The 72,089-nt window shown below is 47.2% G+C and overlaps 1 protein-coding gene across 1 annotated transcript; it reads right to left on the minus strand.

Moving 5' to 3' along the window:
- Positions 1-2,659: 2,659 nt before the first annotated feature.
- Positions 2,660-46,839, minus strand: LOC144597213 (sperm flagellar protein 1-like). The gene is made up of 7 exons (XM_078406275.1): positions 46,637-46,839; positions 42,996-43,107; positions 27,443-27,602; positions 22,914-22,953; positions 19,169-19,253; positions 9,334-9,436; positions 2,660-8,076 (listed from the first exon to the last, which is right to left on the minus strand). Exons 1-7 carry the CDS (start codon positions 46,731-46,733, stop codon positions 7,975-7,977), a joined length of 699 nt encoding a protein of 232 aa, XP_078262401.1. The 5' UTR covers positions 46,734-46,839; the 3' UTR covers positions 2,660-7,974.
- Positions 46,840-72,089: the final 25,250 nt, after the last annotated feature.

A 72,089-nucleotide genomic window follows, 5' to 3' on the forward strand; every position in this document is an offset into this window, starting at 1 on the left:
TCTCCAGAGGTGCTGCCTGACCCGCTGAGTTACTTCAGTACTTTGTTTCTCTCTTCGATGGGCTGAATGGCCTAATTGTGCTCTGATGTCTTATGGTCTCTGCTTTCTGTTGGCGAGCATTGGGTGAATCGAGTCTGAAGCCGTTCCTGACGAACCTCCGATGAACAATGCAAAGCTGTTTGTTTCATCGGTCTTGAGGAAAGCTCACAGAATGAAGAATGGTGGCAATGGATACATATTTTCACACCTTACACTTCCTTATCTATGTATCTCCCTCTCCCCTGACGTCAGTCTGAAGAAGGGTCTCGACCCAAAACGTCACCCATTCCTTCCCTCCAGAGATGCTGCCTGTCCCGCTGAGTTACTCCAGTACTTTGTGTCTCTCTTCGGTTTAAACCAGCATCTGCAGTTCCTTCCTACACAATTTTAAAACTGAGGTGAGAAGTGACATTTTCACCCAGAGAGTTGTGAATTTGTGGAATTCTCCGCCACGGAAGGCAGTGGAGGCCGATTCACTGGATGAATTTAAAAGGGAGTTAGATAGAGCTCTAGGGGCTAGTGGAATCAAGGGAGGTGGGGAGAAGGCAGGCACGGGTTGCTGATTGTGGATGATCAGCCACGATCACAATGAATGGCGGTGCTGGCTCGATGGGCCAAATGGCCTCCTCCTGCACCCATTTGCTATGTTTCTATGTAATATCATAGTTTATATCACAGCATTAATATTGCTTATTCCAAACAGCAGTAACATTGCCAGAGGTTGAATCTGTAATTCATCCAACAACAGTGGTGTTGCCTTTATTCACAAAATACTGGAGTAACTCAGCAGGTCAGGCAGCATCTCAGGAGAGAAGGAATGGGTGACCATTCTGTCATGGGCCTCCTCCAGTGTCATAGTGAGGCCCACCGGAAATTGGAGGAATAGCACCTCATATTTCGCCTGGGCAGCTTGCAGCCCAGTGGTATGAACATCGACTTCTCCAACTTTAGATAGTTCCTCTGTCCCTCTCTTCCCCTCCTCCTTCCCAGATCTCCCTCTATCTTCCTGTCTCCACCTTTGTCCCACCCCCCTGACATCAGTCTGAAGAAGGGTCTCGACCCGAAACATCACCCATTCCTTCTCTCCTGAGATGCTGCCTGACCTGCTGAGTTACTCCAGCATTTTGTGAATAAATACCTTCGATTTGTACCAGCATCTGCAGTTATTTTCTTATACTACAGTGGTGTTGCCGGTGAACTTGAGGATGGAGTTGGCGCTGTGTGCGGCTACACAGTCGTGATTATAGTGTGAGTAGAGCAGGGGGCTGAGCACGCAGCCTTCAGCTGCTCCCGTACTGATTGTTAATGAGGAAGAAGTGTTTCTGCCAACATCGAACAGACTGTGGTCTGTGGATGAGGAATGAGGAAGATGTGAATGTGCGAGACTGAAGAAGGGTCTCGACCCGAAACGTCACCCGTTCCTTCTCTCCTAGATGCTGCCTTGACCTGCTGAGTTACTCCAGCATTTTGTGACACGTAAGATGTGGATGTGGATGGGCTGCGGGTGATTCAGCCCACACCACTCAACACAGTCGTTGACTACACCTCTGTATTCAGCTTCCCTCCCCTCACTGATGCAGCCCATAATTGCAGAGTCATCCGAGAACTTCTGAAGGTGGCAGGAGACGGAGTTATATCTGAAGTCCGAGATGTAGATGGTGAACAGGGAGAGAGGACCATCCCCCCGTGGGGTCCCCTGTGTTGCTCACCACCATGTCCGAGACACAGTTCTGTAGACTGACATTTTGTGGCCGTCCAGTCAGGTAGTTGGTGATCCAGGACACCAATGGAGCATCCACCTGCATCTTCATCAGTTTGCCCCCTAGCAGTGCAGGTACAAGTCAAGTCAAGTTTATTTGTCACATGCACATACACGATGTGCAGTGAAATGAAAGTGGCAATGCCTGCGGATTGTGCAAAAAAGTTACAATTACAGTATATAAATTAAAATTAATACAGAAAAGAAAATTTAGTCTCTGGAGTTATAATAGTTAACAGTCCTGATGGCCTGTGGGAAGAAACTCCGTCTCATCCTCTCCGTTTTCACAGCGTGACAGCGGAGGCGTTTGCCTGACCGTAGCATCTGGAACAGTCCGTTGCTGGGGTGGTAGGGGTCCCCCATAATCTTGCTTGCTCTCGATCTACACCTCCTGATGTATAGGTCCTGCAGGGGGGCGAGTGTAGTTCCCATGGTGCGTTCTGCCGAACGCACTACTCTCTGCAGGGCCATCCTGTCCTTGGCAGAGCTGTTCCCAAACAAGACTGTAATGTTGCCGGACAGGATGCTCTCTACAGCCCCAGAGTAGAAGCAATGAAGGATCCTCAGAGACACTCTGAATTTCCTCAGCTGTCTAAGGTGGTAAAGGCGCTGCTTTGCCTTACCCACCAGTGCGGCAATGTGCGTTGTCCATGTCAGATCCTCTTTGACACACACTGAACTTTGTTTTTCTCGTTTATTATATTGTTTCCAGTGTACCATGTTTACACATTCTGTTGTGCTGCAGCAAGTAAGAATTTCATTGTTCTATCAGGGACATGTGACAATAAAACACTCTTGACACTATTTAGTTTCTAGTACGGGTACTGTTAAAGAAAATACATAAGGATTGGGTGAGGCATTCAAAGCTTTTTTATTTTATTTAAGAGCACCTAATACAATGGCCTTTTGGGCCAGAACAAAGATGAACGTGATCTTTTATGGTTTTTTCTATATGACCAATTAATTAACACATTACAGATGTCACAAAGGCACCAGCAAGCCTGCGTTATCAGACCGCTCTGACAACAGGTGCAAATCACAGACTGATGGGTGTGCCGGCTGTGAGCACAGGGTCCTGAGGAGGTTTACGAGAATGATCCCAGGAATGAGCTGGTTAACATATGATGAGCATTTGTCGGCATTGGGCCTGTACTCGCTGGAGTTTAGAAGATTGAAGGGAGACCTCATTGAAACGCACAGAATAGTGAAAGGCTTGGATAGAGTGGATGTGGAGAGGATGTTTCCACTGGTGGGAGAGTCTAGGACCAGAGGGCACAGCCTCGGAATAAAAGGACGCTCCTTTAGGAAGGAGATGAGGAATTTTTTCTCACAGAAGGCTGTGGAGGCCAAGTCAGTGGATATGTTATAAGGCAGGGATAGATAAATTCTTGATTAGTACGGGTGTCAGGGGCTATGGGGAGAAGGCCGGAGAATGCGGTTAGGAGGGAAAGATAGATCAGCCATGATTGAATGGCGGAGTAGACTTGATGGACTGAACTGTCGAATTCTGCTCCTCCCCCCTATGACCTTATGACAGACCGATGCATGGTCAGATGCACCACAGACAGACACATCCACGGGCTCTGATTTACAACAAAATCATCCACTGTGGCAGCTCTCAGAAATGTCCCGTTACCAATCGTCCATAGTCTCCGTTTCCCCTTTCTGATTTTAATTGTCTGCAGTAATAAAACTATGGTTTTAAATCATTGGAAAATAGTTCTAGATAGCTCTAGATCTAAGAATAAAGGGGAGGCCATTTAAAACTGAGGTGAGAAAAAAGCTTTTTCACCCAGAGAGTTGTGAATTTGGGGAATTCTCTGCCACAGAGGGCAGTGGAGGCAAATTCACGGGATGAATTTAAAAGAGAGTTAGATAGAGAGCTGTAGGGGCTATTAGAATCAAGGCATAAGGGGAGAAAGCAGGCACGGGTTACTGATTGTGGATGATCAGCCATGATCACAATGAATGGCGGTGCTGGCTCGAAGGACCAAATGGCCTCCTCCTGCACCTATTTTCTATGTTTCTATTAGTTTAGTTTAGAGATACAGCGCGGAAACCGGCCCTTCGGACCTCCGAGTCCGAGCCGACTAGCGATCTCCGCACGCTAGCACTATCCTACACACAGTAAAAGGATAAGCAGTTCTAAGTCAGATACATGAAATGGAGGCACGGTTAGTGCAGAGATGGAGTTGCTGCCTTACAGCACCTGAGTTCGATCCCGACTACGGGTGCTGCCCACATTCCAAAGACGTACAAGTTTGTTGGTTAATTGGCTTCGGTAAAGATTGTAAATGACCCCTAGTGTGTGTCGGATAGTGCTCGTGTACGGGGTCCTTTAGCGTAGTGTTCCTTCAGTTCCTCCATCACCCTAGGTCGTCTGTTCCCTAGTACATCTGGGAGATTGTTTGTGTCTTCCTTATTGATGCTGCCTGTCCCACTGAATTACTCCAGCATTTTGTGTGAACCAAAGTACCTGTTCAACTCGTCTGCCATTTCCCTGTTCCCTATAATAAATTCACCTGTTTCTGTTTTCAAGAGACCACTATACTGCGAATACTACGGACTTGTCCATTGTCAAAACCGCAGGACAGTGTACAGGGCGACACAGTGGTGCAGCGGTAGAGTTGCTGCCTCACAGCGCCAGAGACCCGGGTTCCATCCTGACTACAGGTGCTGTCTGTACGGAGTTTGTACGTTCTCCCCGTGACCTGCATGGGTTTTCTCCGGGTGCTCCGGTTTCCTCCCACACTCCAAAGATGTAGAGGTTTGCAGGTTAATTGGCTTCGGTAAAGATTGTAAATTAACCCTAGTGTGTGTAGGATAGTGCTAGTGTACGGGGTGACCACTGGTAGGCGAGGACTCGGTGGGACGAAGGGGCCTGTTTCCGCGCAGTATCTCTAAACTAAACCTAAACAAAATAACTTTACATGAATCTAATATTGTACACACAACTCTGAATCCTACATTGGTAAATGTCAATTGTCAGACACTGATAAAATGATTCCTAATAATTACAGTTCAAATCAAACTCTTTAAACAAGTATGCCAGTTACTAGGCAACTGAACACGACAAGCTATAAATGACTATGTATTTAACCAGCACGACGTCAGGCTAACATTGTAAATGTCCCAGGGAGATTATGATCTTGATTAAATGGTACTCAGAACAGCCTTGACAGGTTTTCTCGCATCCTGTCATCAGGGTTTAGGAACATGTTTCTTAGAAACATAGGAAATAGGTGCAGGAGGAGGCCATTTGGCCCATTGAGCCAGCACCGCCATTCATTGTGATCATGGCTGATCATCCACAATCAGTAACCCGTGCCTGCCTTCTCCCCATATCCCTTGATTCCACTAGCCCCTAGAGCTCTATCTTTTAAATTCATCCAGTGATTTGGCCTCCACTGCCTTCTGTGGCACAGAATTCCACAAATTCACAACTCTCTGGGTGAAAAAGTTTTTTCCTCATCTCAGTTTTAAATGGCCTCCCCTTTATTCTTAGACTGGTGGCCCCTGGTTCTGGACTCCCCCAACATCGGGAACATTTTCCCTGCATCTAGTTTGCCCAGTCGTTTTATAATTTTACAGGTTTCTGTAAGAAACCTTCCTAAAGCAGCATTACTCTCTGGTCAGAAGAAGGGAGTTGCTTATGTTCAGCTCATCTGACTCTGTAAAGAATAGCTCCTAGGATGTTGGCAACTTCAAGTTCTTGCAAAGGGCACATGCAAAGGCGTGCTGGAATGGACACAGTTGTGTATCTACCTGGTGCAGACGTTTGGTTGCTGCAATCCTGGGGAACGGTCTTTACACCGGCACGGTGGCTCAGCAGTGGAGTGGCTGCCTTACAGTGCCAGAGACCTGGGTTCGATCCCGACCACGGGTGCTGTCTGTTTGGAATTTGTACGTTCTCCCCGTGACCCGCGTGGGTTTTCTCCGGGGCCAATTAACCAACAAACTGTGCGTCGTTGGAGTGTGGGAGGAAAGCGGAGATCCCGGTAGAGCCGCTGCTTCACACTGCCAGAGACCCAGGTTCCATCCCGACCTCGGTTGTCTGTCTTTGAGGTGTTTGTATGTTCTCCCCTTGACCGCCTGGGCTTCCACCCGCATTCCAAAGATGTGTGGGTTTGTGGGTCAATTGCCTTCTGCACATTATCCCCAGTGTGTGTGGGGAGTAGATTGTTTTCTCTGGAACTGAGGTTGAGGGGAGACTGGGTAGAAATATATCAAACTAGGAGAGGCATAGATAGGGTAGACAGTCAGTTGTACAGGGCATTGGTGAGACCGCACCTGGAGTATTGTGTGCAGTTTTGGTCTCCTAATCTGAGGAAAGACGTTCTTGCCTTAGAGGGAGTACAGGGAAGGTTCACCAGATTGATCCCTGGGATGGCGGGACTTTCATATGAAGAAAGACTGGATAGACTCGGCTTGTACTCGCTGGAATTTAGAAGACTGAGGGGGGATCTTATAGAAACATATAAAATTCTTAAGGGGTTGGAGAGGCTAGATGCAGGAAGATTGTTCCCGATGTTTGGGGAGTCCAGAACCAGGGGTCACAGCTTAAGGATAAGGGGGAAGTCTTTTAGGACCGAGATGAGAAAACATTTCTTCACACAGAGTGGTGAGTCTGTGGAATTCTCTGCCACAGAAGGTAGTTGAGGCCAGTTCATTGGCTATATTTAAGAGGGAGTTAGATGTGGCCCTTGTGGCTAAAGGGATCAGGGGGTATGGAGAGAAGGCAGGTACAGGCTACTGAGCTGGATGATCAGCCATGATCATATTGAATGGCGGTGCAGGCTCGAAGGGCCGAATGGCCTACTCCTGCACCTATTTTCTATGTTTCTATGTCAGAACCTTTTTCCCCAGGGTGGAGGTGCCCAACACCAGAGGGCGTAGCTATACGATGAGGGGGGCAAAGTTTAATGGAGATGTGGGGGGCAAGTCTTTTACACAGAGGGTGGTGGGGGCCTGGACCGCATTGCCAGGGGTGGTGGTGAAAGCAGATATGATCGTGGTATTTAAGAGGCTTTTGGATAAGCACGTGGAAGTGCAGGGAATGGAGGAATTATGGATCGTGTGCAGGCAGATGAGACCTGTACATCTGGTCCCTGGTTCTGGACACCCCCAACATTGGGAACATTTTTCCTGCATCTAGCTTGCCCAGTCGTTTTATAATTTTATAGGTTTCTGTAAGAAACCTTCCTAAAGCAGCATTACTCTCTGGTCAGAAGTATATCACTTTATAGAGTCATAGAGTCATGGAGTGATACAGTGTGGAAACAGGCCCTTCGGCCCAATTTGCCCACACCGGCCAACAATGTCCCAGCTACACTCGTCCCACTTGTCTGTGCTTGGTCCATAACCCTCCAAACCTGTCCTATCCATGTACTTGTCCAACTGTTTCTTAACCGATGGAATGGTCCCAGCCTCAACTACCTCCTCTGGCAGCTTGTTCCATACACCTGCCACCCTCTGTGTGGAAAAAGTTACCCCTCAGATTCCTATTAAATCTTTTCCCCTTCACCTTGAACCTATGTCCTCTGGTCCTCGATTCCCCTACTCTAGGTAAAGGACTCTGTGCATCCACCCGATCTATTCCTCTTATGATTTTGTATACAAAATTAGTCAGAGTGTGGTGAATCTGTGGAATTCTTTGCCACAGAAGGCTGTGGAGGCCAAGTCAGTGGATATATTTAAGGCAGAGATTGATAGATTCTTGATCAGTACGGGTGTCAGGGGTTATGGGGAGAAGGCAGGAGAATGGGGTTAGGAGGGAGAGATAGATCAGCCATGAATGAATGGCGGAGTAGACTGGATGGGCCGAATGGCCTAATTCTACTCCTATTCCTTATGACCTTAACCTGGCATCATATTTGACACAAGCATGGTGGGCCGAGGGGACGTGTTCCAGTGTTGGACTGTTCTACGTTTCCTAAGCCCTCTATACTAACGCAATTCCTCTCTCTCCATTGATGCTGCCTGACCTGCTGACTATCTCCAGCGCTTTGGGTATTATTTGGGGGGGGTCTGCTATATATTTTTTCGACAGGCTGCTGGCTACTGGAGATTTCTTTTTACTTTCATTATTATTTCGTCTTAAAACATAATCTGTTTAAAATAAAAACTTGAAGGGGGTTGTCATGTCTTGCTTGTCAAGGGGAGGGATTAAGGCTTTTTTATCTCTGTTCAGCTGTCTGTAGGCGACGGGTGAGATCGTCGATTCGGACGTCTTTCAGGTACAGAAGGTGCTCAAGGCGACGAATTTTCACCTGAAGGATCTGAAAGATAATTTAGTTTAGCTTAGCTTAGAGATGCAGTGTAGAAACAGGCCCTTCGGCCCACCCAGTCCGCGCCGACCGCCGACCTCTGCATATTAACACTATCCTACGCACGCTAGGGCCAATTTACACTTCTACCAAGCCAATTAACCTACAAACCTGTACGTCTTTGGAGTGTGGGCGGAAACCAAAGATCTCAGAGAAAACCCACGCAGGTCACGGGGAGAACGTACAAACTCCGTACAGACAGGATGGGATGGTGAGAGGATGGTTCAGTTGCCGGGTGACAACAGGGAAGAAACCCGAAATAAAAGCAAAACAAGATTTTCAATAAGAAACCAGAATGGGATGAATCATGCTGCCATTCATTATTCTTATTTTTTTAAATTTATTTCGATTCGAAACGTCACCCATTCCTTCTCTCCCAAGATGCTGCCTGACCCGCTGAGTTACTCCAGCATTTTGTGTCTACCTCCGGACAATGTACGTCCGGATGCCCGGGCGATGCCTGGCGGAGGTTGCATAGCAACCCGCCTCCCGGCCCGGGCGGCCGCCATTGTGGAGCGGGAGCACGTGGCCGTTGGCTGGGTGAGGTCACAGGGGGCCTAATTTGAGGAAGGACATCCTTGTAAATTGAGGCAGTGCAGCGTAGGTTCACGAGATTGATCCCTGGGATGGTGGGACTGTCATATGAGGAAAGATTGAAAAGACTAGGCATGTATTCACTGGAGTTTAGAAGGATGAGAGGGGATCTTATAGAAACATATAAAATTATAAAAGGACTGGACAAGCTAGATGCAGGAAAAATGTTCCCAATGTTGGGGGAGTCCACAACCAGGGGCCACAGTCTTAGAATAAAGGGGAGGCCATTTAAAACTGAGGTGAGAAGGAACTTTTTCACCCAGAGAGTTGTGAATTTGTGGAATTCTCTGCCACAGAGGGCAGTGGAAGCCAAATCACTGGATGGATTTAAGAGAGAGTTGGATAGATCTCTCGGGGCTAGTGGAATCAAGGGATATGGTGAGAAGGCAGGCACGGGTTATTGATTGTGGACGATCAGCCATGATCATAATGGATGGCAGTGCTGGCTCGAAGGGCCGAATGGCCTCCTCCTGCACCTATTTTCTATGTCTATGTTTCTATGGGCGCGGGGCGATGACGTCACCTTGTCCCTTATTTGGGAGTGAGAAAGTTGGCAACGCTAGGTAATTGTGACGCAGTTGACTGGAAATGAAACACCTCGTCTTTTGTCCCTACCTGGACGGTTTCTCGAAAAGCCAGCAGGGCTTGCTCTTTCTCCTCCATCAGGATCCTGACCTCTGGGCTCAGCTGTGCATAACCGAGCTGTGCCTTTGTGTTGCTGCAAGTAAAGAGAACATCTCTATCACGGACCAAGACCAGCTAAAGAATGTTGCAGAAATCAGATAAGACATTCCACAGACAAATCCAAATACAATTACCAATCACAAAACACAAAGAGTCAGAGCAACTCGGCTGGTCAGGCAAGGAACTGCAGATGGTGGAATTTTGCATTGAACACAAATTTAAGATGCTCCATAACTTAGAGTCCCAGTGTTGTGGAGTCAGACGGCATGGAAAGAGGCCCTTCTGCCCAACTTGCCCAAACCGATCAACAGAGAACAATGCTGAACCACTATCTACCTCTGATGTCTCTTGGACTATCCTTGACCAGACTTTGCTGGCTTTACTCTGCACTAAATGTTATTCCCTTATCATGTATCTATACACTGTAAATGGATTGATTGTAATCATGTATTGTATTTCTGCTGACTGGACAGCACGCAACAAAAAGCTTTTCACTGTACCTCGGTACACGTGACAATAAACTAAACGGAACACATGTCCCATCTACACTAGTCCCACTTGCTTGCGTTTGGCCCATGTCCCGATAAACCTGTCCCATCCATGTGTCCAACTGTTTCTTAAACGTTGGGATGGTCCCAGCCTCAACTACCTCCTCTGGCAGCTCGTTCCATACACCCACCACCCTTTGTGTGAAAACGTTACCCCTCAGATTCCTATTAAGTCTTTTCCGCATCACCTTAAGCCTATGTTCTCTGGTCCTCAATTCACCTACTCTGGGCAAAAGACCGGGTACAACTACTCAATCTATTCCTCTCATGATTTTTTTGTACACCTCGATAAGATCACCCCTCATCTTCCTGCATTCCAGGGCATAGTCCCAAGAGACCCAGCCTAAACTTCTCCCGATAGCTCAGACCCTCTAGTCCTGGCAACATCCTCGTAAATGTCCTTCTAATTCTCATTGACTATTTGAGGGCTTGTGGTACACTCCCAACAAGGTGATCATTGCCTTTTGTCACAGACGCATACTTGTCCAGATTCAGGAACAGTTTCTCCAGATTCAGGGACAGTTTCTTCCCGGCTGTTATCAGGCAGCTGAACCATCCTATTACCAACTCGTTGGCGGTCCTGACCTACCACATTCCTCATTGGAGACACTCGGACTATCTTTAATTGGACTTTACTGGACTTTATCTTGCACTAAACTTTATTCCCTTTATCATATCATATCATATCATATATATACAGCCGGAAACAGGCCTTTTCGGCCCACCAAGTCCGCGCCGCCCAGCGATCCCCGCACATTAACACTATCCTACACCCACTAGGGACAATTTTTACATTTACCCAGCCAATTAACCTACATACCTCTACGTCTTTGGAGTGTGGGAGGAAACCGAAGATCTCGGAGAAAACCCACGCAGGTCACGGGGAGAACGTACAAACTCCTTACAGTGCAGCACCCGTAGTCAGGATCGAACCTGAGTCTCCGGCGCTGCATTCGCTGTAAAGCAGCAACTCTACCGCTGCGCTACCGTGCCGCCCAATGGTATCCTGCAATGGTATTCTGTAAACGGCTTGGTAGCAACCACGTATAGTCTTCCCACTGACTGGATAGCACGCGACGAAAAGCTTTTCACTTTACCATATAACCATATAACCATATAACAATTACAGCACGGAAACAGGCCCGTCCGGCCCTACCAGTCCACGCCGACCACTCTCTCTGACCTAGTCTCATCTACCTGCTCTCAGACCATAACCCTCCAATCCCCTCCCATCCATATACCTATCCAATTTACTCTTAAATAATAAAATCGAGTCTGCCTCCACCACTTCCACCGGAAGCCCATTCCATACAGCCACCACCCTCTGAGTAAAGAAGTTACCCCTTATGTTACCCCTAAACTTTAGTCCCTTAATTCTGAAGTTATGTCCCCTTGTTGGAATCTTCCCCACTCTCAAAGGGAAAAGCCTACCCACGTCAAATCTGTCAGTCCCTCTTAAAATTTTAAAAACCTCTATCAAGTCCCCCCTCAACCTTCTACGCTCCAAAGAATAAAGACCCAACCAGTTCAACCTCTCTCTGTAGCTTAAGTGCTGAAACCCAGGCAACATTCTAGTAAATCTCCTCTGTACCCTCTCCATTTTGTCGACATCCTTCCTATAATTTGGCGACCAGAACTGCACACTGTCACTTGTACCTCGGTACAAGTGACAATAAACTAAACAAAACTGAACCAAATTCGACTTGATGTGTAGGAAAGAAAACTGCAGATGCTGGTTTGAATCGATGGTAGACACAAAATGCTGGAGTAACTCAGCGGGTCAGGCAGCAGCTCTGGAGAAAAGGAATGGGTGATGTTCCGGGTCAAAACCCTTCATCAATCTGAAGAAGGGTCGAGACTCGAAACGTCACCCATTCCTTCTCTCCAGAGATTCTGCCTGACCCGCTGAGTTACTCCAGCATTTTGTGTCTACCTTAAATTCGACTTGAGTTCCTTGACTCCATGTTTCAGGTAAATGACTATGGAACACTTACAGTAATGTAGGATCTATAAAGTGACGGGAAAGTGACGCCAAACTGCAATAGCTTCAGGCTATATGAAACGTTTCACAATGCAATGACGGGTGACAATATAACTGGAATTCCAGATCAGTGGGCAAGGCGAATGGCCACTCCCTTGGCAGCATCTAGGAGAGAGGGAATGGATGACGTTTCGGGTCGAGACCCTTCTTCAGACTGATGTGTCGAGACCCTTCTTCAGAGTCTGAAGAAGGGTCTCGACCCGAAACGTCACCCATTCCCTCTCTCCTAGATGCTGCCTGACCTGCTGAGTTACTCCAGCATTTTGTGATACCTATTGTGATACAATAAGATAATTAAATGTCACATAACATACAGTAAATAGAGCCATCGAGCCATTTACTCAGGGGAGAGGAATCAGGAAACATGGGACATAGGTTTAAAGTGAGGGGGGGAAAGATTTAATTGGGCCCTGAAAAGCACTATCTTCACCCAGGAGGTGGTGGGTACATGGAATTAGCTGCCAGAGGAGGTAGTTGAGTCAAGTAAACATAGAAAATAAGTGCAGGAGTAGGCCATTCGGCCCTTCGAGCCAGCACCGCCATTTAATATGATCAGGGCTGAACATCTAAAGTCAGTATCCCGTTCCTGCTTTCTCCCCATATCCCTCAATTCTGTTAGCCCTAAGAAATATATACAACTCTCTTTTGAATACATCCAATGAATTGGCCTCCACTGCCTTCTGTTGCAGAGAATTCCAAGGATTCACAACTCTCCGGGTGAAAAAGTTTTTCATCATCTCAGTCCTAAATGGCCGACCACTTATTCTTAAACTGTGACCCCTGGTTCTGGACACCCCCAACATTGGGAACATGTTTCCTGCATCTAGCTTGCCCAGTCATTTTATAATTTTATAGCTGCCCAAGCGAAATATGAGATGCTGTTCCTCCAATAATCATACCATACACAATAACAATGTTTAAAAGGCAGGTACATGGATAGAAAAGGTTTAGAGGGATATGGGACAAATGTGGGCAAATGGGACTAATTCACTGTACCTCGTTCCACGTGACAATAAACTAAACCAAACTAAGAATAAAGGGGAGGCCATTTAAAACTGAGGTGAGAAAAAACTTTTTCACCCAGAGAGTTATGAATTTGTGGAATTCTCTGCCACAGAAGGCAGTGGAGGCCAATTCACTGGATGAATTTAAAAGAGAGTTAGATAGAGCTCTAGGGGCTAGTGGAATCAAGGGACACATGGAGAAGGCAGGCACAGGTTACTGATTGTGGATGATCAGCCATGATCACAATGAATGGCAGTGCTGGCTCGAAGGGCCAAATGGCCTCCTCCTGCACCAATTTTCTATGTTTCTATGTTTCTAAACTAACTTAGAAGGGATGTCTTGGTTGGATTGGGCGAGTTGCCCGTTTTCATGATGTATGACTCTATGACTGGGAGTCATAGTCACAAGGCACAGAGGCAGGTCCTACTTTGCTAACAAAGTATCCCTGCTAACCTTATTGCCAATTACACTAACCCATCTGCACGCATTTGAACTATTTCCTTGAATGAATGAATGAATTATTGCCACATGTGAGAAGTCACAGTGAAATTCTTTGTTTTGCATACCCAAGTTATGCAAAAAGTCACCACATAAAGGGCGCCGACAGTTTTAACGTATCCCGCGCCAGGTCCTCCTTAGTTCTTCCCCCCACTCCCACGCAGGGACCTCCTTCCACGTCTTGCCAGGTTAAATGCCTCTTAAATGTAAAGGCCTCGTAAAATTATTCTTTTTTAAACGAAGAGTTGGCCATGAAACATAGAACCGTACAGCACGCAACAGGCCCTTCGGCCAACAAAGTCATAAGGTCATAAGTGATAGGAGAAGAATTAGGCCGTTCGGCCCATCAAGTCTACTCCGCCATTCAACCATTGCTGATCTATCTCTCCCTCCTAGCCCCATTCTCCTGCTTTCTCCCCATAACTCCTGACATCCATACTAATCAAGAATCTACCTATTTAAAAAATATCCATTGACTTGGCCTCCACAGCCTTCTGTGACAAAGAATTCCATAAATTCACCACCCTCTGACCAAAGAAATTCCTCCTCATCTCCTTTCTAAAGGAACGTCCTTTAATTCTGAGGCTGTGCCCTCTAGTCCTAGACTCTCTCACTAGCGGAAACATCCTCTCCACATCCACTCTATTCAAGCCTTTGATAAAAAATATCTGCTAGAGTTTTGCCCATAGAGACATTCATGCTCTATTGAAGAATTCCCTTCCATTATCTAGTTACACACAAGGGGAGAGAAGTCTTGAAGCCACACAGTTTAGCTTTGTCTATTTTAGAGATACAGAGCCAAACCAGGCCCTTCGGCCCGAGTCCGCGCCGACCAGCGATCTTTGTACACGAGCGCTTTCCTACACACCTGGGACCATTAACAATTTTTACCAAAACCAATGAACCTACGAACCTGCACGTCTTTGGAGTGAGGGAGGAAACCAGAGCACTTAGGGGAATCCCATGTGGTCATGGGGAGAACATAAAACTCTGTATGGACAGCACCCATAGTCAGGATTGAACCTGGGTTTTTAGATCTGTAAGGCAGCAACTCTACCGCTGCGCCACCGTGCCACCCACAGCTTGGTGGCTAACTTACATACACTGATCAGCCAAAACATCATGACCTGATGAGCCAAAATATTATCACCACCTGCCTAATATCAATCAATCAATCAATCAATTTTTATTTGTATAGCACATTTAAAAACAACCCACGTTGACCAAAGTGCTGTACATCTGATTAGGTACTAAGGAAAAAAAAAACACAAAAAAAAAAACATACAGTAGCACGCAAACAGTTCACAGCGCCTCCTCAATGAGCCTCAAACGCTAGGGAGTAGAAATAGGTTTTGAGCCTGGACTTAAAGGAGTCGATGGAGGGGGCAGTTCTGATGGGGAGAGGGATGCTGTTCCACAGTCTAGGAGCTGCAACCGCAAAAGCGCGGTCACCCCTGAGCTTAAGCCTAGACCGCGGGATAGTGAGTAACCCCAAGTCGGCCGACCTGAGGGACCTGGAGTTAGAGAGGGGGGTTAGAAGATTTTTGATGTAGGGGGGGAATGTCCATTTAGGGCTTTATACGTGAATAGGAGGAGCTTGAAGTTGATTCTGTACCGTACAGGGTGCCAGTGGAGAGAGGCCAGAATCGGGGTGATGTGGTCCCTTTTACGGGTACCTGTCAGGAGTCTCGCTGCGGCGTTTTGGACCAGTTGCAGGCGGGACAGGGAAGATTGGCTGATCCCAGTGTATAGGGAGTTGCAGTAGTCTAGGCGGGAGGAAATGAAAGCGTGAATGATTTTTTCTGTGTCGTCGAATTGGAGGAAAGGTTTGATTTTAGCTATGGTTCGAAGTTGGAAGAAGCTGGCTTTTACCACAGTGTTGACTTGCTTATCAAATTTTAATGCAGAGTCAAATATCATGCCGAGGCTTTTGACATGCGGTTTGACTAGGCAGGATAGACTGGTTAGACTGGTTGTTGGGTTTCAGGGGGAGGTAAAGCTGAGTGTCATCGGCATGCTATCAGGCAACTGAACCATCCTACCAACCATCAGAGCGCGGTCCTGAACTACCATCTACCTCATTGGAGACCCTCAAACTATCTTATAATAAGACTTTACTGGCTTTATCTTGCACTAAACGTTATACCCTTATCATGTATTTTTGTACACTGTAAACGGCTCGATTGTAATCGTGTGTTGTCTTTCCGTTGACTGGTTAGCGCGCAACAAAAGCTTTTCACTGTACCTCGGCACACGCGATAATAAACTAAACTCCAAAGACGTACAGGTTTTTTTGGGTTAATTGGCTTGGTATAATTGTAAATTGTCCTGAGTGTGTGATAGTGCTAGTGTGTGGGGATCGCCGGTCGGTGCGGACTCGGTGTAGTTCCCTCACTATAGTGTCCACTAGTGTACCCCCCTCACAGTAGTGTCCACTAGTGTAGCCCCCCCGTTATAGTGTCCACTAGTGTACCCCCCCTCACTATAGTGTCCACTAGTGTACCCCCCTCACTGTAGTGTACACTAGTGTAGCCCCTCTGCACTATAGTGTCCACTAGTGTAGCTCCCCTCACTATAGTGTCCACTAGTGTACCCCCCTCACTACAGTGTCCACTAGTGTAGCCCCCCCGCACTATAGTGTCCGCTAGTGTAGCCCCCCTCACTATAGTGTCCACTAGTGTACCCCCCTCACTACAGTGTCCACTAGTGTAGCCTCCCCTCACTATAGTGTCCACTAGTGTACCCCCCTCACTACAGTGTTCACTAGTGTAGCCCCCCCTGCTATAGTGTCCACTAGTGTAGCCCCCTCACTATAGTGTTCACTAGTGTAGCCCCTCACTATAGTGTCTACTAGTGTACCCCCCTCACTACAGTGTCCACTAGTGTACCCCCCCCTCACTACAGTGTCCACTAGTGTAGCTCCCCCACTATAGTGTCCACTAGTGTAGCCCCCTCACTGGACCTCACCATCTCCATCACAGGAGACAGACTAGTGACTGACATCTACTATAAACCCACTGACTTGCGCAGCTATCTGGACTACATGGAGAGTTGTGACACCATAGTTTAACTGTAAAAAAGCATCTTAGATTATCCTATAGGGTCACCATTAACAGAACCTGAAATGGGGTTTTCCAAGGAGACCAGGTGCAGTATTTGCTCTCGCTGGCAGTCTGTTTGTCCTTTGTCCTTTTTGTTTGTGTGTTGGTGGTGGGGTGTTTTGTTTTGGTTGTGTATGTGGGGGTGGGGGTGGGGGGGGGTGGGGGTGGGGGGGGTGGGGGGGGGGGGTGGTGAGGGTGGGTGGGTGTGTGGGGGGGGGGGGGGTGGTGAGGGTGGGTGGGTGTGTGGGGGGGGGAAATCTTTCTTTTTTTTTAGGTCTCTTCCGCAGGGCCTTCCATCACCCGGCGCGGCTCGGCCGCGGGACTGAACAGCGCCCGGTGCGGCTCGGCCGCAGGGCCTTCCATCGCCCGGTGCGGCACGGCTGTGGGACACCATTCTGCTTTAGTTAAACATTTTGTTCAAGATGGCCGCGCCGTTGTGTTTGGCTGCCTGTCACTGTATGTTGTTTCTTTTTTTTTTTTCCTAATCAGATGTGCAGCACTTTGGTCAACGTGGGTTGTTTTTAAATGTGCTATACAAATAAAATTGACTTGACTTGACTTGATAGCAGTGGAAAGAAATGCCGTGCCTTTGAATGATTTGGCCAAGGGGGAGCATGTATAGAGAGAAGAGAATGGGGCCTAGGATGGAGCCTTGTGGAACTCCGCAGGAGAGGCTAGCTGGAGCAGAGGAATAACTGCCTATGTTGATGGCGAAACTCCTATCTTTGAGGTACGAAGCGAACCAGCTCAGGGCAGTGCCATCAATACCAACCGCGTACCGGAGACGGTCAATAAGGATGGTGTGGTCCACTGTATCAAACGCTGCGCTGAGGTCGAGAAGGAGCAGGATTGCACAGTCGCCGGTGTCGATGGCGAGAAGCAGGTCGTTGTGTACCTTCAACAAGGCAGACTCTGTGCTGTGGTGGGCTCTGAAACCTGACTGGAACCTTTCCAGGATGGTGTTTTGGTGCAGGTAGGGCACTAATTGGTTTAGAATTGCCTTTTCAAGGACTTTTGACAGGAATGGCAGTTTGGAAATGGGTCTGTAGTTGCTTGGCAAGGTGGGGTCTAGGTTAGGTTTTTTCAGTAGGGGCTGGACCACCGCGTGCTTGAAACTGGTTGGAACAGTGCCAGTGGCCAGAGAACTGTTGATAATAGAGAGGATGCTGGGACCGGCTATTGCAATGACATCCTTCAGAAGGGCAGTGGGGGCAGGATCAAGAGGGCAGGTTGCAGGTTTCATAGCGGAGACAAGCTTTGCAAGGGAGGATAGAGTGACGGGTTGGAAGCAGTCCAATTTAGATGAACAGACTAGTGAGACAGCTAGGTCACGGGTGGGAGGGGAAATGTTAATTCTAATGTTCTCAACTTTGTTGGTGAAAAATTTAGCGAATTCTTCGCACTTAGCAGGGGACCCAACTAAGCTGGTACTGGGGGCGGGACATATGACAGAGGTAATTGTTCTAAATAGGACCTTGGAGTTATGAGAGTTTTTGGAAATAAGGTCGGAGAAGTATTGTGCTCTAGCAGACTTTACTGCTTCCTGGTATTTGAGAAGATTGTTTCTCAGAATTTCGAAGGAAATTTGAAGCTTGTCACATTTCCACCTCCTTTCTGATTTTCTGCACTCCCTTCTTAGGGCTTTGGTGGTGTCATTGAGCCACGGCCGACCTTTGGACTTAGGCTTTTTCATTTTAAGGGGAGCGATAGAATCCAGGATGGAAGAGCAAGTGATATTAAATAAAGAGGCGAGATCCTCAGTGCTGAGATGGGGGGGAGAGGCCTCAATAGTGCAGATGTTGGGGGCAGCTGTGAGAGCCTCGGAGAATTTACTGGCTGTCAATGAATTTATGTCGCGGGAGTAGCGAACAGGGAGATGAGATTTTGCGGGAGATAAAGGCAGAGATGCGTCAAAAATGATAGCGCTGTGGTCCGATAGACAGGCTTCAGTAGTTTCAATGTTGTTGATTGGGAATCCGGACTGGATTCTGTTGGTCCTCCGTGTGTATGGAGTTCTGTACGGAGGACCAATATGCTGTTGGTCCTCCGTGTGCAGTCCATACGCAGCAGGGTGCGATGCACTGTGTATTGTGACACATTCCTCCCGTGACCACCATTACACTTTTCTGTGACTTGTGCCACAGTCGACCTTCTATCGGTTCGGACCAGACGGAATAGCCTTCGTTGCCCTGGCGCATCGATGAGCCTTGGGCGCCCAACACCCTGTCCCTCCTCGGACCACTGTCGATCGGTACTCACCACTGCTGACCGGGAGCACCCCACAAGCCTTACCGTTTCAGAGATGCTCTGACACAGTCATCTGGCCATAACAATTTGGGCCTTGTCAAAGTCGCTCAGGTCTTTACTCCTGCCCCTTTCTCCTGCATCCAACACATCAACTTCAAGAACTGACTGTTTACTTGCTACCTAATATATCCCACCCTTTGACAGGTGCCATGGTAACAAGATAATAATCAATGTTATTCACTTTGCCTGTCAGTGGTCATAATGTTTTGGCGGATCGGTGTATTTACCCTCCATTCTTCCACATACCCTTAATGGGTTGGCAGTACCTTTTGGTGTGGTCAGCTTGTAGTTGAATATAGTGATGGTTCCCTGTTGCATTCCCCCTTGTCCTTGGAGATGCTGGAAACCGACCTTAAGGTATGCAATGAAAATGAAATGTCAATGCACTGGCAGGTCTTCAATAACAGTTTTCAAACAGATGGTCTTGAAACTTAATTTAATTCAGTTTAGCTTATTGTCAGGTGTACAGTGAAAAGCTTTTTGCTGCGTGCTATCCAGTTAAGGGACAGACGGTACATGATTATAATCGAGCCGTCCACAGTGTACAGATACAGGATAAAGGGAGTCAATAGACAATAGACAATAGGTGAGGAGTAGGCCATTCGGCCCTTCGAGCCAGCACCACCATTCAATGTGATCATGGCTGATCACTCTCAATCAGTACCCCGTTCCTGCCTTCTCCCCATACCCCCTCACTCCGCTATCCTTAAGACCTCTATCCAGCTCTCTCTTGAAAGCATCCAACGAACTGGCCTCCACTGCCTTCTGAGGCAGAGAATTCCACACCTTCACCACTCTCTGACTGAAAAAGTTTTTCTTCATCTCCGTTCTAAATGGCCTACCCCTTATTCTTAAACTGTGGCCCCTTGTTCTGGACTCCCCCAACATTGGGAACATGTTTCCTGCCTCTAACGTGTCCAACCCCTTAATAATCTTATACGTTTCGATAAGATCTCCTCTCATCCGTCTAAATTCCAGTGTATACAAGCCTAGTCGCTCCAGTCTTTCAACATATGAGAGTCCCGCCATTCCGGGAATTAACCTAGTGAACCTACGCTGCACACCCTCAATAGCAAGAATATCCTTCCTGACTTGGAGGGAAAAAAACTGCAGATGCTGCTTTAAACAGAATGTAGACAAAAATATCCTTCATCAAATTTAGAGACCAAAACTGCACACAGTACTCCAGGTGCGGTCTAAGGAGCTGACAGTTGAATCTTGTATTCAGCATTGTTGCCAATAATGTGTCCTCCTGACCTATTCGACACTTAAAGCAGAGTTTTCTGTAAATTCGCTTTGTACTAGGGCCCTGTACAACTGCAGAACTACCTCTTTGCTCCTATACTCAACTCCTCTTGTTATGAAGGCCAACATTCCATTGGCTTTCTTCACTGCCTGCTGTACCTGCATGCTTCCTTTCAGTGACTGATGCACTAGGACACCCAGATCTCGTTGTACGTTCCCTGTTCCTAACTTGACACCATTCAGATAATACTCTGCCTTCCTATTCTTACCACCAAAGTGGATAACCTCACACTTATCCACATTAAACTGCATCTGCCATGCATCCGCCCACTCACACAACCTGTCCAAGTCACCCTGCAACCTCATAGCATCCTCCTCACAGTTCATACTACCACCCAGCTTTGTATCATCTGCAAATTTGCTAATGGTACTTTTAATCCCTTCATCCAAGTCATTAATGTATATTGTAAATAGCTGCGGTCCCAGCACCGAGCCTTGCGGTACCCCACTAGTTACTGCCTGCCATTCTGAAAGGGACCCATTTATCCCCATTCTTTGCTTTCTGTCTGTCAACCAATTTTCTATCCATGTCAGGACCCTACCTCCAATACCATGTGCTCTAATTATGCCCACTAATCTCCTATGTGGAACCTTGTCAAAGGCTTTCTGAAAGTCAAGGTACCATCCACCGGCTCTCCCCTGTCAATTTTCCTGGTTACATCCTCAAAGAATTCCAGAAGATTAGTCAAGCATGATTTCCCCTTCGTAAATCCATGCTGATTCGGAACAATCCTGTTACGACTATCCAAATGCTCTGCAATTTCGTCTTTTATGATTGACTCCAGCATCTTCCCCACCACTGATGTCAGACTAACTGGTCTATAATTTCCCGTTTTCTCTGTCCCTCCTCTCTTAAAAAGTGGGACAACATTAGCTACCCTCCAATCCACAGGAACTGATCCTGAATCTATACAACATTGGAAAATGATCACCAATGCGTCCACAATTTCTAGTGCCACCTCCTTAAGTACTCTGGGATGCAGACCATCAGGCCCTGGGGATTTATCAGCCTTCAGTCCCATCAGTCTACCCAACACCATTTCCTGCCTAATGTGGATTTCCTTCAGTTCCTCCGTCACCCTAGGATCTCTGCCCACTAGAACATCTGGGAGATTGCTTGTATCTTCCTTAGTGAAGACAGATCCAAAGTACCGGTTCAACTCGTCTGCCATTTCCTTGTTCCCCATAATAAATTCCCCCGCTTCTGTCTTCAAGGGACCCACATTTGCCTTGACTATTTTTTTCCTCTTTACATACCTAAAAAGGCTTTTGCTATCCTCCTTTATATTATTGGCTAGTTTACCCTCGTACCTCATCTTTTCTCCCTGTATTGCCTTCTTAGTCATCTTCTGTTGCTCTTTAAAAGAGTCGCAATCCTCTGGCTTCCCACTCTTCTTTGCTTTGTTGTACTTCTGCTCTTTTATTTTTATGCTGTCCTTGACTTCTCTTGTCAGCCACGGGTGCCTCTTACTCCCCTTGGAATCTTTCCTCCTCTTTGGGATAAATTGATTCTGCAACTTCTGCATTATCATATCATATCATCATATATATACAGCCGGAAACAGGCCCCTTCGGCCCACCAAGTCCGCACCGCCCAGCGATCCCCGTACACCAACACTATCCTACACCCACTAGGGACAATTTTTACATTTACCCAGCCAATTAACCTACACACCTGTACGTCTTTGGCATTATTCCCAGGAATACCTGCCATTGCTGTTCCACTGTCTTTCCTGCTAGGGCCTCCTTCCAGTCAATTCTGGCCAGCTCCTGCCTCATGCCTCTGTAATCCCCTTTGCTATACTGTAATACTGACACTTCCGATTTTCCCATCTCCCTCTCAATTTGTAGAGTAAAACTTATCATATTGTGATCACTGCATCCTAATGGCTCTTTTATCTCGAGTCCCCTTATCAGATCAGGTTCATTACACAACACTAAATCCAGAATTGCCTTCTCCCTAGTAGGCTCCAGTACAAGCTGTTCTAAGAATCCATCTCGGAGACACTCCACAAACTCTCTTTCCTGGGGTCCATTACCAACCTGATTTTCCCAGGGAGACGATGATGCAGAGAGATAAAGAACAATGAATGATAGATATGCAAAAAAGTAACGAAGATAAAGGAAACAGACCATTGTTAGCTGTTTGTTAGATGAAAACGTGAAGCTTGTGCGACTTGTGCGCGGGAGGGATGGAGAGAGAGGGAATGCCGGGACTACCTGAAGTGAAAGAAATCAATATTCATACCACTGGGCTGTAAGCTGCCCAAGCGAAATATGAGATGCTGTTCCTCCAATTTGCGTTTAGCCTCACTCTGACAATGGAGGAGACCGAGGACAGAAAGGTCTGTGTGGGAATGGGAAGGAGAATTAAAATGTTTAGCGACCGGGAGACCAGGGGAATGCTGGTTTGGCATCAAAGAACTGCAAATGCTGGTTTATACCAAAGATAGACACCAAATGCTGGAGTAACTTAAGTTTTGTGCCTATCTTTGATCATGTTGGATGCTTTGCCGAGGCAGCGTGAAGTGTGGATGGGAATGATGGGAAGTCTGCTGTGTGTGCTGGGCTCAGCTTCTCCGCTGTAAGTTGGTTCAGAAACATCTGGCCTTGGCTATACTGGGGGACATTTGCCCAAATACACGGGGTGACATTCTGTATCTCTGTATCTTTGCACAATTAGGTCGATTTGAAATAAATTCTTACCCAATGTCTGTTCCACTGCCGTGCTGTAATACTCGAGATCCTATGGGAGAGATGACAAAAATAATTATTGCAAAAAACACTTTCAGTTACATGTGCCGTGCTGAAACAGGTGTACATTGGAGATTTAAGGCTGAACCTGGCAAAGGTTTATGATGGTTCTAACTCAGATTTAAACAATCCAAATCAACAGTGGTTAAGAGAGTCAAGAATGTGTTATTTTTGTTTTTTTGTGGAGATACAGGCCCTTCGGCCCACCGAGTCTATGCTGACCAGTGATCCCCTACATAGAAACATAGAAAATAGGTGCAGGAGTAGGCCATTCGGCCCTTCGAGCCTGCACCGCCATTCAATATGATCATGGCTGATCATCCAACTCAGTATCCCGTACCTGCCTTTTCTCCATACCCCCTGATCCCTTTAGCCACAAGGGCCACATCTAACTCCCTCTTAAATATAGCCAATGAACTGGCCTCAACTACCTTCTGTGGCAGAGAATTCCACAGATTCACCACTCTCTGTGTGAAAAAAAACTTTCTCATCTTGGTCCTAAAAGACTTCCCCCTTATCCTTAAACCGTGACCCCTTGTTCTGGACTTCCCCAACATCGGGAACAATCTTCCTGCATCTAGCCTGTCCAACCCTTTAAGAATTTTGTAAGTTTCTATAAGATCCCCCCTCAATCTTCTAAATTCCAGCGAGTACAAGCCGAGTCTATCCAGTCTTTCTTCATATGAAAGTCCTGCCATCCCAGGAATCAATCTGGTGAACCTTCTCTGTACTCCCTCTATGGCAAGAATGTCTTTCCTCAGATTAGGAGACCAAAACTGTACACAATACTCCAGGTGTTATCGCACCAAGGCCCTGTACAACTGCAGCATAACCTCCCTGCTCCTATACTCAAATCCCCTCGCTATGAATGCCAACATACCATTTACTGTCACTTTGTCATCGCTGACAAAATGGTTAAAGATGAGAGAAAAACACTGGTAGACACAAAATGCTGGAGTAACACAGGCAGCATTTCTGGAGAGAAGGAATGGGCGACGTTTCGGGTCGAGACCTTTCTTCAGACTGAGAGTCAGGGGAAAGGGAAACGAGGCTGGTTGGCTGGTAGGTTTAGCTCAGTTTAGTTTAGAGATACAGCGTGGAAACAGGCCCTTTGGCCCACCGAGTCCACACCGACCAGCGATCCCCGTACACTGGCACTATCCTACACACAAGGGGATGATTAACAAATTTTACCGAAAGCCGATTAACCGACAAAACCTGTACGTCTTTGGAATGTAGGAGGAAACCGGGGCACCCAGAGAAAACCCACGCGGTCACAAAGAGAGAACGTACAAACTCCGTACGGACAGCACCCGTAATCAGGATCAAACCCGGGTCTCTGGCGCTGTGAGGCAGCAACACTACCGTTGTGCCACCATGCCACCGTAGGAACGCATCTCCATTTATAGCAGAGGATTTGAAAGGAAAGGAGCGATTTGTTACAGTTGTTCTACATTCGTGATACAGTTGTTTATTTAGGAATGCAACATGGGAATCATATTTACCTCTAGCTTAATTTAGTTTATTATTATTGTCAAGTGAAACAGTAAAATGTTTTTTTGTTGCGTGCTATCCAGTCAGTAAAAAGACATTTTAAGGTGAGGAGTAAAAGATTTAACAGGAGCCCAAGGGGTAACTTTATTTACACAAACGGTGTTAGGTGTGTGGAACGATCTGTCAGTGGAGATATTTGAGACAGGGACTATCGCTACGTTAAAGAAACATTAGACAGATACATGGATAGGACAGGTTTATAGGGAAATGGGCAAAACACAGGGGCTAGTGTAGATGGGACATTTTGGTCGGCGTGGGCACGTTGGGCTGAAGGGCCTGTTTCCACGCTGCATGATTAGACAATAGACAATAGACAATAGGTGCAGGAGTAGGCCATTCGGCCCTTCGAGCTAGCACCACCATTCAATGTGATCATGGCTGATCATTCTCAATCAGTACCCCGTTCCTGCTTTCTCCCCATACCCCCTGACTCCGCTATCCTTAAGAGCTCTATCTAGCTCTCTCTTGAATGTATTCAGAGAATTGGCCTCCACTGCCCTCTGAGGCAGAGAATTCCACAGATTCACAACTCTCTGACTGAAAAAGTTTTTCCTCATCTCTGTTCTAAATGGCCTACCCCTTATTCTTAAACTGTGGCCCCTGGTTCTGGACTCCCCCAACATTGGGAACATGTTTCCTGCCTCTAACGTGTCCAACCCCTTAATAATCTTATACGTTTCGATAAGATCCCCTCTCATCCTTCTAAATTCCAGTGTATACAAACCTAGTCGCTCCAGTCTTTCAACATATGACAGTCCCGCCATTCCGGGAATTAACCTAGTAAACCTACGCTGCACGCCCTCAATAGCAAGAATTCTATGACTAAACGTGATTACCATCTAGTCGTCCACAGTGTACAGATACGGGATAAAAGGAATAATGTGAATAATGTTCAGTGCAAGATAAAGTCCAGTAAAGTTTGATTAAAGATAGTTTGAGGGTCTTCAATGAGGTGGATGGTAGGTCAGGGGTGCTCCCTAGTTGGTGATAGGATGCTTCAGTTGCCTGATAACAGCTGGGAAGAAACTGTGCCTGATTCCACCAGGTCACTTCTCTGCCCACCCTCCCAACCTGTAACTCCCGTCCCTTGACTTTCTGTCTGAAGAAGGGTCTCGAACTGTAACGTCACCCATTCCTTCTCTCCAGAGATACTGCCTGTTACTCCAGCATTTTTTTGTCTGTTAAACCAAGTTAAACCAACATCTGCAGTTCCTTCCTACACATCCTCTCCACAGATGCTGCCTGACCTGCTGGATCCCTCCAGCACTTTACATGAATACGATAGGTTTAGAGGGATACGGGCCAAATGCAGGCAGGTGGGACTAAGGTGTAGATGGGACATGTTAGTCAGTGTGGGAAAGTGAGGGCCGAACGGCCTGTTTCTAACCTGTATGATTCAACTACACCAAGTGAACCCGTTGGGCCCAAACCTCTCCTGCATTGGTTCAGCACCCTCTCTTCCCTCTCCTCTCCCCCCTCTCCTCTCCCCCCTCCCATCCCCCCCTCCCCACTCCCTCCCTCCACCCCCCCCTCCCCATCCCTCCTTCCCCTCCCCCCACTCCATCCCTTCCCCCCCCCCACTCCATCCCCTTCAATCCCCCTTATCCTCCCTCCCACCTCCCTCCTCCCGCCGCCTCCCCCATCCACCCCCTCCCCCCATCCTCCCTAGGAGATAGATTTAAACTTTAAAATACGAATAACTTAAAAAATATAACATCGATTTCAATGAAACTTCTTCCATTAGCACCAAAGGGACGACGGTGAGTAAGGTGGGCCTAAAATTGTCGCACTATTGGGTACCATTTTGGCTGTAGTTCAGGAACAAATAAACTATACCTGATCACAATCAAGCCGTCCACAGTGTACAGATACGTTATCTTTAAATTGCCCATCACAAAATCTTTCTTCAAAAAAGGTAGAGAAGGTTTAGAGGGATATGAGTCAAACATAGGCAGGTGGGACTAATAATCAATGGCGGCGCCCGGGCCGGGAGACGGGTTGCTACGCAACCTCCGTTAGGTAGCATCTGGGCCTCCGGGCCTCCGGGCCTACACTGTCTGGACCTACACTATCTGGAAGGTAGACACAGATTTTAACCAGCATGTGCAGTTTTTTTCCCACTTCACTGTCTGGACCTACACTGTCCGGACGTACACTATCTGGAAGATAGACACAGATTTTAACCAGCATGTGCATTTTTTCCCCACTTCACTGTCTGGACCTACACTGTCTGGGCCTACAGCATCTGGGCCTACAGCGTCCTCCGGGCCTAATATGGGACAAGGGCAGTCCCGTAAGGGACAAACCAATTTAGCCCAAAATACTGGATGTCCCGGCTAATACGGGACAGTTGGCAACCCTATGTTTAATACTTGCAAAAATAATTTCACTGTGCAGTTGCACCTGTGACAAATAAAGCTCCATTGAGGGACAGTATTTTCCCAGCTGTTATCAGGCAACTGAACGGTCCGCTCATCAGCTAGACCTCCCGACTACCCCAAAGAGACCTTTGAATTATCTTTAACCGTACTTTATTTTGTACTAAAGATTTAATGAGGACCTGAGGGGCAACTTTTTTGTTGAGGAAGTTGAGGCAGGGACTATCGCAACGTTTAAGTAACATTTCGAAAAGTACATGGATGGGACAGGTTTATAGGGATATGGGTCAAATGCAGGCAGGTGGGGCTAGTGTAGATGGGGCATGTTGGTCGGTGTGGGCAAGTTGGGCTGAAGGGCCTGTTTCCACACTGTAGGACTCTACGACTCTAAATGGTATACCCCTTATCCTGCATCTGTACACTGCGGACGGCTTTGATTGCAATCATGTAGTCTTTCCGCTGACTGGATGGCACGCCACGAAACATCTTTTCGCTGTAGCTCGGTACACGTGAAAATAGAAACTGAACTAAACTGATAGTTGTCCGTACCTGTGGTGAAGGAGTCATTTTGTTGTGTTTTTGTTTCAGTTTCTCTCCTATCTTCAGCCGCAAGGTGCTCAACACAAACTCCACAACTCCAGGTGAGCACTGCACCACTTTACGGACCACCTCGTCTGGGACGTAGAAGTTCAGCCCGTTGAACACCTTCCTGCACGAAGAACATATTTAAAATAAAACTTCAAGCTCGCAGATAATGCAATCTTAGAAACATAGAAAATAGGTGCAGGAGGAGGCCATTTGGCCCTTCGAGCCAGCACCGCCATTCATTGTGAACATGGCTGATCATCCACAATCAGTAACCCGTGCCTGCCTTCTCCCCATATCCCTTGATTCCGCTAGTCCCTAGAGCTCTATCTAACTCTCTTTTAAATTAATCCAGTGAATTGGCCTCCACTGCCTCCTGTGGCAGAGAATTCCACAAATTCACAACTCTCTGGGTGAAAAAGTCTCTTCTCACCTCAGTTTTAAATGGCCTCCCCTTTATTCTTAGACTGTGGCCCCTGGTTCTGGACTCGCCCAACATTGGGAACATTTTTCCTGCATCTAGCTTGTCCAGTCCTTTTATAATTTTATACGTTTCTATAAGATCCCCTCTCATCCTTCTCAATCGACCTCACAGTTTGTTGTATCTCCTTCCCCCACCTCCCCTGGCAGTGCGTTCCAGGTAAGTTGCCCGCTGAAAGGCAAAGGTGGTTGCACTGCTCTAACGGCGTGCCGTAACCTCTCTTAACCTGTTAACCGGTCTTAAGTCTTCTTGTGTATAAGAAGGGACAGAGCTGGCTGTTATGTGTGAGGAGGCTCTGCTCTTTCAACATCTGCAGTAAGACTCTGCAGGTGTTCTATCAATCGGCGAAGGGCGCTATAGACAATAGGTGCAGGAGGAGGCCATTCGGCCCTTCGAGCCAGCACCGCCATTCAATGTGATCATGGCTGATCATTCTCAATCAGTACCCCGTTCCTGCCTTCTCCCGCTATCCTTAAGAGCTCTATCAAGCTCTCTCTTGAATGCATTCAGAGAATTGGCCTCCACTGCCTTCTGAGGCAGAGAATTCCACAGATTCACAACTCTCTGACTGAAAAAGTTTTTCCTCATCTCATTTCTAAATGGCCTACCCCTTACGGTGACAGAAAGACAATACATGATTCCAATCGAACCATTTGCAGTGTACAGACACACGATAAAGGAATAACATTTAGTGCAAGGTAAAGCCAGTAAAGTTTTGTATTGTCTTTCTGCTGACTGGTGAGCACGCAACAAAAGCTTTTCACTCTACCTTGGTACATGTGACAATAAACTAAACTCAAACTGAAACTGAAAGTCCAAACCGATTGTTGTTCAGGATTGCTCTCTGGTTGCGATAAGATGTTACGATTGACTTACTATAGCTTTTCCTAGAATAACAAGCCACGTCATCAAAAGCAAAGCATTGAATTGCAGAACAAAAACAGATAAAATCTTGTTGAGAGACAGCTCTCGGACTGATCCGACTCAAAATGAACAATTATTGAAGCATGTTGACTTCACTGTAAATTTAATAAAATAAACATTGTTCATAATAAGACTCAGGTTCGATCCTGACTACGGGCGCCGTCTCCCCGTGACCACTTGGATTTGCCCCCCCCGGTTTCCTCTCACACTCCAAAGACGTAGAGGATAGTAGGTTAATTTGGCTTTGGTAAAAATTGTAAATTGCCCCTCGTGTGTAGGATAGTGCTAGAGTATGGGGGGGATCGCTGGTCGGCACGGACTTGGTGGGCCGAAGGACCTATTTTGGCACTGTATCTCTGAACTAAACTAAAACTTGCACATTGACCAAAAAGTTACAATTCACCCATGTGGGAGGAAATGGGAAGATCGGAAGAAACCCTCACCGTCACATGGATAACGTGCAAACTCCACACAGCCAGCACCGGATGTCAGGATTGAACCTGAGTCATTGGAGCAGTGAGGCGAGGCAGCAGTTCTACAAGTTAAACCACTGTACCATGCAGAATGAATCACATTCCACACAATGTTAAATTCTACAGCTTCAGGTAGCTTGCTTTCTCTGCCTGGACCAAAACTGGCCATTGTTGCTGAGTCATCGATCTGTGATGCTGAATCACAAAAGAACACAAAGTGCTGGAGTAACTCAGCAGGGCAGGCAGGGTCTCTGGAGAAACATGGATAGGAAATGTTTCGGGCCAAGACCCGAAACGTCACCAATCTATGATTGTGTATTAGCCAGCATAGAAACATGGAAAATAGGTGCAGTAGGAGGCCATTCGGTCCTTCGAGCCAGCATTCATTGTGATCTCGACAGTCCTCTCGCCAGTCCACTGTCCTCTCGACAGGGGAGACCGAAGTCTGGAAGAGCCGTAGTGGTCGGTGACTCCATAGTCCGAGGGACGGACAGAAGATTCTGTGGCAGCAGGAGGGACTTGAGGATGGTCTGTTGCCTCCCTGGTGCCAGGGTTCAACACATCACAGACCGGCTTCAGAAAATCCTAGTGAGGGAAGGCGATCAACCTGAAGTCATTGTGCACGTGGGCACGAATGACGTCGGGCGGAAGAGGAAGGAGGTGCTACAGCGGGAGTTTAGAGAGTTGGGAAAAACACTGAGAAGTAGGACGTCGAAGGTGGTTATCTCTGGACTGCTACCGGTACCTCGTGCTGGTGAGGCCAGGAACAGAGAGATAGAGGGTATGAATTTATGGCTGAGGGACTGGTGCAGAGAGCAGGGATTTCGATTTCTGGACCACTGGGATCTCTTCTGGGCTAGGGGTGACTTGTACAAAAGGGACGGGTTGCATCTTAACAGCAGGGGGACAAACATTCTGGCAGGCAGGTTTGCTAGTGTGACACCTGTGGCTTTAAACTAAGTAGTGGGGGGGAGGGGTTAACAAATTGTGAATATGAAGATGAGGTAAAAGGGAATACAGGAGATATTGCAAAAGACTCTCGGAAGAATGGGAACAGAAGTTCTAGAGGGGAAAAGAAATTAAGGGCAGGGCCAATTGTGAACAATGTGAGAGGGGAGGTAAATACAGAAGTTAAAGTGTTGTACTTAAATGCGCGTAGTATAAAAAATAAAGTGGATGAGCTTGAGGCTCAGTTAGTCATGGGCAAGTATGATGTTGTAGGGATCACTGAGACATGGCTACAAGAGGACCAGGGCTGGGAACTGAATATTCAGGGGTACACAACGTATAGAAAAGACAGACAGGTGGGCAGAGGGGGTGGGGTTGCTCTGATGGTAAGGAATGATATTCATTCCCTTGCAAGGGGTGACATAGAATCAGGAGATGTTGAATCAGTATGGATAGAAATGAGAAATTGTAAGGGTAAAAAGACCCTAATGGGAGTTATCTATAGGCCCCCAAACAGTAGCCTCGACATAGGGTGTAAGTTGAATCAGGAGATAAAATTGGCGTGTCAAAAATGTAATGCTACGGTGGTTATGGGAGATTTCAACATGCAGGTAGACTGGGAAAATCAGGTTGGAAATGGACCCCAGGAAAGAGAGTTTGTAGAGTGCCTTCGAGATGGATTCTTAGAACAGCTTGTACTGGAGCCTACCAGGGAGAAGGCAATTCTGGATTTAGTGTTGTGTAATGATCCTGATCTGATAAGGGGACTAGAGGTAAAAGAGCCATTAGGAGGCAGTGATCACAACATGATAAGTTTTACTCTGCAAATGGAAAGGCAGAAGGGAAAATCGGAAGTGTCGGTATTACAGTATAGCAAAGGGGATTACAGAGGCATGAGGCAGGAGCTGGCCAAAATTGACTGGAAGGAGGCCCTAGCAGGGAAGACGGTAGAACAGCAATGGCAGGTATTCCTGGGAATAATGCAGAGGTTGCAGGATCAATTTATTCCAAAGAGGTGGAAAGACTCTAAGGGGAGTAAGAGACACCTGTGGCTGACAAGGGAAGTCAGGGACAGCATAAAAATTAAGGAGAGGAAGTATAACATAGCAAAGAAGAGTGGGAAGACAGAGGATTGGGACTCTTTTAAAGAGCAACAAAAGTTAACTAAAAAGGCAATACGGGGAGAAAAGATGAAGTACGAGGGTAAACTAGCCAATAATATAAAGGAGGATAGCAAAAGTTTTTTTAGGTACGTGAAGAGGAAAAAAATAGTCAAGGCAAATGTGGGTCCCTTGAAGACAGAAGCAGGGGAATTTATTATGGGGAACAAAGAAATGGCAGACGAGTTAAACCGTTACTTTGGATCTGTCTTCACTGAGGAAGATACACACAATCTCCCAAATGTTCTAGGGGCCGGAGAACCTAGGGTGATGGAGGAACTGAAGGAAATCCACATTAGGCAGGAAATGGTTTTGGGTAGACTGATGGAACTGAAGGCGGATAAATCCCCAGGGCCTGATGGTCTGCATCCCAGAGTACTTAAGGAGGTGGCTCTAGAAATAGTGGAAGCATTGGAGATCATTTTTCAATGTTCTATAGATTCAGGATCAGTTCCTGTGGATTGGAGGATAGCAAATGTTATCCCACTTTTTAAGAAAGGAGGGAGAGAGAAAACGGGTAATTATAGACCAGTTAGACTGACATCAGTGGTGGGGAAGATGCTGGAGTCAATTATAAAAGACGAAATTGCTGAGCATTTGGATAGCAGTAACGGGATCATTCCGAGTCAGCATGGATTTACGAAGGGGAAATCATGCTTGACAAATCTACTGGAATTTTTTGAAGATGTAACTAGGAAAATTGACAAGGGAGAGTCAGTGGATGTGGTGTACCTCGACTTTCAGAAAGCCTTCGACAAGGTCCCACATAGGAGATTAGTGGGCAAAATTAGGGCACATGGTATTGGGGGTAGGGTACTGACATGGATAGAAAATTGGTTGACAGACAGAAAGCAAAGAGTGGGGATAAATGGGTCCCTTTCGGAATGGCAGGCAGTGACCAGTGGGGTACCGCAAGGTTCGGTGCTGGGACCCCAGCTATTTACGATATACATTAATGACTTAGACGAAGGGATTAAAAGTACCATTAGCAAATTTGCAGATGATACTAAGTTGGGGGGTAGTGTGAATTGTGAGGAAGATGCAATAAGGCTGCAGGGTGACATGGACAGGTTGTGTGAGTGGGCGGATACATGGCAGATGCAGTTTAATGTAGATAAGTGTGAGGTTATTCACTTTGGCAGTAAGAATAGAAAGGCAGATTATTATCTGAATGGTGTCAAGTTAGGAGGAGGGGGAGTTCAACGAGATCTGGGTGTCCTAGTGCATCAGTCAATGAAAGGAAGCATGCAGGTACAGCAGGCAGTGAAGAAAGCCAATGAAATGTTGGCCTTCGTAACAAGAGGAGTTGAGTATAGGAGCAAAGAGGTCCTTCTACAGTTGTACCGGGCCCTGGTGAGACCGCACCTGGAGTACTGTGTGCAGTTTTGGTCTCCAAATTTGAGGAAGGATATTCTTGCTATGGAGGGCGTGCAGCGTAGGTTCACTAGGTTAATTCCCGGAATGGCGGGACTGCCGTATGTTGAAAGGCTGGAGCGATTGGGCTTGTATACACTGGAATTTAGAAGGATGAGGGGGGATCTTATTGAAACATATAAGATAATTAGGGGATTGGACACATTAGAGGCAGATAACATGTTCCCAATGTTGGGGGAGTCCAGAACAAGGGGCCACAGTTTAAGAATAAGGGGTAGGCCATTTAGAACGGAGATGAGGAAGAACTTTTTTAGTCAGAGGGTGGTGAAGGTGTGGAATTCTCTGCCTCAGAAGGCAGTGGAGGCCAGTTCGTTGGATGCTTTCAAGAGAGAGCTGGATAGAGCTCTTAAGGATAGCGGAGTGAGGGGGTATGGGGAGAAGGCAGGAACGGGGTACTGATTGAGAGTGATCAGCCATGATCGCATTGAATGGCGGTGCTGGCTCGAAGGGCTGAATGGCCTACTCCTGCACCTATTGTCTATTGTCTATTGTCTATCATGGCTGATCATCCACAATCAATAACCCGTGCCTGCCTTCTCCCCGAGGCGCCATTGAGAGCATCCTCAGCAGCTGCATCACTGTGTGGTTCGGAAGCTGCACAGCCTCCAGCCGCAAGACCCTGCAGCGCATAGTGAACACTGCTGAGAGGATCACTGGCGCCTCACTCCCAACACTTCTGGTCCTTTACACCACCCGCCTCACCCGCAAAGCATTGAGCATTGTGGGTGACCCCTCCCACCCCTCCAACAGCCTCTTCACCCTCCTGCCTTCAGGGAGAAGGTTTCGCAGCCTGAGGTCGAGCACCACCCGACTAAAGAACAGTTTTTTCCACCAGGCTGTCAGGATGCTGAACTCTCTCCCCTCCCTCCCTCCTCTCTCCCCTGCCCCCATTGGACCAGGACTTTAACACCCCACACACACGCACATCCAGCACCAGACACTTTTTTTAACGCTGCTATGGACAGGCTTTGCACTACTGTTCATTATTTTTTTATTGTAATATATTCATCTTCAAGAATACTGCTTCAATAATTGTTCATTTTGAGTCGGATCAGTCCGAGAGCTGTCTCTCAACAAGATTTTATCTGTTTTTGTTCTGCAATTCAATGCTTTGCTTTTGATGACGTGGCTTGTTATTCTAGGAAAAGCTATAGTAAGTCAATCGTAACATCTTACTGCAACCAGAGAGCAATCCTGAACAACAATCTACCTTATCGGTTTGGACTTTCAGTTTCAGTTTGAGTTTAGTTTATTGTCACATGTACCAAGGTAGAGTGAAAAGCTTTTGTTGCGTGCTAACCAGCCAGCAGAAAGACAATACATGATTCCAATCGAACCATTTGCAGTGTACAGACACGATGAAGGAATAACATTTAGTGCAAGGTAAAGCCAGTAAAGTTTTGTATTGTCTTTCTGCTGACTGGTGAGCATGCAACAAAAGCTTTTCACTCTACCTATAAGGTAGATTGTTGTTCAGGATTGCTCTCTGGTTGCGGTAAGATGTTACGATTGACTTACTATAGCTTTTCCTAGAATAACAAGCCACGTCATCAAAAGCAAAGCATTGAATTGCAGAACAAAAACAGATAAAATCTTGTTGAGAGACAGCTCTCGGACTGATCCGACTCAAAATGAACAATTATTGAAGCAGTATTCTTAGCTGATCAGATATGGAGAACATGTTGACTTCACTGTAAATTTAATAAAATAAACATTGTTCATAATAAGACTCAGGTTCGATCCTGACTATGGGTGCTGTCTGTACGGAGTTTGTACGTTCTCCCTGTGATCTGCGTGGGTTTTCTCCGAGATCTTCGGTTTCCTCCCACACTCCAAAGACGTACAGGTATGTAGGTTAATTGACTGGGTAAATGTAAAAATTGTCCCTAGTGGGTGTAGGATAGTGTTAGACAATAGACAATAGACAATAGGTGCAGGAGTAGGCCATTCAGCCCTTCGAGCCAGCACCGCCATTCAATGCGATCATGGCTGATCACTCTCAATCAGTACCCTGTTCCTGCCTTCTCCCCATACCCCCTCACTCCGCTATCCTTAAGAGCTCTATCCAGCTCTCTCTTGAAAGCATCCAACGAACTGGCCTCCACTGCCTTCTGAGGCAGAGAATTCCACACCTTCACCACTCTCTGACTGAAAAAGTTCTTCCTCATCTCCGTTCTAAATGGCCTACCCCTTATTCTTAAACTGTGGCCCCTTGTTCTGGACTCCCCCAACATTGGGAACATGTTTCCTGCCTCTAATGTGTCCAATCCTCTAATTATCTTATATGTTTCAATAAGATCCCCCCTCATCCTTCTAAATTCCAGTTTAAACAAGCCCAATCGCTCCAGCCTTTCAACATACGACAGTCCCGCCATTCCGGGAATTAACCTAGTGAACCTACGCTGCACGCCCTCCATAGCAAGAATATCCTTCCTCAAATTTTATTTTTTTGTGCGGGGATCGCTGGGCGGCGCGAACTTGGTGGACCGAAAGGGCCTGTTTCCGCGCTGTATCTCTAAATCTAAAAAATATATATATATATCGCCAGTCACAAAGTTGGGGTAATAACTAGGTAACTATAGATGATAGATGAGCTAATTTCAAAGTACACCTGTGACTATATTGGGAAAAGCCAACACATCTGCATCCGGGAAATCCAGCACACATTTGGGACAATTTACAATTGTACCAAGCCAAGCAGCCTAAAAAAACGGTACGTCTTTGGAGTGTGGGAGAAAACCCGGGATCCTGGAGAGAACGCACACGGGTCACGGGGAGAACATACAAACTCCGTTCAGACAAGCACCTGTAGTCAGGATTGAACCCAGGTCTCTGGCGCTGCAAGGCAGCGACTCTCCTGCTGCGCCCCCCTCCCCGTGACCACGTGGGGGGTTATTCTGGAGATTCCAGTTTCCTCCCACATCCCAAAGACTCACAGATCAGGAGGTCAATTTGGTCATTTTAAATTGCTCCTGCTGTGTTGGTGAGCGGAAGAATCTGTGGGGGGTTAGTGAAAATCTGGGGAGAAAAATTGATTGAATGGTGGAGGAGACTTGATGGGCCGAATGGCCCAATTCTGCTCCTATCACTTATGACCTTAAAACAATGAATTAACATAGGATTAGTGTAAATGTTGGTTGATGGTTCGTGCGGTCTCCTTGGGTCGAAGGACCGGTTTCTGGGTTCATTGCGATTCCACTGACTCATGGCGATTAGTGCTAATTTGTAATCCGTTTGCTAGCAGAAATAGTGGTGCCCCGGCATGCATGAACCCAACAAGGAAGTTATAATGGAAGTTTTCCAAGATCACAGTTCCCATGCTCCTAACTCCGTGGATAATGCTCAACAACTGTAAAATAAATCCTCATTATCTAGCAAAATATGCATCGTTGAAGATATTTTAGTCAAGCGTAAAGTCAAAGACATTAGGCCAATCATGCTTGTAGTTTGAAATGGTAAACATGTGAAATGTGAAAATGAATTCTTGAGTTTAGTTTAGAGGTATTGCGCGGAAACAGGCCCTTCTGCCCACCGAGTCCGCGCCGACCAGCGATCCCCGCACGCAGGCACTATCCTATATACACTAGGGACAGTTTACAATTTTACCGAAGCCAAATTAACCGTTCCTGTGCTGTACTGTTCCATGTCCATATCTGAAAAGTGGATGTATATGTAGAAGGCAATTGTTAAATTTGAAGGGATCAACTTTGCAAAATGCTCTCAGAAGAGCGTAAGAGTAGGATAACTTGCAGGTGTCACTGGACACCAATAATGAACTCCCTCTCGACCCGAAACGTCACCCATTCCTTCTCTCCTGAGATGCTGCCTGACCTGCTGAGTTACTCCAGCATTTTGTGAAATAAATACCTTCGATTTGTACCAGCATCTGCAGTTATTTTCTTACATTAATGAACTTCCACAGTCTTGACGGTACTGACATTTTTTCAACAATGATTAGTAAAAGAATTAGCACAACAAGAAACATTACAGGACACAAAGTGTTGGAGTAACTCAGCGGGTCACGCAGCATCTCTGGAGTAGATGGATAGTCAGAGAGTCATAGAGTGACACCGTGTGGAAACAGGCCCTTCAGCCCAACTTGCCCACACCGACCAACATGTTCCATCTACACTAGTCGCACCTGCCTGCATTTGGCCCATATCTCTCCAAACCTGTCCTACCCATGCATCTGGCAAAATGTTTCTGGAAAGTTGGGATAGTACCTGCCTCAACTACCTCCTCTGGCAGCTCGTTTCATACGCCCACAACTCTGTGTAAAAAGGTTACCCCCTCACGTTCCTCTTAAATTTCCCCCCAACGTAAACCTATGTCCTCTGTTCTCGATTCCCCTCCTCTGGGCAAAAGACTATCCGATCTATCCCTCTCACGATTTTATACACCTCTACAAGATCACTCCTCATCCTCATGCGCCCCACGCAATAGTGTCCCAGCCCACTCAACCTCTCCCGAAAGCTCAGGATCGCCAGTCCTGGCAACGTCCCCGTAAATCTTCTCTGCACCCTTGCAGCATTTTAGCTAGGTGATGCTTCGGGTCGGCAGCCTTCTTCAGAACCTCCCTGGGGGACTTTCTGACAGGCAGATGGTTGGAACAAAGGCCAGGGGTAAGAACAATAGGTGTGACAGATTTGAAGCATTATGGGTTGTGAAGCCAGAGGGAGGAAAGTAGCGGGTGGGAGAGGGGGGAGGAGGGGTAGAAACATAGACATAGAAACATAGAAAATAGGTGCAGGAGTAGGCCATTCGGCCCTTTGGGCCAGCACTGCCATTCACTATGATCGTGGCTGCTGTAGCCCTCAGAGCCATATCCAACTCTGTCTTGAATACATCCATTGATTTGGCCTCCACTGCCTTCTGTGGCAGAGAATTCCACATCCCCATACTCTGGGTGAAAAAGTTTTTGCTCAAAAACTTGTTGAAGAGTTACGGAATGTGAAGCCAGGAAATTGAATATTTGTGGTACTTAGACACAACAAGCTGGAGTAACTCAGTGAGACAGGCAGCATTTCTGGAGAGAAGGAATGGGTGACGTTTCAGGTCGAGACCCTTCTTCAGTCTGAAGAAAGGTCTCGACCCGAAACATCACCCATTCCTTCTCTCCAGAGATGCTGCCTGTCCCGCTGAGTTACTCCAACATTTTGTGTCTATCCGGTGTAAACCAGCATCTGTAGTTCATTCCTACCCATGATAATGTTGGTTGCTTTGCCGAGTCAGCATGAAGTGTAGGTGGAGACAATGGCGAGAGTCTGGCAAAGGCCGCTCACCCCCACCTTCTCAAGGGCAGTTAGGGATGGCCAGTTAACTGCTGCTTCAGCCTGTAGTGCCCATATCCCTTTGTCGGATCCAATGCAAAGGCCATTGGAGTTGGTTCGAAGTAACAAGCGATTTATTAAAACTGGTGCGCGCCAGGAGATCTTATCGAAACGCATAAGATTATTAAGGGGTTGGACACGTTAGAGGCAGGAAACATGTTCCCAATGTTGGGGGAGTCCAGAACAAGGGGCCACAGTTTAAGAATAAGGGGTAGGCCATTTAGAACTGAGATGAGGAAAAACTTTTTCAGTCAGAGAGTTGTGCATCTGTGGAATTCTCTGCCTCAGAAGGCAGTGGTGATAACAACAGAAGGTGTGAGACAAAAGGATTGAAAAAATGCAAATTGTGAAGCCAGAGGAAGGAATGTAGGTGGTGAAGGTGAGAAATAGATGCGGGTCCAGGTGGGGTCGAGGGAAGACTGGAGGAAGGGGAGAAAAGGTTGTTTGTAGGTTAGTCACCTGAGAGTGTGCCAGTCTTACAATAGACAATAGGTGCAGGAGGAGGCCATTCAGCCCTTCAAGCCAGCACCGCCATTGAATGTGATCATGGCTGATCATTCTCAATCAGTACCCCGTTCATGCCTTCTCCCCATACCCCCTGCAATGATACTCTCGCTGAAGCAATTGTAACGCATCAATTGTAAATGGTTCTCTGTCATGGGTTGAGTTGTGTTGAGTGGCATTACATTGAAATTAAATTGAATTGACATGAATTTCATTGAAATGAAATGAAATGAATTGAAATGAAGTGAATGGAAATTAATTGAATTCAGTTGAAATGAATTGAATTACATTGAATTGAAATGTATTGAACTGAATTAAAATGAATTGAATTGGTTTTAATTGAAATGAATGGAAATGAATTGAAATTAAATGAATGGAAATGAAATGAATTGAATTGAAATTAATTGAATTGAAACAAATTGAATTGAAATGAATTGAATGAAACATGAAGTTAAACATGAAACATGAAATTAAAATGACAAGTGGAAGGTCCAGGATTGAGGATGTGCAAAGTTTGGGGAGGGGGAGGGGAGAGGGGGGGAGAGTGGAGGGGAGTCAGTCTACCCCACGACAGAAGGGGGAGGAGTTGTACAGTGTGATAGCCACAGGGAAGAAGGATCTCCTGTGGCGTTCTGTGCTGCATCTTGGTGGAACCAGTCTGTTGTTGAAGGTGCTCCTCAGGTTGACCAGTGTCATGGAGGGATTGTGTAAGAAAATAACTGCAGATGCTGGTACAAATTGAAGGTATTTATTCACAGAATGCTGGAGTAACTCAGCAGGTCAGGCAGCATCTCAGGAGAGAAGGAATGGGTGACGTTTCGGGTCGAAACCCTTCTTCAGACTGAAGTGTCATGGAGGGATGTGAGCTGTCATGGAATGTCAGGGAGGGATGTGAGCTGTATTATCCAAGATGCTCCGCAGTTTGAGGAGCATCCTTCCCTCCAAGACCACCTCCCACGAATCCATCTCCACTGGAGAGAAGGAATGGGTGACGTTTCGGATCGAGACCCTTCTTCAGATTGAAGAAGGGTCTCGTCCCGAAAATGTCACCCATTCCTTCCCTCCAGATGCTGCCTGTCCCACCGAGTTACTCCAGCATTTTGTGTCTATCTTCGTTTTAAACCAGCATCTGCAGTTCCTTGCAACACAATCCAACTCCACTCCCAGGCTGGACCCAGCCTTCCTGATGAGTTTGTTGATTCTGTTGGTGTCCACGCCCTTCGCCCTGCTTGCCCCTAGCACACGACAGCGCCCTTCGCCGATCGATAGAACACCTGCAGCGTCTTACTGCAGACGTTGGAGCAGAGCCTCCTCAGAAATAACAGCCAGTTCTGTCCCTTCTTATACACAACAAGACTTAAGACAGGTTAACCGGTTAAGAGATGTTACGGCACGCCGTTAGAGCAGTGCAAACATCTTTGCCTTTCAGCAGGCAACTTACCTGGAACGCACTGCCAGGGGAGGTGGGGGGAAGGAGATACAACAATGCTGTCTCATCCACCGACAAACTGTGAGGTCGATTGAGAAGGATGAGAGGGGATCTTATAGAAACGTATAAAATTATAAAAGGACTGGACAAGCTAGATGCAGGAAAAATGTTCCCAATGTTGGGCGAGTCCAGAACCAGGGGCCACAGTCTAAGAATAAGGGGTAGGCCATTTAGAACTGAGATGAGGAAAAACTTTTTCAGTCAGAGAGTTGTGAATCTGTGGAATTCTCTGCCTCAGAAGGCAGTGGAGGCTAATTCTCTGAATGCATTCAAGAGAGAGCTAGACAGAGCTCTTAAGGATAGCGGAGTCAGGGGGTATGGGGAGAAGGCAGGAACGGGGTACTGATTGAGAATGATCAGCCATGATCACATTGAATGGCGGTGCTGGCTCGAAGGGCCGAATGGCCTTCTCCTGCACCTATTGTCTATAAAGCTGATCTCCTGAGCACGACTCTGGTACATCTTTTAAATTCTCAGAGACTTGATTAACAGTAAAACTAGGTCTTGATTACAGAATGGAGGTAACAGAAAGACTGAATTTGGAAACAAAATAGGTCACTACTACAGATTAAAATGATCATTCACGAGTCTTAGTTGACAGTAGACCCAATTTTCTGTTACAACGATGGTGCACGCTGTAACATAGTCAATGAAGTTCCTGAAACTTGGATGTCATCACTGCTGCATTCCATGTCTCTACTTCTACGCTTTGTCTGCAGTTCCATGTCACCACTTAGCACAGTCCACATCCCTATTTACTAGTTATTAGCCCTCATTGTTCTTTCCCCTACAACACCCATTATACCACAACCAGAGAGCAGTGCTGAACTACTATCTACCTCATTGGTGACCCTCGGGCTATCCTTGATCGGACGTTGCTGGCTTTACCTTGCACTACATGTTATTCCCTTATCACGTATCGTCTATACACTGTAAATGACTCGATTGCAATCATGTATTGTCTTTCTGCTGACTGGATAGCACGCAACAAAAGCTTTTCACTGTAACTCTGTACACCTGACAATAAACTAAACTGAATTGAATTAAAAACAAATGGGAGTGTGATAACCTAACACCTGCCATCTATGAAATAAAACAGGACTGTAAACACTGGTGCCTTTCGACACATAATACCTGTGCCAAGTTAAACTAATCTCATCTGCCTGCACATTATCCATATCCTTCCATTCCCCGCATGTTCATTTGCGTATCTAAAAGCCTCATGGTAGTGATTTGACTATAAACACAGCCAGGTTTACTGAGATGTCTCTGGCTGGTCAGATGTTACACCATAGGACAAGCTATGTCAAGAGAAGTCAAGAGTGTTTAATTATCACATGCACCTTCAACAGAACAATGACATTCTTATATGTCTGAGTCAAGAGTCAAGGGTGTTTAATGATCATATTTCCTGAAACAGCACAAGAGATATGTAAACATAGTATTCTGTAAAACCCCACGCATATATATATACACACACATATGCATATATGTGTGTGTGTGTGTGTGTATGACCATATATGTGTGTGTATATGTGTGTGTATGTATACACACATACCGATCAGCCAAAACATTATGACCTGATAAGCCAAAACATTACGACCACCTGCCTAATATGCTGTTGGTCCTCCGAATGCAGCCCCATACGCAGCAGGGTGCGATGCACTGTGTATTGTGACACATTCCTCCCGTGACCACCATTAAAATTTTCTGTGACTTGTGCCACAGTAGACCTTCTGTCGGTTCGGACCAGACGGGATAGCCTTCGTTGCCCTCGCGCATCGTTGAGCCTTGGGCGCCCAACACCCTGTCGCCGGTTTGTGGTTTGTTCCTCCTCGGACCACTGTCGGTAGATACTCACCACTGCTGACCGGGGGCACCCTACAAGCCTTGCCGTTTCAGAGAAGCTCTGACCCAGTCGTCTGGGCATAACAATTTGGCCCTGGTCAAAGTCGCTCAGGTCTTTACTCCTGCCCATTTCTCCTGCATCCAACACGTCAACTTCAAGAACTGACTGTTCACTTGCTGCCTAATATATCCCACCCCTTGACAGGTGCCATTGTAACAAGATAATCAATGTTGTTCACTTCACCTGTCAGTGGTCATAATGTTTTAGCTGATCGGTATATATGTTAAGAGTCAAGAGTGTTTTAAGTCCCAGATAGAACAATAAAATTATTACTTGCAACACCAAGTGCATATATATACATACATATATATGTATATGTATGGCTGTGGGGAAAAGGTTGCTCCTGAACCTGGACATTAGAATTTTCAGGCTCCTGTACCTTCTTCCTGATGGCAGGAGTGAAATGAAAGCAGGGTCCCTGATGATGCTGGCTGCCTTTTTGAGGCAGCGACTCCTGTAGATCCGTTCGGTGGTGGGTAGCTCAGTATCTGTAGTTAGACACAAAGTGCTGAAGTAACTCAGCGGGTCAGGCAGCATATCTGGAGAAAAAGGACAGGTGACATTTCGAGTTGGGACCCTTCGACAGGCCGAAGAAGGGTCCCGACCCAAGAAGTCACCCATCCTTTTTCTCCAGAGATGCTGCCTGACCCACTGAGTTCCTCCAGCACTGTTTGTCTATCTTTGGTATAAGCCAGCATCTGTAGTTCTTTGTTTCTACAGTTCAGTATCGTGATGGAGTTGGGAGTGAAAAAGATCTTGGGAATGAAAAAGGGATTTTAAAAACACACACACACACACACACACCAACTATCTCTGTGTACAATTTCCAAATCTTACACATAATTTGTTGACATTGACCTGTTACCTGTTCAGGTGAGCCCAGTTGCTCATTTTCTGCTGTGTCGAGCTGGCTGGAGTATAGTTGTGCATCTCAACCATCTTGGGGAAATGAAATTTCACCACTTCGGCAATCAAGACTGGAATCAAGGCGTAGAGAATTTCAGGAAGTAGGGAGAGAGTACTGTGATAATCACAATTAATTCATATCACCGGCACAAAAACTACCTGTTCCTCTAGAGTAACAATATAAAAAAATTTAATTTTATGTCTTGCTCTCCTGAGGTTCTGCTTTCATAGTCATGCTGGCTGGCTCGAAGGCTCGAAGGGCCAAATGGCCTCCTCTTGCACCTATTTTCTATGTCATTGAGAATCACAGAATCATGTAGCATGGAAACATGCCCTTCGGCTCAACTTGTTCACACCGACCAACATGTCCCGTCTGCACTAGTCCCACCTTCTGCATTTGGCTCACATCCCACTAAACCCTGTTCTATCCATGTGCATGTCTAAACGTTTCTTCAATGTTGCAATAGTACCTGTCTCGACTACCTTGTCTGGCAGCTCGTTCCATATCCCCACCACCCTATGTGTAGAAACGTTAGCCCTCGGGTGGCTACTAAATCTTCCCCCCCTCTCACCTTAAACTTATGTCCTCTGGTTCTTGATTCCCCTACTCTGGACCTCACCTTCCACCCCATCAGCCGTCGCATACAGCACATAATCCTCCGACATTTTCGCCACCTTCGACGGGACCCCACCATTAGTCACATCGTCCCTTCTCCACCCTTTTCCACTTTCCGCAGAAACCGTTCACTCCGCAATTCCCTGGTTAACTCGTCCCTTCCCACCCAAACTACTCCTTTCCCAAGAATTTCCCCCTGCAATTGCTGGAGATGCAATACCTGTCCCTAGACTTCCTCTCTCAACTCCGTCTAGGTGAGGCAGAGGTTCACTTGCACCTTCTTCAACCTCATCTACTGTTTTAGGTGTGGACTTCTACATATCGGCGAGACCCGGCCAATTAACCTACAAACCTGCATGTCTTTGGAGATACAGGGGTCAGTCTGAAGAAGGGTCTCGACCCGAACGTCACCCATTCCTTATCTCCTGAGATGCTGCCTGACCTGCTGAGTTACTCCAGCATTTTGTGAATAAATACCGTTGATTTGTACCAGCATCTGCAGTTATTTTCCTATACAGGGGTCAGTGTGTGTATATACAGGGGTCAGTGTGTGTATATACAGGGGTCAGAGTGTGTGTATACATGGGTCAGTGTGTGTATACTGGGGTCAGGAGCCTGGGTCAGGGGCCAGAGTGCGTGTGTACTGGGGTCAGGAGCCTGGGTCAGAGTGTATGTATACAGGGGTCAGAGTGCGTGTCTACTGGGGTCAGGAGCCTGAGTCAGGGGTCAGAGTGTATGTCAAGTCAAGTCAAGTCAATTTTATTTGTATAGCACATTTAAAAACAACCCACGTTGACCAAAGTGCTGCACATCTGATTAGGAAAAAAAGAAAGAAACATATGTGTACTGGGGTCAGGAGCCTGGGTCAGTCAGTGTATGTATACAGGGGTCAGAGTGCATATGTACTGGGGTCAGGAGCCTGGGTCAGAGTGTATGTATACAGGGGTCAGAGGGCATGTATACTGGGGTCAGGAGCCTGGGTCAGGGGCCAGAGTGCGTGTGTACTGGGGTCAGGAGCCTGGGTCAGGGGCCAGAGTGCGTGTGTACTGGGGTCAGGATCCTGGGTCAGAATGCATGTGTACTGGGGTCAGGAGCATGGGTCAGATTGTATGTATACAGGAGTCAGAGTGCGTGTATGTATCCTGGGGTCAGGAGCTGGGCTCAGGGGTGAGCCTGGGTCAGGGGCCAGGGGTTCAGAGTGCGTGTGTACAGGGGTCATGAGCCTTGCTCAGGGTCGGGTCAGAGTGTGTGTGTATATATACATGTATATATACATGTCATGGTTCAGAGTGCGTGTGTACTGGGGTCAGGAGCCTGGGTCAGGGTCGGTCAGAGTGTGTGTGTATACATGGGTTCAGAGTGCGTGTGTACTGGGGTCATGAGCCTGGCTCAGGGTCGGGTCAGAGTGCGTGTGTATAAATGTCATGGGGTCGGAGTGCGTGTGTACTAGGGTCAAGAGCCAGGGTCAGGGCCAGAGTGCGTGTGTACTGGGGTCATGAGCCTGGGTCAGGGTCGGGTCAGAGTGTGTGTGTATATACATGTCATGGTTCAGAGTGCGTGTGTACAGGGGTCATGAGCCTGGGTCAGGGGCCAGGGGTTCAGAGTGCGTGTGTACTGGAGTCATGAGCCTGGGTCAGGGTCGGGTCAGAGTGTGTGTGTATACATGGGTTCAGAGTGCGTGTGTACTGGGGTCATGAGCCTGGGTCAGGGTCGGGTAAGAGTGTGTGTGTATAAATGTCATGGGGTCAGAGTACGTGTGTACAGGGGTCAGGGTCGGGTCAGAGTGTGTGTGTGTATACATGTCATGGTTCAGAGTGCGTGTGTATTGGGGTCATGAGCCTGGGTCAGGGGCCAGGGGTTCAGAGTGCGTGTGTACTAGGGCCAGGAGCCTGGGTCAGGTCAGAGTGTGTGTGTGTGTATACATGTCATGGTTCAGAGTGCGTGTGTACAGGGGTCAGGAGCCTGGGTCAGGGTCGGGTCAGAGTGTGTGTGTGTATACATGTCATGGTTCAGAGTGCATGTGTACAGGGGTCAGGAGCCCGGGTCAGGGTCGGGTCAGAGTGTGTGTGTGTATACATGTCATGGTTCAGAGTGCATGTGTACTGGGGTCATGAGCCTTGCTCAGGGTCGGGTCAGAGTGTGTGTGTATATACATGTCATGGTTCAGAGTGCATGTGTACTGGGGTCAGGAGCCTGGGTCAGGGTCGGGTCAGAATGTGTGTGTATACATGGGTTCAGAGTGCGTGTGTACTGGGGTCATGAGCCTGGCTCAGGGTCGGGTCAGAGTGCGTGTGTATAAATGTCATGGGGTCAGAGTGCGTGTGTACTAGGGTCAAGAGCCAGGGTCAGGGGCTAGAGTGCGTGTGTACTGGGTCATGAGCCTGGGTCAGGGTCGGGTCAGAGTGTGTGTGTATAAATGTCATGGGGTCAGAGTGAGTGTGTACTGGGGTCATGAGCCTGGATCAGGGGCCAGAGTGCGTGTGTACTGGGGTCAGGGTCGGGTCAGAGTGTATGTGTATATATGTCATGGGGTCAGAGTGCGTGTGCACAGGGGTCATGAGCCTGGGTCAGGGGCCAGGGGTTCAGAGTGGGTGTGTACAGGGGTCAGGGGCCTGGGTCAGGGTGGGGTCAGAGTGTGTGTGTGTACAGGGGTCAGGAGCCTGGGTCAGGGTGGGGTCAGAGTGTGTGTGTGTACAGGGGTCAGGAGCCTGGGTCAGGTTCGGGTCAGAGTGTGTGTGTATATACATGTCATGGGGTCAGAGTGCGTGTGTACTGGGGTCAGGAGCCTGGGTCAGGGTGGGGTCAGAGTGTGTGTGTATAAATGTCATGGGGTCAGAGTACGTGTGTACTAGGGTCAAGAGCCAGGGTCAGGGGCTAGGGTGCGTGTGTACTGGGGTCAGGAGCCTGGGTCAGGGTGGGGTCAGAGTGTGTGTATACATGTCATGGTTCAGAGTGCGTGTACTGGCGGGGGAAAGCGGCTTCACCTCCATCACTGAAGTCCCGGGCGAGGTTGCGCTTGGCCCTGGACAGATGCAGCGTGTCCACCCACGAGTACAGGTCGTGCAGACTCTCCTCGTCCATGATGTCCTCTCCCCTGCTGCCGTCGCCGTCGCCGCCGCCGCGGGGAGGCCGAGGACGCCACAAACTCCCTCAGCCGCCCACACAAGCCACCTGGTCGCCATGGCGACCGGCCCCGTCCGACCGCGGCCCGCCTGTGCGTGCGCTAGGACCGCCGGGACTTGTAGTTTTCCTAGCCGCCGTGTTTCCGCCCGGGTGGCTGGGGAGGCGGGGGTTTAAGACTACAACTCCCAGGGGGCAGTGCGCCGGGGCCGCTGATGGTTGGAGCCTTCCGGCCGCCGCGCTTCCGCCCGTGTGGCCGGGGAGGCCGGTTACTGGGACTACAGCTCCCAGGGGGCGCTGCGCTGGCGGCGCTGGGACCGTCGGGAGTTGTAGTCTAAAACCGCCACACTTCAGCACAGGTGGCTGGGGGGAGGCGGGTAAAATGAACTACAGGTCCCAGGAGGCGCTGCGCTGGCAGCACTGTGGGGGAGCTGAATGGGGCCATTCAGCCTATCTACCCTGACTGGGTTAGAAGGGTGAGGGAGAGAGAGAGGAAAGGAGAGGGAGAGAGGGGAGAGAAAGAGAGACAGCGAGAGGAAAAGAAGGAGAGAGATGTAGAGAAAGAAGAGGGGGAAAGAGAGGGGGATGCAGAGAGGGAGAGAGAGGAAAGGAGGGAGAGAGGGGAGAGAAAGAGAGACAGCGAGAGGAAAAGAAGGAGAGAGATGTAGAGAAAGAGGAGGGGGAAAGAGAGGGGGAGGCAGAGAGGGATAGAGCGGCAAGGAGGGAGAGAGAGGGGAGAGAAAGAGAGAGGTGGAAGGGGGAGGGGGAGGGGGAGATTGATAGATTCTTGATCAGTACGGGTGTCAGAGGTAGACACAAAATGCTGGAGTAACTCCGTGGGACAGGCAGCATCTTTGGAGGGAAGGAATGGGTGACGTTTCGGGTCCAGAACCTTCTTCAGACGGATGTCGTGGGCGGGACAGAGATAGAATGTAGCCGGAGACAGTACGACAGGTGGGAGAACTAAACAAAACTATTTTCCTGCACCAACGTCATAAGGAATAGGAGTAGAATTAGGCCATTCGGCCCAGCAGGTCTACTCCGCCATTCAATCATGGCTGATCTATTTCTCCCTCCTAACCCCATTCTCCTGCCTTCTCCCCATAACCCATGACACCCGTGCTAATCAAGAATCTATCTATCTCTGCCTTAAAAATATCCATTGACTTGGCCTCCACAGCCTTTTGTGGCCAAGAATTCCACAGATTCACCACCCTCTGATTAAAGAAATTTCTCCTCATCTCCTTCCTAAAAGAACGTCTTTTAATTATGAGGCTATGACCTCCAGTCCTAGAACTAATCGCAAAACCTTGATTCCTTTAACGTAGGAAAATCTTTCAGTGTTTGCCTGGTGTATATGCAGTGATTTGAGCATCTGGGATAGAGAATTCCAAAGCTTCACCACTCCCGGAGGAAGTAATATCTTCTCATCTTCACTGAGCTCTAATATTAAGTGTGTCCTAGATTCTCCTGGTGGAGGAATTATCATCCCTTGAGTTTGAAGAAATATCCCAGTCCGAAACATCGTCTGTGCTGCTCAAGATATACCTCGCGCCGCCTCGGCAAGGCCAGCAGCATAATCAAGGATGAGTCACACTCTGCCCATTTCCTCTTCCCCCCCTCTCCCATGGGGCCAAAGGTATAGAAGTATGAAAACGCACACCTCCAGATTCAGGGACATCCCAGCTGTTTAGTTTAGTTAAGTGATACAGCGTGGAAACAGGCCCTTCGGCCCACCAGGTCCGCGCCGACCAGCGATCCCTGCATATTAACACTATCCTACACACACTAGGGACAATTTTTAAAAAACATTTACCAAGCCAATTAACCTACATACCTGTAAGTCTTTGGAGTGCGGGAGGAAACCGAAGATCTCGGAGAAAACCCACGCAGGTCACGGGGAGAACGTACAAACTCTGTACAGACAGCACCCGTAGTCGGGATCGAACCTGGGTCTCCGGCGCTGCAAGGCAACAACTCTACCGCTGCGCCACCGTGCCACCCTTATCAGGCAACTGAATCATCCTACCACAACCAGAGAGCAGCGCTGAACTACTATCTACCTCTTATTGAAACATATAAGATAATTAGGGGATTGGACACATTAGAGGCAGATAACATGTTCCCAATGTTGGGGGAGTCCAGAACAAGGGGCCACAGTTTGAGAATAAGGGGTAGGCCATTTAGAACGGAGATGAGGAAGAACTTTTTCAGTCAGAGGGTGGTGAAGGTGTGGAATTCTCTGCCTCAGAAGGCAGTGGAGGCCAGTTCGTTGGATGCTTTCAAGAGAGAGCTGGATAGAGCTCTTAAGGATAGCGGAGTGAGGGGGTATGGGGAGAAGGCAGGAACGGGGTACTGATTGAGAGTGATCAGCCATGATCGCATTGAATGGCGGTGCTGGCTCGAAGGGCTGAATGGCCTACTCCTGCACCTATTGTCTATTGTCTATTGTCTATTGTCTATTGTCATTGGTGACCGTCGGACTATTTTTGATCGAACGTTATTGGCTTTACCTTGCACTAAATGGTATTCCCCCTTATCATGCATCTATACACTGTAAATGGCTTAATTGTAATCATGTATTGTCTTTCCGCTGACTGGTTAGTAGCACGCAGCAAAAGCTTTTCACTGTACCTCGGTAAATGTGGCAATAAACTAAACTGAACTGAAACCATTTCCCTCCCCAGATGCTGCCTGACCCGCTGAGTTCCTCCAGCACTTTGTTTTTAGCTCAGGATTCTAGCGTCTGCAGTTCCTTGTTTGTGTATCCCTTATAAGTGATAGGAGGAGAATTAGGCCATTCGGTCCATCAAGTCTGCTCCGCCATTCAATCACAGCTGATCTATCTCCCCCTCCTAACCCCATTCTCCTGCCTTCTCCCCATCACCCCTGACACCCCTGAACCTATCTCATTAACCCTGACAGGATTCTTCTGAATTTCAATGAGATAATCCCCACTTTAATCTTCTAAACACCAACGAGCGTAGGCTCAAAGGGATTTAAATTCATGGAAACTTATTAAATTATTTCAATATGATTGCCATTGCTTCTCTACTAGTACAAATTTAATCTAATTTCCCTGTTCATTCCTACAAACTGATGCCTTTGTGATGGGATTTGTTTAACATTTAGGTTCGGCATTTTACATGTAATCCAATTACTTAAAAAATATTTCTTATCACTTCCCTGGAGGAATCTTTTATTACACAATATCAGAACTAAAACTATGAAATTGGAGGAACAGCATCTCATATTTTGCTTGGAGCAATTGACAACCCAGCGATATGAATCTTGATTTCACTCATTTCAAGTAACCCCTGCATTCCCTCGATCTCCATCCCTCCCCCACCATAGTAGTCCTGCCAGTTCCACTGTTCGCATCCATATATCCCTTTGTTCTCACCTCTTCCACGGCCAACAATGGACCATTGTAGGCTCCATCCTTTCCTTGGTCATCGGTGCCGGCTCTGATTTGTTCTGTATATTTTCATACCTCAGTTTCCCTCCCCTCTGACACTCAGGCTGAAGGATGGTTTTGACCCAAAACATCATCTATTCCTTTTCTCCACAGCTGCTGCCTCGCACGGTGGGCGGCACGGTGGCGCAAAGGACGTCACGGTGGCGCAGTGGTAAAGTTGCTGCCTTACAGCGCATTCAACTCCAAAGATGCGGGTTCGATCCCGACTACGGGGACTGCCTGTTCGGAGTTTTTACGTTCTTCCCGTGACCGCATGGGTTTTCTCCAAGATCTTCGGTTTCCCCCCTGCACTCCAAAGACATACGGGTTTGTTGGTTAATTGACTTAGCATGAATGTAGATTGCCCTTAGTGTGTGTAGGATAGTGTTAATGTGCGGGGATCGCTGGACTTGGTGGACCGAAAATTCTGTTTCTGCGCTGTATCTCTAAATTAAACCTGCTGAGTTACTCCAGCATTTTGTGTCTGTCATTTTGTTTCAGCATTTTCCTTCAGTGTCTCCAGACTGTTTGATTGCTTTAAGTCAGAGTAACACCCAAGCCAGATTCTGTCTCAACACAATACCCAAGGAACCCCATGTATGGGGGAATTGGAAGGAACTGCAGATGCTGGTTCAAACCGAAGATAGACCCAAAATGCTGGAGTAACTCAGTGGGACAGGCAGCACCTCTGGAAAGAAGGAATGAGTGACGATTTGGGTCGAGACCCTTCTTCAGACTGGTGGAATGATTGCCCCGATGAATGATTACTGATCAGTCTGAAGGAAGGTCTTGACCCGAAAAGTCACCCATTCCTTCTCTCCAGAGATGCTGCCTGTCCCGCTGAGTTACTCCGGCATTTTGTGTCGCCCTCCATATACGGTCCAGGTATCAAGGTAGAAATTTGTCCTTGTCCTGGCTCGAAGGGCCGAATGGCCTACTCCTGCACCTATTGTCTATTGTTCATGTTTGCGTGATGCACACTAATCTGATATTTGACCCCTTCTTTCAATATTTTGTTTGAATGACGTCAAAGGAAATCACGTAAGAGATTTCCAGGAATGTACAGTGCAATGCTGTTGCAACATGGCAGTTTGATCGTAGAAAATCATAGGACTTTATTCCTTGAAGCGCACAAGGCTGGGGGCTGATCTTAGGGAGGTGCACAAGTTGATGACAATAAACAATAGACAATAGGTGCAGGAGTAGGCCATTCAGCCCTTCGAGCCAGCACCGCCATTCAATGCGATCATGGCTGATCACTCTCAATCAGTACCCCGTTCCTGCCTTCTCCCCATACCCCCTCACTCCGCTATCCTTAAGAGCTCTATCCAGCTCTCTCTTGAAAGCATCCAACGAACTGGCCTCCACTGCCTTCTGAGGCAGAGAATTCCACACCTTCACCACTCTCTGACTGAAAAAGTTCTTCCTCATCTCCGTTCTAATAGATGGGACGGGAATAGATGGGGTAGATGCACTGTGTCAGTTACCAGCATCTGCAGTTATCTTCTTATAAGAACCAGAGGACAGAGGTTTAAGGTGAGGGAGAAAACATTTAACAGGAATCTGAAGAGCAACTTTTTCACACAGAGGGTGGTGGATGTATGGAATGAGATGCTGGAGGAGGTAATTGAGGCAGGGACTATAACAAAATTTAAAAGTCATTTGGACAGGTACACTGATAAGTAGAGCCAGGATTTTGCCATCAGTGCCTTTTTATGCCTTTCTTGACGATTTCAGCAAGATAATGCCTTTTTCACGATCGAGTGCCTAAATCAGCCTTTTCTTGCCGTTTTAACGTAACTTACAAGAAAATTTCCACCACCGGGGCGAAACCGGGGGCGCCACGGTCGGTCGTTCATTCGTGGGTAGTGGACGTGGCCCCAGTGTTTTGCAGTCAGGCTGTAAGTGGGTGTTAAGTGGTGATTGGAGAGGGGTGGGTGGGGAAGGGTCCAGTCTTTTCAAACTGGAGTCAGGCTGTGAGTTGGTGTGACGTGTTGGTTGGGGATGGGGGGAGAGGGTGCCAGGGTTAAGTTTCTGTTTATCGAACCTGCAGTAGAACTCGTTCAGGTCATTGGGGTCCCTTTCCTTGGCAGCCCTGATTCCTCTTCTCAGCTTGTACTTGGCCTGCCTGTAGAGGTCTGTATCCCCGCTCCTGTAGGATCTACCCCTGCAAGCATCAAAATGGCTAAAGTCTAGTCAACGCCTAGTAAAAAACTGAACGATTTGGTGAGAGTGTACGGGAGTGATATATTCTCTACAGACTTAGACGAAGGGATTAAAAGTACCATTAGCAAATTTGCAGATGATACTAAGCTGGTGGGTAGTGTGAATTGTGAGGAAGATGCAATAAGGCTGCAGGGTGACTTGGACAGGTTGTGTGAGTGGGCGGATACATGGCAGATGCAGTTTAATGTAGATAAGTGTGAGGTTATTCACTTTGGAAGTAAGAATAGAAAGGCAGATTATTATCTGAATGGTGTCAAGTTAGGAGGAGCGGAGTTCAACGAGATCTGGGTGTCCTAGTGCATCAGTCAATGAAAGGAAGCATGCAGGTACAGCAGGCAGTGAAGAAAGCCAATGGAATGTTGGCCTTCGTAACAAGAGGAGTTGAGTATAGGAGCAAAGAGGTCCTTCTACAGTTGTACCGGGCCCTGGTGAGACCGCACCTGGAGTACTGTGTGCAGTTTTGGTCTCCAAATTTGAGGAAGGATATTCTTGCTATGGAGGGCGTGCAGGTGGAATTCTCTGCCTCAGAAGGCAGTGGAGGCCAGTTCGTTGGATGCTTTCAAGAGAGAGCTGGATAGAGCTCTTAAGGATAGCGGAGTGAGGGGGTATGGGGAGAAGGCAGGAACGGGGTACTGATTGAGAGTGATCAGCCATGATCGCATTGAATGGCGGTGCTGGCTCGAAGGGCTGAATGGCCTACTCCTGCACCTATTGTCTATTGTCTATTGTCTATTGACAACTGTGTGCTGTTTTGCAAAGCATGTGAGAAAACAGTGAATCATGAGAAGAAAGATTTTGTTTCCCAGCATGTACAGACAGCTAAACAAAAGTCGACGGCAGAGAAACTGAAGGTGGGAAATACGCAAGCTTGTCTCCTCACTTCATTTACTGCTGGCTCCAGTCGCAAATCTGAGTTATTAGTAATTATGTGCAACCAGGCAACTTTGGTCATTAATGTAGTATACATTTATTTTATCATTTTTAACCATATTTTGGTGGTGGAAAAACATGCCTTTTTATGCCTTTTTTAAATCAATAAATGCCTTTATTTGTAATTTTTATTATGCCTATTTGCCTGCCTATTTCAGAGATTTTTAGCGCCTAAACATCCTGTCTCTACTGATAAGGTTTAGAGGGATATGGGCCAAAAGCAGGCAGGTGGGACTCGTGTAGTTGGGGCAGCTTGGTCGGCATGGTCAAGTTGGGCCGAAGGGCCTGTTTCCGTGCTGTGTGATTCTGACGCTAAGTGGCAAGAGAGTTTCTTGTCATATGCACCCGGAACTGAATCATGAAATCCACACTCACTGTGGGCTCTTTAAAACAAACCACAGCACAAATAAACACGCAACAATCAATCATACAATAAAATTATCGGTTAAACGAATTAACCAGACAATAACAGTGGCATGAGAATTAAACTGGAGCCCTTTCAATGAACGTTGCACAAAACACAACAATGGGATTTAACTTTGAGAAGCAGGTTCTACAAACTTGAGCAATGTGGAAATATTGCAACTGAAGATTTTGGATAATAAGGTCATAAGAGAGGAGTAGAATTCAAGTATTCTCCGCTGATCTCTCTCTCCCGCCTAACCCCATTCTCCTGCCTTCTCCCCATCACCTCTGACACCCGTAATGATCACGAATCTATCTATCTCTGCCTTAAATACTTCCAATGACTTGGCCTCCGAAGCCTTCTGTGGCAAAGAATCCCACCCTCTGACTAAAGAAATTTCTCCTGGTCTCCTTCCTAAAAGAAGGTCCTTTAGTTCTGAGGCTGTGACCTCTGGTCCTAGACCCTCCCACTCGTGGAAACATCCTCTCCACATCCACTCTATCCAAGCCTTTCACTATCCTGTATGTTCCAATGAGGGTCCCCCATCTGAACGGTTTTGGTGGCAGACTGGCTTAGCTGGTGGAGCTGCTGCCTCACAGCACTCAGAGTCCCAGGTTCGATCCTCACCTTGGATGCAGTCTGTGTGGAGTTTGCACGTTCTCCCTATGACCGCATGGGTGCTCCGGTTTCATCCCCTGTCCCAAAGACGTGCGGGTTTGTAGGTTAAATGGCCTCTGTAAAAATGCTCCTAGTGTCGGGAATGAATGAGAAAGTGGGATAACGTGGAACTGGTGTGCACAGGTGATTTAACCAACATCCGCAGTTCTTTCATAATAAACCAGTATCTGCAGTTCTGTCATAATGCTGCCTGTCCTGCTGAGTTGCTCCAGCATTTTGTGTCTTCTTTCGATTTAAACCAGCATCTGCAGTTCTTTCATATATCCCCCCCCCCCCCTTCCTACCACTAGTCCTACTGTCTCTGACTACATTCTATCTTTGTCCCGCCCTCTCCCCTGACATCAGTCTGAAGACGGGTCTCGACCCGAAACGTCACCCATTCCTTCTCTCCAGAGATGCTGCCTGTCCCGCTGAGCTGCTCCAGCATTTTGTGTCTACCTGATTGATAGTCAGTATGGACTATCGGCCCAGTATGTGGGCTGAAGGTTCTATTCTGCATCTCTAAAAACGAAAAATACAAAAGAAATCATTGGGGTCCTGGGATGGCACGGTGGCACAGCGGTAGAGTTGCTGCCTTACAGCGCCAGAGACCTGGGTTTGATCCTGACTACAGGTGCTGTCTGTGTGCAGTTTGTACGTTCTCCCCGTGACCTACGTGGGTTTTCTCCGGGTGCTCCTGTTTGCTCCCAAACTCCAAAGAAGTACAAGTTTGTCAGGTAATAGGCTGAGGTAAAAATTGTATATTGTCCCCAGTGTGTGTAGGATAGTGTTAGTGTGCGGGGAAAGAAGGTCGGCGCAGACTCGATGGGTCGAAGGGTTAATGATTGGTTAAACTAGGTGACCAAACAATAATACTGGCGTAGGTTTACTAGGTTAGCGTAGGAATGGCGGGACTTTCATATGTTGAAAGAATGGAGCAACTAGGCTTGTATACACTGGAATTTAGAAGGATGAGAGGAGATCATATCGAAACATATAAGATTATTAAGGGGTTGGACACGTTAGAGGCAGGAAACATGTTCCCAATGTTGGGGGAGTCCAGAACAAGGGGCCACAGTTTAAGAATAAGGGGTAGGCCATTTAGAACTGAGATGAGGAAACACTTTTTCAGTCAGAGAGTTGTGAATCTGTGGAATTCTCTGCCTCAGAAGGCAGTGGAGGCCAATTCTCTGAATGCATTCAAGAGAGAGCTGGATAGAGCTCTTAAGGATAGCGGAGTCAGGGGGCATGGGGAGAAGGCAGGAACGGGGTACTGATTAAGAATGATCAGCCATGATCACATTGAATGGCGGTGCTGACGCGAAGGGCCGAATGGCCTCCTCCTGCACCTATTGTCTATTGTCCATTACCTCTCTCCCCATCCCTCCCCCACCCAAGTCACACCAGCTTCTCGCTTTCATCCAGCAAACAGCTAACAATGGCCTGTTGCTTTTTTTGCATATCTTTCATTCGTCGTTCTTTATCTCTCTACATCTTCGTCTTTATCTCTGGTTTCCCTTTTCCCTAACTAGTCTGAAGAAGGGTGTGGACCCGAAAAGTCAGCCCATTCCTTCTCTCCAGAGATGCTGCCTGTCCCGCTGAGTTTCTCCGGCTTTTTGCGTCCATCTTCGATAATTCTGGCAGGAGCAATTACAGAAAAATACTCTGGAGCTGGTCCGAGAAAAATGGAGCAGAGCAAAGGAATTTACCATTCAGATGCAGGTTCAACCATATTGTGCAATGTGAAAACATTGCCACTTAAACTGTCTATACATTTCACAAATTGTGGAGTCATAATTGATCCAAACCAGTAATGTCAGTAAAAGGCCTATTAGCCATTATCATCTTTTCATTACTAAGAGTGGTTACAAAACATGTACTGTAAATGTTTAAACAAATTGAGGTTAGCATTTCGGGAAGAACATACATTGTGGTGAACTTGGTGGGATGGTTGCTGATGAGACAATAGACAATAGACAATGTAGGAATAGGCCATTCGGCCCTTCGAGCCAGCACCACCATTCAATATGATCATGGCTGATCATTCTCAATCAGTACCCCGTTCCTGCCTTCTCCCCATACCCCCTTGACTCCGCTATCCTTAAGAGCTCTATCCAGTAGGATATCTAGTGAGGATCTACTATCACCTGATACAATTGCTCTACTTTTTAAAATCTCTTTCCTTCCTGTAAATCTAACACCATTTCTAGCACATGTTTAAGTTATAACTAGACCAATTGGACCCGTTGGGTCCAAACCTCTCCTACATTGGTGCAGCAGCCCCTCCTCCCCTCCCCCCTCCCCTTCACCCCTCCCCATCCCCTTCACCCCTCCCTCCCCTCCCCTCTCCTCCCCCCCGAATCCACTCCCCATCCCCTTCCCCCCATCCTCCCTCCCCTCTTCCCTCCTGAGCCCCATCCCCTTCACCCCTATTTTAACTCTATTATGGATAGGATAGGTTTAGAGGGATATGGGCCAAAAGCAGGCACTTGGGACTAGTGTAGATGGGTCATGTTGGTCGGCGTGGGCAAGTTGGGCTGAAGGACCTGTTTCCATGCTGTATGATTCTGACTATATTCTACACTCTAAATCTTCCTCTTTGCTCTAGCTGTTGTATTTCAGTTTGCCTCGACTGTGTTATGTATTGTATTATCTGATTTATTTGGACAGCATGCAAAACAAACCTTTTCATTGTGTACACTTGGTACACTGGTATAAAATGATGAGAGGAATAGATCGGGTAGATGCACAGAGTCTCTTGCACAGAGTAGGGGAATCGAGGACCAAAGGATGTAGGTTTAAGGTGAAGGGGAAAAGATTTAATTGGAATCTGAGGGGTAACTTTTTCACACAAAGGGTGGTGGGTGTATGGAGCGAACTGGCAGAGGAGGTAGTTGAGGCTGGGACTATCCCAACGTTTAAGAAGCAGTTAGACAGGTACATGGATAGGACAGGTTTGGATGGATATGGGCCAAATGCAGCAGGTGGGACTAGTGTAGCTGGGAGATGTTGGCCGTTGTGTACAAATTGGGCCGAAGGGCCTGTTTCCACACTGTACCACTCCATGACGAGGGATTATTTTCTCTGGAATGTTGGAGATGGAGGAGAGACTTGACAGATGTATATAAATTACTTTGATGTCCCTCGGACTATACTTGACCGGACCTTGCTGGCTTTACTTTGCACTAAACATTATCCCTTTATCATGAAGGTAGACACAAAATGCTGGCGTAACTCAGTGGGTCAGGTAGCATCTCAGGAGAGAAGGAATGGGCGACGTTTCGGGTCAAGACCCTTCTTCAGTCTGAAGAAGGGTCCCGACCCGAAACGTCACCCAATCCTTCTCTCCTGAGACGCTGCCTGACCCGCTGAGTTACTCCAGCATTTTGTGTCTACCTTCGATTTGAACCAGCGTCTGCAGTTATTTTCCTACACCCCTTATCAATAGTCAATAGTCAATAGTCAATAGTGGTTTATTTGTCACATACACATAAATGTGTAGTGAAATGAAACATTACCCGCAGTTGAAACATTAAGACCAATAAGAATAATCAATAAAAATGCAATAACACATACAATCATACACTAACACCAAACAAAAGAAACATCCATCACAGTGAGTCTCCTCCAGTCCCTTCTCACTGTGATGGAAGGCCAAATGCCTTATCATGAATCTGTGCACTGTAAATGGATTGTGATCATGTATTGTCTCTCCGCTTAATGGTAAGCACGTAACAAAAAAAGCTTTTCACTGTACCTCGGTACACATGACCATATACTAAACTGAACTAAAATTATGAGAGACATAGATAGGATAGACAGTCTGAACCTTTATCCCAGGGCGGAAATCTCCAACACTAGAGGGCGTAGCTATAAGGTGATTTACGTGAGCAAAGAAGCTTTTCACACGTGACAATAATCAAACCAAATCAAATCAAATCAAATCAAATTGCTTTTATTGTCATTCAAAAATAAATTTGAACGAAATTGTCGTTACCACGCAGTCACAAGCAATAAAGAGCACAAGACACACAATCACACAAGTTTAACACAGACAACCATCGCGGTGATTCCTCCAGGCACACCCTCAATGTGATGGAAGGCAAGAAAAGTCTTATCTCCTCCTCCGTTCCTCTCCCGTGGTCAGGCAGTCAAACTGCTGCCTCGAGGCGATCGAGGCTCCCGACGTTTGAAGCCCCCGCCGGGCGATGGAAGGTCCCAGGCCGAGCCGAGCCGAGCAGGCTGATGAAGGGCCTGAGTCCCCACCGGGCGATGGAAAGTGCCGCGGCCGAGCCACGCAGGGCGATGAAGGTCCTGCGAGCGGGTCGATCGAACCTCGCGCTTCGGGGCGGTCGAAGCTGCTACGGCTGGAGCTCCCGAAAGCTGGTCGCCAGCCAGGGGCCTGCGAGCTCCTGATGTTGCGGTCCACAGGGCCTGCGGCCGAAGCCTCCGTGATGGTGAGTCCAGGCCCTGCGACCGGAGCCTTCAAGGTCGATCCCAGCTGGAGGCCGCCAACTCCCCGCCGTTAGGGCGTAGCGCGAACGGAGATACGACACAGAAAAAGGTCGCATCTCCGTTGAGGAGGAGATTTAAAACAAAAGGTTTCCCCCACCACCCCACCAACCCCCACATATACACGGCTAAAAATAGGTCATTACATTACATACATTTAAACGCTAACAGTACGCAAAGAAAGAAAAAGACAGACAGACTGCCGGTGAGCCACAGCCGCAAGGCGCAGCCACTTCCGGAATTAAACTAAACTAAACTAAAGGGGGGGGAAATTAAAGGAGATCTGCGGGACAAATGTTTTACACAGAGTGGTGTTTAGGAGGCTTTTAGATAGGCGCATGGAAGTGCCTGGAATGGAGGGACATGGATCATGTACAGGCAGAGGAGATTCGTTTAACTTGGCATCATGTTCGACACAGACATTGTGGGCCGAAGGGCTTGTTCCTGTGCTGTACTGTTCTATGTTCTGTGTTCTATCACTGGTCAAAAGCATGGGACTCCACAGAAACAGCAGTATGGGATCACTTCAAACTATAGACTTTGGAGATACAGCGCGGAAACAGGTCCTTCGGCCCACTGAGGCGCCGACCAGCGGCAATTTACGAGGGACAAACTTACAATTTCACCAAGCTAATTAGCCTACGGACCCGTGCGTCTTTGGAGTGTGGGAGGAAACCGAAGATCTCGTAAAAAAAACCCACCCAGGTCACGGGGAGAACGTACAAACTCTGTACAGACAGCACCCCTAGTCGGGATGGAACCCGGGTCTCTGGCGCTCTAGGGCAGTGGGTCTGCTTCTGCACCACCTTCTCTAGAGGGTCTCCAACATGACAAGATGGATGATTACCACACAGCATCTCCTGAAAGGTGATGAAGCACTCATCAAGCCGCTGTAACACACATCCTGTTAGTGAATGTTGTACGTGGTGTGACCCTAGGGCTCTAGTGAGACCGCACCTGGAGTACTGTGTGCAGTTTTGGTCTCCAAATTTGAGGAAGGATATTCTTGCTATTGAGGGCGTGCAGCGTAGGTTTACTAGGTTAATTCCCGGAATGGCGGGACTGTCGTATGTTGAAAGACTGGAGCGACTAGGCATGTGTACACTGGAATTTAGAAGGATGAGAGGAGATGAGAGGAGATCTTATCGAAACGTGTAAGGGGTTGGACACGTTAGAGGCAGGAAACATGTTCCCAAAGTTGGGGGAGTCCAGAACAAGGGGCCACAGTTTAAGAATAAGGGGTAGGCCATTTAGAACTGAGATGAGGAAAAAAATTTCAGAGAGTTGTGAATCTGTGGAATTCTCTCCCTCAGAAGGCAGTGGAGGCCAATTCTCTGAATGCATTCAAGAGAGAGCTGGATAGAGCTCTTAAGGATAGCGGAGTCAGAGGGTATGGGGAGAAGGCAGGAACGGGGTACTGATTGAGAATGATCAGCCATGATCACATTGAATGGCGGTGCTGGCTCGAAGGGCCGAATGGCCTCCTCCTGCACCTATTGTCTATTGTCTATTCCCTCTCTCCCCATCCCTCCCCCACCCAAGTCACACCAGCTTCTTGCTTTCATCCAGCAAATAGCTAACAATGGCCTGTTGCTTTTTTTTTGCATATCTTTCATTCGTCGTTCTTTATCTCTCTACATCTTCGTCTTTATCTCTGGTTTCCCTTTTCCCTAACTAGTCTGAAGAAGGGTGTCGACCCGAAAAGTCAGCCCATTCCTTCTCTCCAGAGATGCTGCCTGTCCCGCTGAGTTTCTCCGGCTTTTTGCGTCCATCTTCGATAATTCTGGCAGGAGCAATTACAGAAAAATACTCTGGAGCTGGTCCAAGAAAAATGGAGCAGAGCAATGGAATTTAATAATAATAATAATAATGTATTTTATTTATATAGCGCTTTTCATATACTCAAAGACGCTTTACAGAGATTTAGAGAACATAGGGAAATGAATAAGTAGATAAATAAGTAAATAAATAAACGAACAGAGAAATGAGACAGAAGGTGAGGTGACCTTCAGTGGTTGAAGGCAGTACTGAACAGGTGAGACTTCAGCGATGTTTTGAATGTGGTGAGTGTGGATGCACCATTCGGATGCAGGTTCAACCATATTGTGCAATGTGAAAACATTGCCACCGAAACTGTCTATACATTTCACAAATTGAGGAATCATAATTGATCCAAACAAAGTAATGTCAGTAAAAGGCCTATTAGCCATTAACATCTTTTCATTACTAAGAGTGGTTACAAAACAGGTACTGTAAATGTTTAAACAAATTGAGGTTAGCATTTCGGGAAGAACTTACATTGTGGTTACCTTGGTGGGATGGTTGCTGATGAGACAATAGACAATAGACAATAGACAATGTAGGGATAGGCCATTCGGCCCTTCGAGCCAGCACCACCATTCAATATGATCATGGCTGATCATTCTCAATCAGTACCCCGTTCCTGCCTTCTCCCCATACCCCCTTGACTCCGCTATCCTTAAGAGCTCTATCCAGTAGGATATCTAGTGAGGATCTACTATCACCTGATACAATTGCTCTACTTTTTAAAATCTCTTTCCTTCCTGTAAATCTAACACCATTTCTAGCACATGTTTAAGTTATAACTAGACCAATTGGACCCGTTGGGTCCAAACCTCTCCTACATTGGTGCAGCAGCCCCTCCTCCCCTCCCCCCTCCCCTTCACCCCTCCCCATCCCCTTCACCCCTCCCTCCCCTCCCCTCTCCTCCCCCCCGAATCCACTCCCCATCCCCTTCCCCCCATCCTCCCTCCCCTCTTCCCTCCTGAGCCCCATCCCCTTCACCCCTATTTTAACTCTATTATGGATAGGATAGGTTTAGAGGGATATGGGCCAAAAGCAGGCACTTGGGACTAGTGTAGATGGGTCATGTTGGTCGGCGTGGGCAAGTTGGGCTGAAGGACCTGTTTCCATGCTGTATGATTCTGACTATATTCTACACTCTAAATCTTCCTCTTTGCTCTAGCTGTTGTATTTCAGTTTGCCTCGACTGTGTTATGTATTGTATTATCTGATTTATTTGGACAGCATGCAAAACAAACCTTTTCATTGTGTACACTTGGTACACTGGTATAAAATGATGAGAGGAATAGATCGGGTAGATGCACAGAGTCTCTTGCACAGAGTAGGGGAATCGAGGACCAAAGAATGTGGGTTTAAGGTGAAGGGGAAACGATTTAATTGGAATCTGAGGGGTAACTTTTTCACACAAAGGGTGGTGGGTGTATGGAGTGAACTGCCAGAGGAGGTAGTTGAGGCTGGGACTATCCCAACGTTTAAGAAGCAGTTAGACAGGTACATGGACAGGACAGGTTTGGATGGATATGGGCCAAACGAAGCAGGTGGGACTAATGTAGCTGGGAGATGTTGGCCGTTGTGGACAAATTGAGCCGAAGGGCCTGTTTCCACACTGTATCACTCCATGACGAGGGATTATTTTCTCTGGAATGTTGGAGATGGAGGAGAGACTTGACAGATGTATATAAATTACTTTGATGTCCTTCGGACTATACTTGACCGGACCTTGCTGGCTTTACTTTGCACTAAACATTATCCCTTTATCATGAAGGTAGACACAAAATGCTGGCGTAACTCAGTGGGTCAGGCAGCATCTCAGGAGAGAAGGAATCCTTCTCTCCTGAGACGCTGCCTGACCCGCTGAGTTACTCCAGCATTTTGTGTCTACCTTCGATTTGAACCAGCATCTGCAGTTATTTTCCTACACCCCTTATCATGAATCTGTACACTGTAAATGGATTGTGATCATGTATTGTATCTCTGCTGAATGGTAAGCACGTAACAAAAAAAGCTTTTCACTGTACACGTGACCATATACTAAACTGAACTAAAATTATGAGAGACATAGATAAGATAGACAGTCTGAACCTTTATCCCAGGGCGGAAATCTCCAACACTAGAGGGCGTAGCTATAAGGTGTGTTTTGCGAGCAAAGAAGCTTTTCACTGTGCTTCGGTACACGTGAAAATAATCAAACCAAATCAAACCAAATCAAATTGCTTTTATTGTCATTCAAAAATAAATTAGAACGAAATTGTCGTTACCACGCAGTCACAAACAATAAAGAGCACAAGACACACAATCACACAAGTTTAACACAGACAACCATCGCGGTGATTCCTCCAGGCACACCCTCACTGTGATGGAAGGCAAAGAAAAGTCTTATCTCCTCCTCCGTTCCTCTCCCGCGGTCAGGCAGTCAAACTGCTGCCTCGAGGCGATCGCCGAGCCTGCGCTTGGTTTCGCCGATATAAATAAGAGAGCGAAACCAAGCGCAGGCTCGGCGATCGCTTCGCTGAACACCTGCGCTCGGTCCGCATTAACGCAACTGATCTCCCGGTGGCCCAGCACTTTAACTCCCCCTCCCATTCCCAGTCTGACCTCTCTGTCATGGGCCTCCTCCAGTGCCATAGTGAGGCCCGCCGGAAATTGGAGGAGCAGCACCTCATATTTCGCCTGGGCAGTTTGAAGCCCGGTGGTATGAACGTCGACTTCTCCAACTTCAGATAGCTCCTCTGTCCCTCCCTTCCCCTCCTCCTTCCCAGATCTCCCTCTATCTTCCTGTCTCCACCAATATCCTTCCTTTGTCCCACCCCCGACATCAGTCTGAAGAAGGGTCTCGACCCGAAACGTCACCCATTCCTTCTCTCCCGAGATGCTGCCTGACCTGCTGAGTTACTCCAGCATTTTGTGAATAAATCGATTTGTACCAGCATCTGCAGTTATTTTCTTATACTGTACTGTTCTATGTTCTGTGTTCTATCACTGGTTAAAAGCATGGGACTCCACAGAAACAGCAGTATGGGATCACTTCAGACTATAGACTTTGGAGATACAGCGCAGAAACAGGTCCTTCGGCCCACTGAGGCGCCGACCAGCAGCAATTTACGAGGGACAAACTTACAATTTCACCAAGCTAATTAGCCTACGGACCCGTGCGTCTTTGGAGCGTGGGAGGAAACCGAAGATCTCGGAAAAAAAACCCACCCAGGTCACGGGGAGAACGTACAAACTCTGTACAGACAGCACCCCTAGTCGGGATGGAACCCGGGTCTCTGGCGCTCTAGGGCAGCGGGTCTGCTTCTGCACCACCTTCTCTAGAGGGTCTCCAACATGACAAGATGGATGATTACCACACAGCATCTCCTGAAAGGTGATGAAGCACTCATCAAGCCGCTGTAACACACATCCTGTCAGTGAATGTTGTACGTGGTGTGACCCTAGGGCTCTAGTGAGACCGCACCTGGAGTACTGTGTGCAGTTTTGGTCTCCAAATTTGAGGAAGGATATTCTTGCTATTGAGGGCGTGCAGCGTAGGTTTACTAGGTTAATTCCGGGAATGGCGGGACTGTCGTATGTTGAAAGACTGGAGCGATTAGGCATGTGTACACTGGAATTTAGAAGGATGAGAGGAGATGAGAGGAGATCTTATCGAAACGTGTAAGGGGTTGGACACATTAGAGGCAGGAAACATGTTCCCAAAGTTGGGGGAGTCCAGAACAAGGGGCCACAGTTTAAGAATAAGGGGTAGGCCATTTAGAACTGAGATGAGGAAAAAAAATTCAGTCAGAGAGTTGTGAATCTGTGGAATTCTCTGCCTCAGAAGGCAGTGGAGGCCAATTCTCTGAATGCATTCAAGAGAGAGCTGGATAGAGCTCTTAAGGATAGCGGAGTCAGGGGGTATGGGGAGAAGGCAGGAACGGGGAACTGATTGAGAATGATCAGCCATGATCACATTGAATGGCGTTGCTGGCTCGAAGGGCCGAATGGCCTCCTTCTGCACCTATTGTCTATTATCTATTGTGACCTTTAGGCAGGAGTGCACGGCATAAGATGGTGAATTAAAATCAAAACAATGCACAGTGTTGAAAGTCAATGTCAAAACTTCGGCACTGTGGCGCAGCGGTAGAGTTCCTGCCTCACAGTGCCAGAGACCCGGGTTCGATCCTGACTACAGGTGCTGTTCGTACGGAGTTTGTATGTTCTCCCCGTGACCTGCATGGGTTTTCTCTGGGATCTCCCACACTCCAAAGATATACAGGTTTGTCGGCTAATTGGCTTGGTAAAATTGTAAATTGTCCCCAGTCTGTGCAGGATAGTGTTAGGGTGCAGGGATCACTGATCGGCGGGGACTCTGTGCTGAAGGGCCTGTTTGACACACTGTATCTCTAAACTAAACTAAACTAAATCAACCCGGAAATCTGTCTATGCTCATGTGATCGGAGCAGAATTAGGTCATTCGGCCCATCAAGTTTACGCCACCATTCAATCATGGCTGATCTATCTTTCCCTCTCTTCCAAATTCTCCTTCCTTCTCTCCTTCTGTGGAAATGATCTCCACTGATTCACCAACCTGATAACATGATCAAATGAAGTTAAAAAATTCCAAAAAGCACTCGTAAATTCTGTGGAAAGAGAACTGTTGCTAATCTGAGATCCCCATGCCTCTGTAATTATGTGAACCTTTGGCACTGCCCTTGAATGTTTTGGCTGAAATTCCACGGAAATCTTTATTGACAATGATTTATTATTGTCACGTACTCCATGGAAAGAAGTAAAAATATTTTGTCTGCGAGCAATCCAATGAAATCATATAAGACCAGAAATGAACCTAATCAAGAGATCCATGAGTAAACAGGTGGAGCGAAGTGTGGAGTGGAGTGATCGCATTGGATGATAATCAACACCCTTCAGGGACTCTGGCACCTTAGATGATGATGTATAGTTTCTGAGGCCAGCCAGCACAATTATGTTTTTCCAAGAATCAATAAGTGGGTCGATGAAAGATCATATTTCATAATGGGCGGAGTTATTTTTCTTCCTACCCAACTCTGCTCTCTTAAAACACCCACATTTAGTCAAGCCATCGTGTAGGAAGAGTTGGCGTTCTTGCAGGATCTCTTTGAGCAAGGAACCCTTTGTGGTCGGGCATCAATGGAATCAATACATCTCCTTCTCTGCTTCAGCTTGCTTGTCAGAGGTATGTTGTGCATCAATGTCCTGGGTCAAGCTGAACCTTAATGTGGGAAATAAGTGTAAGAAGCTTAAGTGGGACTTTCAGAAGCAAGGAACTGCAGGCGCTGGTTTACAAAAAGGGTCTGAACAAGGGTCTCGACCCGAAACGTCGCCCATTCCTTCTCTCCAGAGATGCTGCCTGTCCCACTGAGTTACTCCAGCTTTTTGTGTCTAAAGACACAAGGTGCTGGAGTAACTCAGGAGAACGTGGATAGTGGGAGAGTCTCGGAGCAGAGTCCATAGCCTCAGAAAAAAAAGGACGTAGCTTTAGAAAGGAGATGAGGTGGAATTTCTTCAGTCAGGGGGTGGTGAATCTGTGGAATTCATTGCCGCAGAAGGCTGTGGAGGCCAGGTCAATGGAACTTTCTTAAAGCAGAGATTGACAGATTCTTGATTTGTACGGGTGTCAGTGGTTATGGGGAGAAGGCAGGAGAACGGGCCTGAGAGGGAGAGATAGATCAGCCGTGATTGAATGGCAGAGTAGACTCGATGGGGTGAATGGCCTAATTCTGCTCCTAGGACTTATGAACTTATGGACAGGTGATGTTTCAGTCTGATTGAAATGAGAGGGTCTCGACCCGAAACACCACCTATCCATGTTATCCAAAGATGCTACCTGACTGGCACAGTAGGCAGCGGCAGAGTTGCTGCCTGACTGCGCCAGAGACCCAGGTTCGATCCCGACCATGCGTGTTTGTCCGTACAGAATTTGTACGTTCTCCCCGTGACCTGCGTGGATTTTTTCCGAGATCTTCTGTTTCTTCCCACACTCCAAAGATACACAGGTCAATTAGCTTGGTACAAATGTAAATTGTCCCTAGTTTGTGTAGGGTAGGGTTAGTGTGTGGGGATCGCTTGTCGGCTTGTACTCGCTGGATCGGCTTGTACTCGCTGGAATTTAGAAGATTGAGGGGGGATCTTATAGAAACTTACAAAATTCTTAAGGAGTTGGACAGGCTAGATGCAGGAAGATTGTTCCCGATGTTGGGGAAGTCCAGAACAAGGGGTCACAGTTTAAGGATAAGGGGGAAGTCTTTTAGGACCGAGATGAGAAAGTTTTTTTTCACACAGAGAGTGGTGAATCTGTGGAATTCTCTGCCACAGAAGGTAGTTGAGGCCAGTTCATTGGCTATATTTAAGAGGGAGTTAGATGTGGCCCTTGTGGCTAAAGGGATCAGGGGGTATGGAGAGAAGGCAGGTACGGGATACAGAGATGGATGATCAGCCATGATCATATTGAATGGCGGTGCAGGCTCGAAGGGCCGAATGGCCTCCTCCTGCACCTATTTTCTATGTTTCTATGTTCCTGCACTGCATCTCTAAACTAAACTGAACTAAACTAATGTATATGACTAACTTTGTAGTACAGTGCCTGGAAATGTTAATTATAATTAGTGAATTGCACAAATTGGGAAAGCATTGATGAGAAAGAATGTTAGAAGTTCAGTGATTTCCAAATTGAATGTTCCCTGAAGGTATAAATTATCTTGTGCACCATATAAGCGTATATACGTGCATTTAATGGCTATTATGTTTAGTGCTCCTGTGATATGCTCTGATAATTAGACAAACAAATCTTATTTCTTTATTCTTTGCAAAGCTTTTACGTAATCTTTTGCAAAGCTTGGGCAGCACGGTGGCGCAGCGGTTGAGGACTTGATAGAGGTTTTTTAAATTTTAAGAGGGACGGACAGAGTTGACGTGGGTAGGCTTTTCCCTTTGAGAGTGGGCAAGATTCCAACAAGGGGACATAACTTCAGAATTAAGGGACAAAAGTTTAGGGGTAACATGAGGGGTAACTTCTTTACTCAGAGGGTGGTGGCTGTATGGAATGAGCTTTCGGTGGAAGTGGCGGAGGCAGGCTCGATTTTATTATTTAAGAGTAAATTGGATAGGTATATGGATAGGAGGGGATTGGAGGGTTATGGTCTGAGAGCAGGTAGATGAGACTAGGTCAGAGAAAGTGGTCGGCGTGGACTGGTGGGGCCGAAAGGGCCTGTTTCCGTGCTGTAGTTGTTATATGGTTATATGGTTATATGGTAAAGCTACTGCCTTGCCGGTTCGATTCTGTGCGGAATTTGTACGTTCTCCCCGTGACCCGCGTGGGTTTTCTCCGAGATCTTCAGTTCCCTCCCACACACCAAAGACGTACAGGTTTGTAGGTTAATTGGCTTGGTGTAAATGTAAAATTGTTCCTGGTGAGTGTAGGATAGTGTTAATGTGCGGGGATCGCTGGTCGGCGTGGACTCGGTGGGTCAAAAGGCCAGATTCCGCACTGAATCTCTGAACTAAACTTTGTTTCTTTATTGCTTCAGCATATCAAACATATGTGCGGGGAAAGCTTTTTACACAGAGGGTGGTGGCTGCCTTGAACGTATTGCCAGGGCTAGTTTAGTTTAGTTTACTTTAGTTAAGAGATACAGCGCAGAAACAGGCCCTTCGGCCCACCGAGTCCACGCTGACCAGAGAGCCCTATCTAACTCTCTTTTAAATCCATCCAGTAAATTGGCCTCCACTGTCTTCTGTGGCAGAGAATTCCACAAATTCTCAACTCTCTGGGTGAAAAAGTCTCTTCTCACCTCAGTTTTAAATGGCCTCCCCCTTATTTTTAGACTGTGGCCCCTGGTTCTGGACTCCCTCATCATTGGGAACATTTTTCCCTCATCCAGCTTGTCCAGTCCTTTTATATGATTATAATCAATCCATTTGCAGTGTCTCCCTGTAGTTACATGATAAGGGAGTAACGTTTAGTGCAAGGTAAAGCCAGCATAGTACGATCAAAGATAGTCCGAACGACATCAAAGAGGTAGATAGTGCTGATCCACTATCTACCTCTTTGATGTCGTTCGGACTATCTTGCTAAAGCAGCATCTGCAGTTTTTTGTTTCTACATCAAATGCAGAAGTTAGTGTCATAGAGTGATACAGTGTGGAAACAGGCCCTTCGGCCCAACTCGCCCACACTGGCCAACAATGTCACAGCTACCCTAGTCCCACTTGCCTGCGTTTGGTCCCTAACCCTCCAAACCTCCAAACAGGTATTCATTCACATACCTGTACATGAATACAGGTATCCATGTACCTGTCCAACTGTTTCTTAAATGATGGGATAGTCAGCCTCAACTACCTCCTCTGGCAGCTCGTTCTATACATTCACCACCTTCTGTGTGGAAAAAGTTACCCCTCGGATTCCTATTAAATCTTTTCCCCTTCACCTTGAACCTATGTCCTCTGGTCATCGATTCCCCTACTCTGGGTAAAAAAAACCTGTGTGCATCTACCCGATCTATCCCTCTCATGATTTTGTAAGTGGGAAGTTCTGTTCCAACATGATAAAGTCTTGGTCCTAAAGATCTAAATATAAAGGTAAAGTGGTTGTACAGGTGTCAGGGGTTATGGGGAGAAGACAGGAGAATGGGGTTAGGAATGTGAGATAGATCAGCCGTGATTGAATGGCAGAGTAGACTTGATGGACCGAATGGCCTAATTCTACTCCTGTCCCTTATGACCTTATGACCTTACTGTGAACAGTTCTGGTCTTACACTGTGTGACCTGTTGAGCGCTTCCAGCATCTTTTGTCATTTTTTAAAGTAGAGTCTTAAAGTATTTTGGCTTTGCATCCAGTTTTTGACAGCACAAACATCTTCCTTGCAGGGGACTGCTTCTTGCAGATGCAAAAGAGACACAAACTGCCCCGGGCAGCCCATGAAATAATTGCCGTGGAGAAACCATTTGGGCCGCTGAGTATGCTGTCAAAAGATTCCACTGAGGTGAGATGCGTCTTTTATTTTTCACCCATGTTTTGTACAGGAAAGGAAATGGGAGGGTATGCTTGCTTATTATAGTCACAGAACTACTTAGAGTCACGGAATCATACAGTATGGAAACAGGCCCTTCGGCTCAACTTGCCCTCGCCGACCAACATGCCCCAGCTACACTAGTCCCACCTGCCTGCTTTTGGCCCATATCCCTCTAAACCTGTCCTATCCATGTGCCTGTCCAAATGTTTCTTAAAAATTGTGATACTACCCGGCTCAACTCGGCATACACCTACCACCCTTTGTGTAAAAAAACAGGTTCCCATTAAATCTTACCCCTTACGCTAAACCCATGTCCTCTGGTTCTCGATTCCACCTACTCTGGGCAAAAAAATGGACCTGATCTATTCCTCTCATGATCTTGCTAGAAGATCACCCCTCATCCTCCTACGCTCCAATTATAAAGTCCTAGTCTGCTCAACCCCATCCCTATAGCTCAGGCCCTCCAGTCCTGGCAACATTCGGGTAAAGATTTTCTGCACCTTTTCCAGCTTAACAACATATTTCTTTTAACAAGTCAAGTCAAGTGGCAATGCCTGCGGGTTGTACACAAAAAGAATTACAGTTACAGCATATAAATAAAGTTAATAAGTTACTATTATTGTCGACAAAAATGTAGTCTCTGGGGTTATAAAAGTTGACAGTCCTGATGGCCTGTGGGAAGAAGCTCCGTCTCATCCTCTCCGTTTTCACAGCGTGACAGCGGAGGCGTTTGCCTGATCGTAGCATCTGGAACAGTCCGTTACTGGGGTGGCAGGGGTCCCTCATGATCTTGCTTGCTCTGGATCTGCACCTCCTGATGTATAGGTCCTGCAGGGGGACGAGTGTAGTTCCCATGGTGCGTTCTGCCGAACGCACTACTCTCTGCAGGGCTATCCTGTCCTGGGCAGAGCTGTTCCCAAACCAGACTGTAATGTTGCCGGACAGGATGCTCTCTACAGCCCCAGAGTAGAAGCAATGAAGGATCCTCTGAGACACTCTGAATTTCCTCAGTTGTCTAAGGTGGTAAGTCAAAGTCAAAGTCAAAGTCAATTTTATTGTCAATCCTCAGCCAGTTTACACAGACAGAAAATCGAAATACCGTTTCCCACAATCCCGAGGAACAAAGTGCATAAAACTAAGTTAAAATTAAAAAGGCACAGCAAACAACAATCAACATAAAATATAAAATATAGTCACTTCAAATGCGTTAAAAAAATTAAAAAATTAAAAAAAAGTGTCTGGTGCTGGATGTGCGTGTGTGTGGGGTGTTAAAGTCCAGGTCCAATAGGGGCAGGGGAGAGAGGAGGAAGGGAGGGGAGAGAGTTCAGCATCCTGACAGCCTGGTGGAAAAAACTGTTCTTTAGTCGGGTGGTGCTTGACCTCAGGCTGCGAAACCTTCTCCCTGAAGGCAGGAGGGTGAAGAGGCTGTTGGAGGGGTGGGAGGGGTCACCCACAATGCTCAATGCTTTGCGGGTGAGGCGGGTGGTGTAAAGGACCAGGAGTGTTGGGAGTGAGGCGCCAGTGATCCTCTCAGCAGTGTTCACTATGCGCTGCAGGGTCTTGCGGCTGGAGGCTGTGCAGCTTCCGAACCACACAGTGATGCAGCAGCTGAGGATGCTCTCGATGGCGCCTCGGTAAAAAGTGTACATGATGGGTGTGGGGGCTCCCGCTCTCTTCAGTTTGCGGAGGAAGTAGAGGCGCTGCTGGGCTTTCTTGGCGATGGACGTGATGTTGTTGCTCCAGGAGAGATCCTCGGTGATGTTCACCCCCAGGAATTTGGTGCTGCTCACCTGCTCCACAGCAGCACCATTGATGGTCAGTGGGTGGGGGTGTTGGGTGTGCGTTCTCCTGAAGTCGACAACAATCTCCTTTGTTTTCTCCACATTCAGGAAGAGATTGTTGTCTGTGCACCACGCGGCCAGCTGGTCCACCTCCTTCCTGTAGTGGGTCTCGTCGTTGTTGCTGATGAGACCCACCACTGTTGTGTCATCCGCAAACTTGACGAAGTGGTTGGAGCTGTAGGTGGGTGTGCAGTCGTGGGTCAGCAAGGTGAAGAGCAGGGGGCTTAGCACACATCCTTGTGGGGCACCCGTACTCAGCGTGATGGTGTCCGATGTGTTGCTGCCGACCCGTACGGACTGGGGTCTGGCAGTGAGGAAGTCCAGCAGCCAGTTGCAGAGAAGGGGGCTGAGGCCCAGATTTGTTAGTTTACAAACCAGCTGCTGGGGGATGATGGTGTTGAATGCTGAGCTAAAGTCTATGAACAGCATCCTAAC

This window comes from Rhinoraja longicauda, chromosome 1 (assembly GCF_053455715.1).
Source record: "Rhinoraja longicauda isolate Sanriku21f chromosome 1, sRhiLon1.1, whole genome shotgun sequence".
NCBI lineage: Eukaryota > Metazoa > Chordata > Chondrichthyes > Rajiformes > Arhynchobatidae > Rhinoraja > Rhinoraja longicauda.

Coding starts and splice junctions, on each gene's coding strand:
- LOC144597213 (XM_078406275.1), bottom strand. CDS start 46,733: ATGGACGAGGAGAGTCTGCACGACCTGTACTCGTGGGTGGACACGCTG. Junction 27,603..42,995: donor AACTGGGCTCACCTGAACAG/GTAACAGGTCAA, acceptor TTCTTCGTGCAG/GAAGGTGTTCAACGGGCTGA. Junction 8,077..9,333: donor CTTTTCGAGAAACCGTCCAG/GTAGGGACAAAA, acceptor ATTATCTTTCAG/ATCCTTCAGGTGAAAATTCG.